The 72,089-nt window shown below is 46.4% G+C and overlaps 1 long non-coding RNA gene across 1 annotated transcript; it reads left to right on the forward strand.

Moving 5' to 3' along the window:
• Window positions 1-10,686: 10,686 nt before the first annotated feature.
• LOC140713449 (uncharacterized) lies at window positions 10,687-27,721 on the forward strand. The gene is made up of 3 exons (XR_012095525.1): window positions 10,687-11,698; window positions 24,450-24,545; window positions 27,634-27,721. It is a non-coding gene; the product is annotated as an uncharacterized lncRNA (long non-coding RNA).
• Window positions 27,722-72,089: the final 44,368 nt, after the last annotated feature.

Raw genomic sequence — 72,089 nt, forward strand, 5'->3', positions numbered from 1 at the left:
TCTCCGTATCAGCAATAAGACTGCTTGCTTTCTTATCCATCACGTGTTCACTGGAGTAGCACTTTTAATTTCCTTCAATAACTTTTCTATCCAGACCACTAAAACTTTCTCCATATCAGCAATAAGACTGCTTGCTTTCTTATCCATCACGTGTTCACTGGAGTAGCACTTTTAATTTCCTTCAATAACTTTTCTATCCAGACCACTAAAACTTTCTCCATATCAGCAATAAGACTGCTTGCTTTCTTATCCATCACGTGTTCACTGGAGTAGCACTTTTAATTTCCTTCAATAACTTAACCTTTGCATTTACAACGTGGCTGTTTGGTGCAAGAGGCCTAGCTTTGAGCCTATTTCAGCTGTTGACATGCCTTTCTCACAAAGCTTAATCATTTCTTTTTTTTTTTTTTTTTTTTTTTGAGATGGAATCTCGCTCTGTCACCCACACTGGAGTGCAGTGGCCGGATCTCAGCTCACGGCAAGCTCTGCCTCCCAGGTTCACGCCATTCTCCTGCCTCAGCCTCCCGAGCAGCTGGGACTACAGGCGCCCGCCACCTCGCCCAGCTAGTTTTTCTTTTTTTTGAATTTTTTAGTAGAGACGGGGTTTCACCGTGTTAGCCAGGATGGTCTCGATCTCCTGACCTCGTGATCCGCCCGTCTCGGCCTCCCAAAGTGCTGGGATTACAGGCTTGAGCCACCGTGCCCGGCCAGCTTAATCATTTCGAAATCGTGATTTAAAGTGAGAGATGTCCAATACTTCCTTTCACTTGAACACTTGGAGGTCGTTGTAGGGTTACCAGTTAGCCTAATTTCAATATTGCTGTGTCTCAGGCAATAGGGAGGCTCAAGGAGACGGAGAGAGATAGGCAAACAGCCCATCTGTGCCGCAGCCAGAACACACAACATGTATCGAGTAAGTCTGTTTATCTTCTGTAGGTGTGGTTTGCGGCGCCCCAAACCATTGCAACAGTAACATCAAAGATCACTGATCAGATCATCCTAACAGATATAACAATAATGAAAAAGTTGGAAATAGTGCAAGAATTATCAAAATGTGACAGAGACATGAAGTGAGCACAAGCTGTTGGAAAAATGGCCCTGATAGACCTGCTTGATTCAAGGTTGCCGCAACCCTTCAATTTGCAAAAAAAAAAAAAAAAAAAAAAAAATACCATATATGTAACGTGCAATAACACGGGGTCTTCCTGTAAGTTGGTGAAGGTATTCCTAAAAATGTCCTTCCATTAAGAGTCCAGCTTTAGTGTCTCTTCTGCTAGTTTTGATGCTGGTGCTTTCTTGATCCCACCAGAAGGTGGCATGCAGTGACAACTTTTTATTTCTTTGAGACGGAGTCTCGCTCTGTCTCCAGGCTGGAGTGCAGTGGTATTATCTCGGCTTACTGCAACCTCCGACTCCCTGGTTCAAGCGATTCTCCTGCCTCAGCCTCCTGACTAGCTGGGATTACAGGCATGCATCATCACGCCCGGCTAATTTTTGTATTTTTAGTAGACAGAGTTTCACCATATTGACCAGGATGGTCTGGATCTCCTGACCTTGTGATCCACCCGCCTTGGCCTCCCAAAGTGCTGGGATTCAGGCGTGAGCCACCGCGCCCGGCCTGTGACAACTTGATCACAGCTGCCACCTGCCACAGTAACCATAAGATGCACACTGACCTCAGAGATATTAATAATGAGAGGAGGATGCTTAGAACCCATGAAATGTAGTTTTATCCCACAATGGATGAAGGTATGTTAGGTTATTTTAACTTGACCCTTCTAGCTTTCAATTTTGAAGGCAGATCTTCAACTCTCTGAATCTGTTTATTGACATTTAAAATATTGAATATACTAACTTCCTGAGAAGAAAAAGGCTGTTAATATCCCTGGAATATATATAAAATACAACTTTTTAAAGAAAAATTAAAAACCAATACTTTTCTTTGGTAAGTAACTCTCTCTGAGATGACAATTAGAAAAATTTAAAGAAACATTGCAAAATACATCTACGTTTTACATGAAAATTATAGTTAATAAAAAGTTGAATAAGTAACAAATCAATCCTTTGTCTTTTAGCAAATGTTACAGAAAAACATCACAAACTTGCAACTTTTATTTATTTATTTATTTATTTGAGACGGAGTCTCGCTCTGTCGCCCAGGCTGGAGTGTAGGGGCGCAATCTCGGCTCACTGCAACCTCTCTCTCCTGGGTTCAAGCAAATTTCCTGCCTCAGACTTGCAGGTAGCTGGGGTTACAGGTGCACACCACCACACTCTGCTAATTTGTGTATTTTTAATAGAGATGGGATTTCGCCATGTTGGCCAAGCTGGTCTCAAACTCTTGACCTCAGTTAATCCACCCATTTTAGCCTCCCAAAGTGCTGAGATTACAAGCATGAATCCCTGCATCTGGTCACAAAAGGTCTTATAGGCAGGTTTTACATACAGAGAATACTGTTTGTTTTTGGGTTTGTTTTTTTTTTTTTTTTTTTTTTTTTTGTGACGGAGTCTCGCTCTGTTGTCTAGGCTAGAGTGCAGTGGCACGATCTCAGCTTACTGCAAGCTCCATCTCCTGGGTTCACGCCATTCTCCTGCCTCAGCCTCCCGAGTAGCTGGGATTACAGGCTCCCACCACCATGCCCAGCTAATTTTTTGTATTTTTTTAGTAGAGACGGGGTTTTACCGTGTTAGCCAGGGTGGTCTTGGTCTCCTGACCTCGTGAACCGCCCGCCTTGGCCTCCCAAAGTGCTGGGATTACAGGCGTGAGCTACTGCACCCGGCCGGAATATTGTATTTTCAATTGGCATTTGATTGAGCAAAAGTCACATGTAAGTGGATCCAGGCAGTTCAAACCCCTGTTGTTCAAGGGTCAACTGTATTTCTTTTGACTTAGGGGCACAATGAAAAAAATACTGAGCCATGAACCAATGGAAGTTTAGGAACCACTAAATTAAAAATTTGGTATTCTGATTTATAATTAAATCTGAACCTATGTTAATTGGTACAATTCTCGAGACTCGATTACCTCTGAATTAACAAAGGAGCTTGTTGAATATGTCAGACTGAGGACTAGAGCCTGAAACCCAGGGTGACTCCAAATTACCCCGAAAGGACCCATATTGCTGGAGAAGATGGCTTCATCTCTGTCTTTGTGATCACCTACAGCAGAGCTTGGTAGCCTCTCATAGTGCCAAGCCAGTGTGTTTAACCGTCCTATGTCTCCATTTTCTCATCTGTGAAAAGAATCCAGCTCCTATGAATGTATGAATGTGTGGGGATTAAATGAGCAAAGATTTCTCAGTACTTAGCTGAGGTTTCGTTTACTTAGAAGAGTTTCATTGTTGTTGCTCTTGTAATAATAGTGACCATCGTCGTCATCACTGTCATTAGCAGCAGTGTCTTACTATTTGAAAGCAGTGAAGCTTTGACATCATGAAAGATTTGCTAATTCGAGATTAATTGTTTGGCCTCGTACTTGCAGTTACAAACTGGGCTTTACATGACTCATAACTCTTTTTTTTTTTTTTTTTTTTTTGAGACAGAGTCTCGCTCTGTCACCCAGGCTGGAGTGCAGTGGCCGGATCTCAGCTCACTGCAAGCTCCGCCTCCCAGGTTCACGCCATTCTCCTGCCTCAGCCTCCCGAGTAGCTGGGACTACAGGCATCCACCACCTCGCCTGGCTAGTTTTTTGTATTTTTTAGTAGAGACGGGGTTTCACCGTGTTAGCCAGGATGGTCTCGATCTCCTGACCTCGTGATCCACCCATCTCAGCCTCCCAAAGTGCCGGGATTACAGGCTTGAGCCACCGCGCCCGGCCGACTCATAACTCTTAAGGTAGGTTTTTAGGACAATTTGGGGAGACTCTTAAATGACATCTTTTAATGCTCTTATTTAGAGAATGTCATTTACTTTTCTTCCTTTTATGTTTCACCATTACACCATCCTCCCTGTATAATCTATTTTTTCTAATAGTCCTCTCACAGTTTTCTTAGGATGTTAAAAAACACCCATCTCTGCCTCTAGATCATCCTTTTACCTTTTTGGTCTCTTAGCCAGAGGTGGGTCTTGCAGTATAAAGCAGAGGAGGGCTTTGTGTTGTCACAGTGGGACCTTTATCACTTTCCAAGACAACTCTCCTCCACCTGTATTAAATTCTGGGTTCTTTGACTTTTTAAAATCTACAGCCTCTACTGCATCACACTCAACTGGGTTATCTCAGAGTATTCATAAACTCGTGTAATGGACCCGCCCTCTAAGTTACTGGCAGAGCATCAACATGGAAAGAGGCGTTTGGAGCCATGTTTGCCCACGTGCTGAGCTGTGTCGCCTGTTGAGTTACTCTTTTTATCCTCGGGGATTCCAAGAGGCGAATTATTTTAGAATAATGTCCAGCCCATAGAGGCATGTGACCACATTCAAAGAGAGTGGATGAAGGTCACTGGAGTTCAAGGTACATTTTCCACTTCTCGTGGGGCTAGAATGAGTATGAGAAAAATAGAACCAGAGAGGCGCAGGCCATGAAGCAGAATGGAAGTCTCTGAACTTGAGGACTCCCTCCCACCCTCCTTGCTTCACCTTCCCTAACGTGCCTCGGCAGATCCAGTGGCTTATATTCCGCCAAGCATAATCTAGGCCGTGAGAAGTTTGGGGAGAATTAACTTTATGTTAGTGGATATGTTTTTATACTTCAGTGGGCAAGTGATACATGGGGAGGGAATCTCTTCAGAATGAATTCTGCGTCATGCAGGATGGGCTTGAGATGATTTCTAGAGCGGTGGCTTCTATCAAATAGATGCAATTTCTGCCCAGAATTTTCCCAGTGTTCTCCTGTATTTGTGACTTCTCACAGTTCTCACCCTAAAACTGGTAAGCACATAATTTAAGGAAAAAAAGGGGCAAGGAAGGGAGGGATGGAAGGAAGGAAGAATCAATGATGTTTGAAGGCCCTCTCTTGGCAATTACGTTTAAATTAATGTTTGTTTCTTTTATTCTGCAAGTAGAACAGTGGGTGGTAAGAAGCTACATCATTTTTATTCAGACTTTTATTTGTTTAAAAAAGACCAACTGGGCCTGGCACAATGGCTTATACCTATAATCCTAGCACTTTGTGAGACCAAAGCAGACAGATTGCTTAAGCTCAAGAGTTTGAGACCAACCTGGGCAACATGGTGAAACCCTGTCTCTACAAAAAACAAATACAAAAATTAGCCAGCATGGTGGTACATGCCTACAGTCCCTGCTACTCAGGAGGCTGAGGTGGGAGGATCACCTGAGCCTGGGGAGGTTGAGGCTGCAGTGAGCGGTGATCCCGCCATTGCACTTCAGCCTGGGCAACAGAGTGAAAGCCCATCTCAAAAAAATAAAAAAAATGAAAATGAAAATAAAGATCAACCAAAGGGAAAGATTTTTAAAATTTAATTTAATTTTTATTTTTATTATTTATTTTGACAAAGTCTCCCTCTGTGGCCAGGCTGGAGGGCAGTGGTGCCATCTCAGCTCACTACAACCTCTGCCTCCCAGGTTCAAGCGATTCCCCTGCCTCAGCCTCCCGAGTAGCTGGGATTACAGGCGCCCGCCACCATGCCTGGCTAATTCTTTGATTTTTAGTAGAGACGGGGTTTCACCATGTTGGCCAGCATCGTCTCTATCTCCTGACCGCGTGATCTGCCCGCCTCAGCCTCCCAAAGTGCTGGAATTACAGGCACGAGCCACCATGCCCGGTGGGAAGGATTTTTACGTATCTAGAGTGGAGGAGACTTTTGTAAGTGATTTGTACATGATCTAATGGGACTCCAATCAGGATCTGACCCCATGGCTCTAGGAAAAACTTTTAAATGGCTGCAGTAGTTAGAAAAAAGAGTTTCTGCTAGAAGGCCACAAAGCATTGTACTTGATTGATTAGGAGGTGCCAGTGGGTGTGTATGAATGTTTCCAGAAGCAGACACATCCAGCCCCTAAGAGCTGCCCAAGGCTCTTGAAGGCCACTAGCATGCAGTGTCCTCTCCTGGAGACAGCAGGCCTGCTGAGTAAGCTCACAGAAACTTGGGAACTCAAAGTGTACCCAAAGAAAATGACTGCTAAATGGGAGCTTGCTGCTGAAGAAGCAATCTCAGGCTGCATGCACCGCTGCAAAGATGTAAATTAGCCCCTGCCTGGGGCCGCCAAGAAATCAGGTCAGGACCAGAAGTCATCAGGAGGCTGATCTGAAAGATGCATAATGAACTTGCCCTTTCCTAGGGAGATGGTACCTTTTTATTAGATTTTTTCTCAAGATATGCAAAATAGATGGATTTCCCTGGAGCCCCCAATCACTTCCTATCAAGGCAAGGCAGAAAGAAACAAAGAATCCTGGGTGGTTACCAGAGGCTGTAGGTGGAGTCAATGCATAAAGATTTGAGCAGAAGCAAAGTACTTGCCAAGGGGTTTGAGAGCATGCATTCGGCTGGGCATGGTGGCTCATGCCTGTAATCCCAGCATTCTGGGAGGCTGAGGGCGGGCAGATCCCCTGAGGTCAGGTGTTCGAGACCAGCCTGGCCAGCATGGTGAAACCCTGCCTCTACTAAAAAATACCAAAAAACAATAAGCCAGGTGTGGTGGCGGGCACCTGTAGTCCCAGCTATTCAGGAGGCTGAGGTGGAGAATTGCTTAAACCCAGGAGGCAGAGATTGCAGTCAGCTGAAATCGTGCCACTGCACTCCAGCCTGGGGGACAGAGCAAGACTCTGTCAAAAAAAAAAAAAAAAAAAAGGCGTGCATTCTGTGGCCTCAGTTTGAATGCTGTCTTTCCAACTTTGTAGCTGTATGACTTTGGGCAAGTTACCTAACTTTTCTGAGTTTCAGTGTCTTCACCTATAACATATAGGCAGTAATAGTATGGACCTCACAGACCTGTTATAGAGATTAATTTTAATTATAACACAAATTAATATTTGCATTTTGCTTAGGACAGGGTCTTGTACACAGCAAGCTAAATAAGTGCTTATTACGTAAACTCTTACGTCAGATCTGGAGTTCCCGCTGCTTTTGCTACCCAGCAACCCACCACAAACCTAGGGGCATGAGCAACCACCCTTTGGGTCATGCTCCCAAATTCCATGGATTAAGACCCATGTGGCCGGGGCTTGCCTTTGCTCCACAATGTCTGGGGCCTCAACCAGGGAGGCTCAAAACACTGGGAGAGAGCTGGGCAGGGTGGTTCACACCTGTAATCCCAGCACTTTGGGAGGCCAAAGCGGGCGGATCACCTGAGGCCAGGAGTTCGAGACTGGTGTGGCCAATATGATGAAACCCCATCTCTACTAAGAAAAAAAAAAAAAATCTGCAGGGCATGGTGGTGCATGCCTGTAATCCCAGCTTCTTGGGAGGCTAAAGCAGGAGAATTTCTTGAATCTGGGAGATGGAGGTTGCAGAGAGCTGAGATCACGCCACTGCACTCCAGCCTGGGTGACAGAGGGAGACCCTGTCTCAAAAACAAAAAAACAAAAAAACCCCCCAAAACAAAAACCAAAATAAACAAATAAACAAAATGCTGGGAGATACTCAGGTGGCTGAGGCTGAGTCATCCCCGCTATGTCTGGAGCCAGGCTGAGGTGGCTGCAAGGCTTAGCTCAGCTGGGATTGTTGGCTGGTGCACCTGTACACCCCTTCCTCATGTCTCTGGCTGTGCATGTCACAGGAGCTAGATTCCAAGATGGAGCGTCCCAAGAGTAAGCAAGTGAAGAGCTCAAGAGGGTATGTGGCCTTTTGTGACCTAGCCTGGGACATCACAGAGCATCACACCCACTACACTCTAGAGGTTGAAGCTGGCACAAGTTGGCTGAGACTCAGGGGGAGAGGACATAGAGCCCACTTCTCCATGACATTTGCTCTGACGGGAGTCCCAACGGCCCCAACAGCTTTGGATGTCCCATGTGCATTGCTTGAATGAGCAGGACCCCAGGGTTCTTCCAGAGGAGCAGAAGTCTCAGGTTGACTTTGTTCACTCTGCTGGGTAGGCCTAACTGAAAGAGCTCTAAGAACTTATGCCTGTTTCATAGGGACTGCCGCTCAGGACTTTGAAGTGACTTGCAAAGGCCACACCGCCAGGACCAGAGCCTGCTTCTCCATCCCTGCCTCCTGGCACAACTGCTGATAAATCCCATTACCTGAATTCCATGCTGAGTTGCTATTCTTATCCCACGGAGGCTGCCTGTGCGCCATTGTTTTAATTACAGGCTGTTATTTCATTTGAAACGTCAGCGACAGGATTAAGGGTACTGTCATTTTAAAAGCCAGACTCCTGGCCTAAAACCGCTCAGTGAATCAGAGGACAAACGTTCCCATTGTGCTCGTTAAAAATAGGAGCAATGGAAAAAGTGACAGAACGCGATGAATAGCATTAAAGTGTAATTACATTTACTGTAGAAGTGAGCCTCAGGAAGAGTCTACCCCAGGCAGGGAAGCTCGGTCAGAGCCTGTGACACGAAAAACCCAAAGCCTCACGGACCGCCCCTTTCAGGTTTTGAGTGTTTATACCGTACATTGTTACAGATGGTTCTTAGGAGCCATCAACCTTATTAGGGGTACTTGAAAGAACTGTATCTTTCCAAAGGAAAATAAGAACCACGTAGCTCACCTTGATTCTCAGAATGCAGCTTTCCTGTTGTTCTCATGAGGAACGTTTACAGTTCCTGTATTTTTTGCCTCAGTAGTCAAATGTAGTAGCTGAGTTGGACATATCCGAAAGGCAGGGTTAATTTTTTTCTTTTAATGAAAACAGTTCATGTTTTTCTCATTTTAAAACAACACATTCTTGCCATATAAAATTTGTTTAAATGTACGAAGAAAGTAACCGTGAGTCTAAATCCAGCCACCCACAGATAAAGCACTGCTAACGTTTTGGTGAATATCCTTTCAAACTACCATCTTTATGCGGATTTATAGATAGTGCTTTTTTGTTGCTGTTGTCAAAGCTCAGCAGTATATTGAGCCTTTTTTTTTATGATAATAAATGTAGAGTTACATTACTATGTCTAATGACTATCTGGTATTCTGTATGCTCAGCCTATCAGAATTGATTAATCATAACATGATTAATCAAGTATAATTTTGGCTCACATCTGAAAATTATTCTTTTACTCTAATGAATGACAAATTATTTCTATAATATATAAATACGTGCATGTGTGTATAAATGTATACATATATACACACACACGCCATGCTTTGATAAACATGTATCTGAATGCATTTGGCAAATTATTTTCTTAGAATATATTTCTAGAATATATATTTCTAGAAAGACTTGCTGGGTAAAAGACATATGCATCTACTATATTTTTCTTTTTTTGGGGGGACGGAGTCTCACTTTGTTGCCCAGGCTGGAGTGCAGTGGCGCAATCTCAGCTCACGCCAACCTCTGCCTCCCAGGTTTAAGCGATTATCCTGCCTCAGCTTCCTGAGTAGCTGAGATTACAGGTGCCCACTACCATGCCCGGCTAATTTTTGTATTTTTTATTACTATTTTTTTTTGAGATGGAGTCTCGTTCTGTCGCCCAGGCTGGAGTGCTGTGGCACGATCTCAGCTCACTGCAAGCTCCACCTCCCAGGTTCACGCCATTCTCCTGCCTCAGCCTCCTGAGCAGTTGGGACCACAGGCGCCCGCCACCATGCCCGGCTAATTTTTGTATTTTTAGTAGAGACGGGGGTTTCACCATGTTAGCCAGGATGCTCTCGATCTCCTGACCTTGTGATCTGCCCGCCTCTGTCTCACAAAGTGCTGGGATTACAGGCGTGAGCCACTGCGCCCGGCCAAATTTTTGTATTTTTAGTAGAGACAGGTTTTCACCATGTTGGGCAGACTGGTCTCAAAGTCCTGACATCAGGTGATCCTCCCTCCTCAGCCTCCCAAAGTGTTGGGACTACAGGCATGAGCCACCATGCCCAGCCTGCATTTGCTATTTTGATATTTATTACCAAATTTTTCTCTGGAAATGTGCCAGTTTACACTACCACAAATACTTTTGTCAGCGTTAGTTAGGTATTGCATGTTTTTAAATCCTCATTAATTCAGCAAACAATTTTATTTTAATTTTCATACAACTTGCTATGTGTATGTCTTGGAGAATTACCTGTTCTTTCCCCATTTTTATTGAGGTATTTATTTTTTATTGACTTGTAACTGTTCATTGCATTTTTTTTTTCTTTTGAGACGGAGTCTGGCTCTGTCGCCCAGGCTGGAGTGCAGTGGCACCACCTCGGCTCACTGCAAGCTCCACCTCCTGGGTTCATGCCATTCTCCTGCCTCAGCCTCCCGAGTAGCTGGGACTACAGGCACCTGCCACCACGCCCGGCTAATTTTTTGTAGTTTTGGTAGAGAGGGGGTTTCACTGTGTTAGCCAGGATGGTCTCGATCTCCTGACCTCGTGATCCACCCGCCTCGGCCTCCCAAAGTACTGGGATTACAGGCGTGAGCGGCCGCGCCCGACTGTTCATTGCATCTTAAAAATAGTAGCACTTTGTTGTGTGTCTACTGTTGTTTTCCCTCTGTTTTTCTTGGTTTTGAACTAGTTTATTTATTTTTATTTTTTATTTGTTTGCCATATAGAAGGGTTACAAAGTTAAATGTTTCCATATTTTCCATTATAGCTTCTGGTAGTAACTAGAATTTACCTAAGCCCGGAAGAAAAAAAAAGTCACCCATGTTTTATTCTGGCTTTGTACTGTTTTCATTTGCTCTGTTATAATTTTAGTATAAGAAATCCAGGAAATCTATTTTGCTTCCCAAATGGCCGTCCAATCAGGATTTACTTTTTACCACTTGGTTGGAGAGGTAGGGGAAGAGGAGACTGGAAAAAATAGAAGCTGAAGACAGGACTAGATGTGTCTCCCTCTCCAGCCTCCTCTCTCTGCAGAGGTGGAGGAATCAGGGAAGCTATCGTGGCTTCAGTTGTTGACTTTTGTCTATCTTTGCTGAAGCCAGGAGTGAAATTGTGAAATTGAGACAATATTCCGGTTCTTGGAACCTGAGTTAGCGTTAAAGGGGATGACAAACAGGCTGTTGTTAGAAGGTAGTTCCATGCAATAGGAAGAGTTTCCACCTCCCTCAGAGGTTGCCTTTCTCATTTCTCCAAATGATTTCACAGTTGGCCTAAGTTTCCTTTACTTCTCCCTACCATGGTGTGAGATTAACTTGAATGCTGACGCTATGTGGTGGTGAGTGGCAGTGGGTGTATCTTGCCCATACAGCCCTGGAGGACAGGGACTAACCAACTCACCCAACGGTCCTCTGCATGCACAGGGTCCCTGCACATGGCACATAGTTGGTGCTGAGAAGGCCTTTGCAGGAAAAAAGGAAAACACAAGCACCCACCGCAGTGATGGCTGATTTTGTCATGTCTGCAATGGCGGTTAGTCACCACTAGGTGTCATGGTGAGTCAAGTAAAATGTTGGTTCATGGTTACAAATTATGCGTTTACTGTATTCATCTTCATGCATGCACACATGCAATGTTTTAAAAAGCATCTGTTGAGTGTCTTCTGCATGACACACATGTTCTGGTGCTGGGGATCCTGCCCTAGCTGAGCTTCTGGACCCAGTGGGGAGAAATCCACAGTGAGTACTGAGAGGAGGGGCCGAAGTCCGGTGGAGGCACCTAGGAGGAGCGCCTGCTTACCCTGGAGGGATGGGGAGCAGCTTCCAGAGCAAGGAGCCTTCTAAGGTAAGTTTTGAAGAGTAAGGATAGGTAAAACAAACAAACAAAAACAAACCCAGGTTATACTTTCTCCCAGGAAAGTCAGCACAGAATGGCAGCCTGAAGGCTGGCCCAGATTTTGTTCTTGTTGAGGACGGAGCTTTTACAACTTGTCCAGAGGCTTTGGCAGAGGTTTGCGTGTCTTTTGAAGAATTACCTGTTCTTTATTCATTTGTTAACATTGAGGCATTCCTGCATATTAAAGACCCTTAACACTTTGCTGTCTGTTTACTGTTATTTTTCCTTCATTTATCTTTGTTTTGAACTAGTTTTTGTTTTGTCTTATTTTCCTGAGTTTCTGATGTTTATTTCATTTGCCTAAGTTTCCTTGACTTCTCCCTAAAATGCTATAATATTAATGCTTGTGCTGACTCTATGGTTTCTGTGTATCGTCTGGATATTTGTTGCAGTTTAAAGTTCAGATTTCTTTTTCTTTTTATTTTTTTGAGATGGAGTTTTGCTCTTGTTGCCCAGGCTGGAGTTCAATGGCATGATCTCGGCTCACCACAACCTCTGCCTCCCGGGTTCAAGTGATTCTCTTGCCTCAGCCTCCCGAGTAGCTGGGATTACAGGCATGCGCCACCATGCCCAGCTAATTTTTTTTATTTTTAGTAGAGACAGGGTTTCTCCATGTTGCTCAGGCTGGTCTGGAACTCCTGACCTCAAGTGATCCACCCACCTTGGCCTCCCAAAGTGCTGGGATTATAGGCGTGAGCCACCAGGCCCAGCCTAAAGTTCAAATTTCTAAGTTTTCATACTATCAGTATGACTACGATTACCTTGTTTGCCCTGGCCACTGTTAGGAAACAGCGGAGGAGGGCTGAGAGCAGGTTTGAGGCAGGGATGCAGTTGGCCTGTTCAAGTAGGGGCCTGGAAGACAGCGTTGGGTTGGGCCATAGTCCTGGTCAGGAGCTGAGACCAGGTAACCCCCAGTGGCAGTGGGACTTACCCAGGGGCCTAGTCTGCACCCTGACTGATAGAACTCTCACACAGGTCCTTTGGGGCCCTGTTGATCAGGGCAAAGCTGTGGGAAGCAGGCTGTGGCTGGAGGTGGCAGGTATGGGGTTCCCAGTGTACATGGTGTCAGACTGGCCCATCTCACTGCCCCTGTGCCATTAGGACTGGCAGCCAGACCACCCTCAGCTTGACCCTTAGCTCCTGCCACCTGTCTTTGAGCACCAAGCTCTCAAGAGGCACATATTTATGGTTGCTTCTTAATCTCAGTAGTGATTGCAAAAAAACTAAATTATTCCTGTAATTATTTTTGAATTTTCAATTTAAAAACCCCTCATTCGTAGTTAATATCCAGGATTCATGGTGCAGTGGGTCTTGAGTGAATGGTAGTGGTATGATTCACTACAAAATGTTGAATTCTAGAGACACCCGCAGGTGGCCCAGCCAGGCTGAGCTTCCATCATCTTCTGAAAGATGTTTCTCCCAATCCCACTTCCGATGGCAGAGGAAGTTTCCCAAACCAGCTTCTCTCAAGAAAGTCAGAAAGACAGGACAGAATTTCCTCTCATTTTGCTGGAGATAATGGGGCTTTGAGGTCACTGACTCTTGAAATCTTCCTCCATCCAGATTTTTTGTTCTTTGTCAGCATAAGTACCTGGGATCTTACATGTAGCCCCTGCATCATTTCAGAAATGATCTCCAGTGCCCAGGCTCTGATGCCCAACAGACCTGAACTTACATCCCAAGCTGAGCAAACAGTTTTTGCTCTCCAGGCCTTCATTTCTCCACAGCAGGAACGATAATACTATGCACCTTCTAGGTACCCACAAGCAAAAGAGGCAATGAATGGAAAGTGCTTCAGAGCCCTGTGCCCAGGTGGTGCTGGCCCTAGCTGGACTGCGGGGATAGACATTGAGTGTCCAGGTTCTAGCATCATGGAACAGAATCCAGCCAGTTGGGAAATCCTGCCTAAAAGTATACCTCCATTAATTAGTGTCTTTTCCATGAACTTTTTTTTTTTTTTTTTTTTTTTTTTTTGAGACGGAGTCTCGCTCTGTCGCCCAGGCTGGAGTTCAGTGGCCGGATCTCAGCTCACTGCAAGCTCCGCCTCCCGGGTTCACACCATTCTCCTGCCTCAGCCTCCCAAGTAGCTGGGACTACAGGCGCCCGCCACCTCGCCCGGCTAGTTTTTTGTATTTTTTAGTAGAGACGGGGTTTCACCATGTTAGCCAGGATGGTCTCGATCTCCTGACCTCGTGATCCACCCATCTCAGCCTCCCAAAGTGCTGGGATTACAGGCTTGAGCCACCGCGCCCGGCCTCCATGAACATTTTTATTAAAAAAAGAAGAAAACTTCTCAACCCAAGGGCATGTTCAGATTTGTTGAAAGTAGTTGTAAGGCCGTTTCATTATTCACTCTACTTTTCATATATTTGGAATATTTTGTAAGAATAAATACAATAATATCAGGCTGTGTGCGGTGGCTCATGCCTGTAATCCCAGCACTTTGGGATGCTGAGATGGGCGGATCACCAGGCTAGCCAACATCGTGAAAGCCTGTCTCTACTAAAAATACAAAAAATTAACTGGCATGGTGGTGCACGCCTGTAATTCCAGCTACTCGGGAGGCTGAGGCACAAAAATTACTTGAGCTGGGGAGGCGGAGGTTGCAGTGAGGTGAGATTGTATCACTGCATTCCATCCAGCCTGGGCAACAGAGTGACAGAGTGAGACCTTGTCTCAAAGAGAAGAAGAGGAAGAAGAAGAAGGAGAAGGAGAAGGAGAAGAAGGAGAAGAAGGAGGAGGAGGAGGAGGACGAGGAGGAGGAGGAGGAGGGGAGGACCAGGAGGAGGAGGAGAGGAGGAGGAGGAGGAAGAGGAAGAGGAAGAAGAAGAAGAAACAATGATATCAACTTAAAACAAAAGAATTCATTTGTAATTTGCCAGTCTTTTAAATTTTGTTTTCTTTTTTAAAAATATTTGTTTTTGAGAGTGTCACTATGTTGCCCAGGCAGTTCTCAAACTCCTGGGCTCAGGTTCCTCCCATCTCAGCCTCTGGAGTGTCTGGGATTACAGGCACATCCCACTGCACCCAGCTTTCTTTTCTTATAAGTTCAGTGAAACCAATTGTATGCTTTTGCTTTTTAACAGGCCGTGCACAAAAATGCCATTTTATATATTAAAAATCATTTCCCTAAATCTATTCTTTTGCATATAGGTTTGGAGAACCTCTGGAATGATATTCCCAAAATATTATTTTTTAAGAAATTATTTTTGGGTGGTAGCCTATTGGGTAAATTTTTCCTGAACTTTCTATTTTGCATTCTTTTCATTATTTGGATAATTTTACAGAAACAATAGTTACATTCTGTGAACACAGAGGGAGAAAGAGAAATAATAAAATTCTTTCCCCTCTCAGAGGCCCACTGGGCCGCCTGCAGCAAGAGTTTGGGGGCAGTGAGGTCCCGGGGTCGGCGGAAGGAGGGGACAGGGAGCCACAGGGTGGGTGCTGAGGTGGACACGGCCTTGGGGAGCACGCTGCCTAGCCAGTCCATGCCCCTGTCACAACCTTTGCCCCCAGCGCGCGGGCCTCCAGCTCTGGAATCATCCTCCACTAAACCGACACCTGCAGGCCGAGCTGTCATGCAAGGAAGCGGCCACGCGAGGGCGCGATCCAGCAGGGATCCGTGCCTGGGGTCTGTGCATCCTTCGGCAGCCAGAAGAAACCTCTTTGAGGAAGAGGATGGATAATGAGCTTGCAATACACCAGGGAGGGGAGCAGCGTCCCCAGAGGCTTTTCCATGCACCCTCTTTCTGAGCAGCTCCGGGTCAGCTCCCACACAAATTGCTCATAACTCATTAGTCACCCTTAATCTCTCCAACAATGACATCCTGTACTTAGGCGGTGTCTTAACCCCCTGAAAATGCCTTCGTGGCAACGTCTCTGTGGCGTAAGCGTGTCCCATTTTGCAAGGGAGGGAATTAAATTTCAGAGAAGTTAAGCGATCCAGGGAATTTCAGTAGCAGAAATAAGTCGAGAACAGAGATCACCCAACTTGACTCAAACAAATGGCAAAACGTTTGTCATGAGGAGTTTAATTCTTTAAACCATTTCCTTGCTTTATCTTCTTGCTTGGAATATTCATCGCCTGTGTGCCCACTAAATCCTGCCTTCTCTGAGACGATGTTCTTTATGCCAGTCTTATCTCCCGTGCCTCCTGGGCTTGGGAATCGGATGAGCCTGATTGTGGATCTGGGTCCTGCCCCCTGACTGTGTGGGGTTACCTGGATTTCCTGAACTTCAGTCTCCCCTCATGGAAAATGGGGATGGTATGCCTTCCTAGGTGAAGGTGATTTCAATATAATTACCAGCTGGCGACTATACAGGCAGTCGCCAATCAGCCTGTGGGACACACGGGTGGCTGGATCAGTCCGGCAGGAGCAGGTGGAGAGAATTACCAGGCGATGTGCTGACCCCATGAGGACCCAGGTCTGCACTGCTCAAGACTTCACCTGCCACTTGGCATTAAAACCTCTTTACCCTTGTCTCCCCAACGGACAATACATTCTTAGGTGCGAGGGCCTCTGCCTTTCACTGCTGCTCTCTTGGAGCTGGGCAATGTACTTTCATGTATCAGAAGACGGCTGCCAAGCACCAAGTTTTGTTTGTTCCTTCTCCTGTCTCCTAAGTTCACAAATAAGCAACAGCCCTGAGAATCCTCGTGGTGGCCTTGGAACCTCGAGCACATAAAATATATTTGGGAGTCCGGAGGGCCTTAGCTCTCTTGTGCTGGTGGGGTGGAATGAAGTTGGGTGTGTCGTGTGTGCCCTGCCAGCACGGGCACTGGCATCCATCTCAATGCTGGCGATTCCTGGAGCACCCATTGCTCTCTGGATGCCCCCTTTACCATGGCAACATCTCTGGGCCATTGCCTGTGTGGAGGACTTCTTTTGACCACGACAGCTAATTCTGAGTCTTGTTACCTCCATGCGTGGAGGAAGGCACAGGCACCCCTGTACGGAGGGCAGCCCCCTCTGCCCCAAGGTGGGGAGCCTAGGCTGAAAGCTCACACTGCCAAGGTGGGAGTCTTGTTTACAAAGTAAGAAAAGTGGCCGGGCACGGTGGCTCATGCCCGCAATCCCAGAACTTTGGGACGCTGAGGTGGCTGGATCACCTGAGATCAGGAGTTCGAGACCGGTCTGGCCAACATGGTGAAACCCTGCCTCTATTAAAAATACAAAAATTAGCTGGGTGTGGTGGCTCATGCCTGTAATCCCAACTACCTGGGAGGCTGAGGTAGGAGAATCGCTTGAATCCGGGAGGCGGAGGTTGCAGTGAGCTGAGATCGTGCCACCGCACTCCAGCCTGAGTGACAGAGTGAGATGCTGTCTCAAAAAAAAAAAAAAAGAAAAAAAGAAAAAAGAAAAGCCCATGGGCTTTGGACACAGGGCCCAGGGGATGCCGGTTTCATCTCCATGGCAGCTCCTAGAAGATGGAAACATGTGATGAGGAGGCAGGGAAGGTGGCCGAGGTGCAGGTTCTGCTCATTCTGCAGGCATTTAGATGGCACGGAGCCACCCCTCTGGGCCTGTGCCCTTGAGAGGGCTGTGCTGGGAGGGAGGCTGGGGCTGGAAGCCGGGGCTCCCCACCTGGCAATGGGAGGGTCTGGCTGAAGTCAAGACCCACTGAGGCTGTAGGGCCCTGTGCGCCAGATGGTTGGGAAAGGGGTAAGCAGGTTAGGGGAGGAGCCTTCACCCCACAGCCAGGAAGCTCTGTGCTTGAGGACACAGATGTAGATGTGAGAGCCTGTGAATGCTGTGGTCCAGGCTCCCCTAGACTCTGAGTATCTGCCTGCTGCAGGCCCAGGGGACCAGGACAATCTTCCCTCCTGCAGGGGTTGCGGACAGAGGCTCAGAAAGGAACAGTGGTTTGCCCAAGGTTGCGCACGGTTACCAGCACTGGAAACCAATTCTCCTCGCCACCTTCCCAGCCACTCCCCTTTCTGTCACAGCTCGGTGCCCACTGCTTCCCACCCTGCCCCCTTTCCCGCCCTCCTCATGCCCCATGGCCTCTGTGGGTACCGTGCTGGGAGCCCAGCACTTTCTAGCCTGGGGCCAGATGGCTGCAGGGCAGGCAGTGGGTGTGGGGGCTGAGACCTGAGGTGCTGCGCGCCAGCCCTGGGGGAAATCCTGGGACGGCCTTCCTGCAGGAAACCCACTGCTTCTCCTGGTGGTCTTAGGATCAAACTTTCTGTAGAGGGGCTTGGGGAGCCATTGTGTGCAAACTCCCTCTCAACACATGGTAAAAAAGCCCTATGTGGCCGGGCGCGGTGGCTCACACCTGTAATCCCAGCACTTTGGGAGGATCACCTGAGACCAGCTTGACCAACATGATGAAATCCCGTCTCTACTAAAAATACAAAAATTAGCTGGGCATGGTGGCAGGTGTCTGTAATCTCAGCTACTTAGAAAGTTAAGGCAGGATAATTGCTTGAACCTGGGAGGTGGAGGTTCCAGTGAGCCGAGATCTCACCAATGCACTCCAGCCTGGGCAACAAGAGTGAAACTTCATCTCAAAAAAAAAAAAAAAAAAAGTCGCATGTGATCAGAGCCCAGAAGATCCATTCTGAGTGCTTCCAGCAATAAGGGGACCAGGTAAGCACCCCCAAACCAAAGCCTTCGCTTGCAAGAAACTCCCCAGGTGGAGCCTACCCCTCAATCCCTCCCCACCCCTTCCCACCCCTCTGCCTCCCTGTGCCTTCCCAGGAGGGGCCACATCCTCCTGAAGGCCCAGGAGTCTGAGTCCTGTTCTGGGGCTGAGATCTCAGGCATATCTCCCTGGGTCCTTGGCTCGTCACCAGCCCCATACCTCCAAACCCACTCCATCCTCAGTTCTTCCTGCTTTAGTGCTGGTTCGTTCGTTTTCTTTCTTTCTTTCTCTTTCTTTCTTTCCTTTCTTTCTTTCTCTTTCTTTCTTTCCTTTCTCCCTTTCCTTTCTTTCTCCTTCCTTCCCCTTCCTCCCTTCCTCCCTCTCTCTTTTCCTCTTTTCCTCCTTCCTTTCCTCCTTTCTTCCTTCACCTTCCTCCCTTCCTCCTTTCCTCCTTTCCTTCCTCCCTCCCTCCTCCTTCCTTCCTTCCTCCCTCTTTCTTCCTTCCTGTCTTTCTTCTTTCCTCTCTCCTTCCTTCCTTCCTTCCTTTTTTTTTTTTTTTTTGAGATGCAGTCTCGCTCTGTCGCCCAGGCTGGAGTGCAGTGGCCAGATCTCAGCTCACTGCAAGCTCCGCCTCCCGGGTTCCCGCCATTCTCCTGCCTCAGCCTCCCGAGTAGCTGGGACTACAGGCGTCCGCCACCACACCCGGCTAGTTTTTTGTATTTTTAGTAGAGACGGGGTTTCACCGGGTTAGCCAGGATGGTCTCAATCTCCTGACCTCGTGATCTGCCCGTCTCGGCCTCCCAAAGTGCTGGGATTACAGGCTTGAGTCACCGCACCAGGCCCCTTCCTTCCTTTTGATGGAGTCTCACTCTGTTACCCAGGCTGGAGTGCAGTGGTACAATCTCAGCTCACTGCATCCTCCGCCTCCAGGGTTCAAGTGATTCTCCTGCCTCAGCCTCCAGAGTAGATGGGACTACAGGTACGAGCCATCACATCCAGCTAATTTTTGTATTTTTAGTAGAGAAGGGGTGTTGCAATGTTGGTCAGGCTGTTCTCAAACTCCTGACCTCAGGTGATCCGCCCACCCCGGTCTCCCAAAGTGCTGGGATTACAGGTGTGAGCCACCGCGCCTGGCCTACTGCTGGTTTTCTAATTGCCTTCCTGCTTCCAGTTTTGTCCCCTTGTGATAGATTCTCGGCAGGCCACACGGTGATGGCTCTAAAGTACAAACCCAATTGCATCACTCTTATGCTCCTTTTCGCCTTGGGCCCTGGGGGCTGTTCTCTGGAAAGTTCCTGCCCCTGCGCTTAGGGCTCCTGGTCTGCCCTGGTTGGTCGCATCACAGGGCTTGGTCCTGGCCTGCGTGCTGCTCTGTCCCACCCCAGCAGGGAGGCCCTAGAGGACAGGGGTCCTTCTCGTCATGTGCAGAGTAGGTGCTCAACAATGTCACCCAGAGGAGGGTGAGATGCGCATGAGGACTAGGGGCAAGTTCGTCCATGCCATCCCAGCCTGGTCCCGGGTGCCTCTGCACATGTGCGGCCGGGGCTCCCACGGTGTTCCACAGGCTTCTCTGGACATTTGATGTGGGGTCCGTGCCTCTTCCCCTCAACGTGCCCTCAGTGGAGCAGGCTGTCCCACCACTGTCTCAGGTACACATCGTGTCCTTGGGCACATGGGAGGGAGTGAAGAGGGGACAAAGCACTTCCACGCTCTGGCTTTCTGGACCCTGAGGATTTCCCATTGTCAGGAGAGTCCGAGTCCTCACGGCCTCAGATGGCTTTCAGGAGCCCCTGGCAGCTTTTGCCTTTATGGGCCCTTCCTCCATAAAACATGATTAAAAATTCCACTTTATGACAGAGTTGGTTCAAAGATGAATATAATCCAGGCAGAATGTATTATTTTGTATTCATTACTGTGATGCTCATTTTTTATTCTTAATCGAAGCAAATTAAAATGAAAACATTTCTGCGAGCCCCTCAGAGCACTGCAGTCCCCTGGCTCTGTGCCTCCAGCAGGTCTTGGGAGTGGCATCTTCTGAGCATCTTCAGAGCTGTGCCTTCGTGGAGGGCTTCATCTTTCCCTGGAAGTGGAAGGGCGGGCAGAAGCTCTCCTATGGCTCAGAGCGCAGAGTCAGAGGAAGCAAAGGCAGACTGTGCAGGATGTGTGTGGCTACAAAATGGGCAACGCGAAAGCACGGAGACAGGCAGGCATCCTGAGACCTCCCCCACACCTCCCCTGGAGCCTGTGCATGGTATGTTCACATTTCTGTCCTCTGCCTGGAGAGCGCTCACTTCATCTCTCTGTGTCCTTCAGGCGGTCACCCATGCCGGGGCAACAAACACTGCCCTGTGTCTTCTGCTGGTGCTCTCAAAAGCAGCATGTGACAAGCCCTGACTTACTTACCAGCACCAGTCATGTAGAGCCGGTCACAATTATGGAAAGGAGCTAAGGGTGACAGCTGCTTTAAATACTCTCTGGAATAAAGCACGGTGCGGGGTTAGGGGACAAGATTATAGGGAAGGGTGTACAGACAGTGATTGGTTCTTAGAATTCCTTGGACTAAGTTTAAAAGGCTTCATAGAGAAGAAACTGCTTTTTGAAAGGGACATTTGGAATGAAAGAAAAGCAGGTGTCAACTTTGTGTACTCCAGAGTTATAGCCATAATCATGCAGTGTTCCGGGTTTTCACCCTGGGCAGAGGAGGAGCCTGCCATCATCTACCCATCACATCTCTTCTGAGCACAAATGATGTGTGCAGGGCATGGGGCCATGTCCTTGGTGGAGCGGGACAGCCTGGAAGTCAGAATCCTGGTGAGCTCTTTGCTTTGTCAATGGTTAAGCTGTGACACTCTGGCACCCTCACCGCCCCCAACCCCCACCTCATTTCAAATGCAGACTAACATTGGCATAAAGAGAACTTCCAAGGCCCAGCATGGCGGCTCACGCCTGTAATTCCAGCACTTTGGGAGGCCGAGGCAGGTGGATCATTTGAGGTTAGGAGTTCGAGATCAGCCTGGCCAACATGGTGAAACCCCGTCTCTACTAAGAATACAAAAAAAAAAAAAAAAAAAAAAATTAGTTGGGTGTGGGGACACATGCCTGTAGTCCCAGCTACTTGGGATTCTGAGGCAGGAGAACTGCTTGAACCCGGGAGGTGGAGGTTACAGTGAGCCAAGATCACGCCACTGCACTCCAGCATCGGCGACAGAGTAAGACTTGATCTCTCTCTCTCTCTCTCTCTCTCACACACACACACACACACACACACACACACACACGGAAGAACTTCCTGAGTGATAAAAGAAGAAAGAAATTACTGGGGAAAATCCCACATTGTATCATCTTTTGGTTTCCATGAGTATCTGTGAGACCCAAACTGGCAGCGTTTTACCCGTGAGTTTGGCAAATCCAAAAGATTGGCTCTCCGCCAAGAATGATAGAACCCAATTCTGCATCCATGTTTATTTTTGAAACATTTCCTAGGAGTGAAAATAGTTTCTATTGTTTTCTGTTATCTGAGGCCCCCTTAGGGTGGAATCCCCTCTGTGGAGACCGCACGCTGAGGTGACCGTACACTGAGGTGACTGTCACAAGGTCCTTCTCACCATGCCCAAGCCCAGGGGTGCAGAGCGTCCCATCCCCGCATCAGGTTGCCTTTCTGTAACAGTCACATGACAAGCTCATGTGGTCCTTAAGTGGCTTTGACACATCACACAAGTTTTTGTTGAAACCAGGGCTCGTTTCAGAAGATGACCCCATTGTCCTTCCATGCAGCCTAGCGGAGAAGCTGCCTAGGTCCTCACATTGCCCTGGAACGAAAGCAGCTTCTGGTAGACCGAGCTGAGACTCTGATGGGCCTGGCTTGGTGCCTGGTCCTGCCTCTGAGGGTGGTCAACCTTGGCAAGTTCTTTTTTTTTTTTTTTTTTTGAGACAGAGTCTCGTTCTGTCGCCCAGGCTGGAGTGCAGTGGCCGGATCTCAGCTCGCTGCAAATTCCGCCTCCCAGGTTTATGCTACAGGCACCAGCCACCTCGCCAGGCTAGTTTTTTGTATTTTTTAGTAGAGACGAGGTTTCACCGGGTTAGCCAAGATGGTCTCGATCTCCTGACCTCGTGATCCGCCCGTCTCAGCCTCCCGAAGTGCTGGGATTACAGGCTTGAGCCACCGCGCCCAGCCCACAAGTTCTTACAGACAAATGCAGATGACCACATCCCTGCATGGTCATTTATGAAGGTCTTTCAGACCACACAGCCAACACAGACCAAGTCCAGTTGGTAGGGAACTGAACTCAACTGCTGACACTGCCCCGGTCAAAAGTTTAGGACCTGGTCAGAAATGAATAGACTCAAGGCAAAAGAATCACAGACTTTCTGAGAACCTCATTCCAAAGTCGGCACGTTGACAAGCTGTGGATGAGGCTTCTTTCCTTTTGTTTGCATTAATATAGGTGTTTGAAAGATGAGCTCCCAAGCTGCATTATAAATTCCACTCTGATTCTTTGCAAACTTAGAAATGCATCTCACTGTAGCTGAGCTGGGTCTAGCCATCAGATCGAAGGGGTGCTTGTTCCTGTTGAAGTTTTATTGGCCTAAGATGGAATCTAATTTTTTTCCAATTAGTCATCTGTATATATGTTCTCTGATGCCAAAGGACAAGGTAACCTGACCACAGTCATCTGCCAGCATTTTCAAGGAGAGACCAGGCCACTGAAGGCAGTTTATTATGAATATTGCCACTGGGCTTACTTGGATAAAATCATTTCTTCCCTCCCTCCCTCCCTCCCTCCCTTCCTTCCTTCCTCTTTCTGAATCCACTAAAATGTTAACTGTTTATTTAGGGTGTTGAGATTATAGCTGCTATATGTTTATTTATTTGGTATCTCTTAGCTTACTTTTCTCTCTTTTTTTCCCCCCCCTCTTGTTGCCTGGACTGGAGTGCAATGGCATGATCTCGGCTCACTGAAACCTCCGCCTTGCAGGTTCAAGTGATTCTCATGCCTCAGCCTCCCGAGTAGCTGGGATTACACGCTCCTGCCACCACGCCCATCTAAATTTTTGTATTTTTAGTGGAGACAGGGTTTCACCATGTTGGCCAGGCTGGTCTTGAACGCCTGACCTCAGGTGATCCACCTGTCTTGGCCTCCCAAAGTGCTGGGATTATAGGCATGAGCCACTGTGCCTGGCCTTCTTTTTTTTATTATTTTACTTTTTCTATAAGTTGTTGAGGTACAAGTGGTATTTGGCTAGATGAGTAAGTTTTTAATGGCAATTTGTGAGATTTTGGTGCACCCATCACTGGAGCAGTATACATTGCACCCTACTTGTAGTCTTTTATCTCTTGCTACCCCCCACTCTTCCCCACAAGTCTCCAAAGTCCATTCTATCATTCTTATGCCTTTGCGTCCTCATAGCTTAGCTCCCCACATATCAGTGAGAACACACGATGTTTGGTTTTCCATTCCCGAGTTACTTCACTTAGAATAATAGTTTCCAATCTCATCCAGGTAAAGCCATTAATTCATTCCTTTTATGGCTGCATAGTATTCCATCATATATGTGTGTGTGTGTGTGTGTGTGTGTGTATACACCACTGTTTCTTTATCCACTCGTTGATTGATGGGCATTTGATTTGTTCCATATTTTTGCAATTGTAAATTGTGCTGCTATACACATGCATGTGTAAGTATCTTCTTCATACAATGACTTCTTTTCCTCTGGGTAGATACCCAGTAGTGGGATTGCTGGATCAAATAGTAATTCTACTTTTAGTTCTTTAAGGAATCTCCACACCATTTTCCATAGTGACTGTGCCAGTTTACATTCCTACCTGCAGGGTGAAAGTGTTCGCTGATCACCACATCCACGCCAACATCTACTGTTTTTTGATTTTTTTGATTATGGTCATTCTTGCAGGAGTCAGGTGGCATCACATTGTGGTTTTGATTTGCATTTCCCTGATCATTAGTGACGTTGAGCTTTTTTTCATATGTTTGCTGGCCATTTATGTATCGTCTTTTGAGAATTGTCTATTCATGTCCTTAGCTTAGTTTTTGATGGGATTTTTGCCTCCAGAATCCAAAGCATGATAAGTCATTCACTTGATTCTATGATTTTCCAGGTTAGGCCGCATGTCCACTGGAGCCTGGGCCATCAGGTCCACCTGAATCAGATGAGTTGCGGAAGGGAAAGAGAGAGAACATCAGTGAAAATCCACGTACCATTGTGAAAAGAAGGCATAGCAGATGCTAGTCAGGCAATGCGAGCAGGTGCCCACGGAGGGTGGTGAGAGCCAGGCTGGGGTTGCTCCCCCCTGTGCTGTACTCCTAACCTCAGCCTGCAGAGCCTCCCAGGTGGACACGGTGATGCCAGAGTAGGAAGACTCATGCCTTGTTCACTCACTCATTTATTCAACAGCCATTCATTGAGAACTGATGATGAACAAGATGCTGGGATAAACACTGCCCAGGATGCAAAAGATATCAGATGTGTTCCCAGTTCTTAAAGATCTCAACTTTCTGGGTGGCTCATACTCACGTTATGTATGATTGTTGAAAAAATGATGCCTTCTTTCTTGCTGGAGTTTCCTCATTTCCTCCTTCTAGCAAAGAAACATAAAGAAACCTGCGCAATTTTCCAGGAGGTGTCTGACGTTCACTGAGATAACAGACTGTTCTTGTGACTGGCGTGGAAAGTCCATTTCAACGACAGATTCACTGTGGCCATGATAAGTGGGATTGGGAGCAGGGTGGCAGCCCACAGAGCCACTCACCTGCTCATTAGGTCTCACGGTCTTCTCTGTATCCAGGGAGGCTCCTGCCCCACTGCAGCTGAAGAACCAGCCATGGCCATGGGGTCTGGCCAAACAGTGGCTGGGGGCTTGCTAGGCCACAACTGGGGTTTCCCTGACTTTGTCAGTTTTTATCTCCCATCATGCCAACTATGTTTCAAATTTCAAAAAAAGAAGAAAAAAAATCAATTTTTTTTTTCTTGCAATGAACTTATTCTTTCAACTTGAAGATGGAAAAATCAAAGTCAGAGTCCACAAGTTTCTCAGGAGCTCTTGACCTACTTTTGGGGAAACCAGTTCTTGTTGGAACCACAAACCAGGGCACTGCTTCCAATGGCTTTATGCAATGTGCTGTCAGAAGCATATGGGAAGCTGGGTACCGGGGGGCCCCATCGGAAAACCCATGTGTGAACAATGATGACCTGACGCTTTGCTGGATTTTATCCACACCAAGTGTCCAGATTGACACTGTAGATCTCACATGGAACCTGCCAGGTCACCCTCCCTCTATCCCTGTCCCCGTACCTCCCGCTGACCTGCATCTGCAGTGCAGCCTGTGGCTCTCACTGGCCTGAGTCAAGGAACACTTGAGGAGCTCCCAGCTTAGAGGCTGGGGACTCAGTGTCCCATGCATCCTGCCCTGCCCTGTGGCTTAGTCAAGCAACTGGGCTCCCACCAAGTTCTCATCCTGCTGCCAACTCCCCCATCTGTACCTTCTGCCCCAGGTCCCAGGACCCAGACCCACTTCTGCGCCTCTGCATCAGGGCCTTGCTCATGGCCCTGATGCCACACTGACTCTCCGACACCTCTCAGATACCTGTGGGGCACACTGCGATTCTTCCTGAGCTCCAAGGCCGGTGCTAGCATGGACTCCTTCTTGCATATTACACCATTCCTACGAGTCATAAACCCCAAAGCTTCTCTCTTGAAGGGAAAAATTAATTTTCACATTTTATGATTTCCTTTGATAGAACTTAGTGTTCACGTCTCTCTCTCTCTCTCTCTTTCTCTCTCTCTGTCTCTCATACACAGGAAACAAACTGCCCAGAAAGGTTCATACGTAGGACTCACAGTCCCAAAGGCCACCCTGTCTCCCCCATAGCTGCCTGCCCATGGCGCACTTTGTCTCACTTCATACTCAGACAGGATTACTTTGCTGCCCTGAGTCAGAGCACTTTCTGGATGTTGAGCATCATCATGCAATTAGGAAGAAAGAGCATAGCCGTCCTCCTGCCTCCTCGGGTTCGGTCCCCGAGCTCTCTGTCTCTAGCTCAGTTCCATGGCTGGAGAGTAGGAGTTCCTTGTCAGTGTTCCCAGCTAGGAGCTAGAAATAGTTCTGGCAATTGTTATTCTTGTCCAAAGCAAGGATCAATGCAGCTGACCACAGTGGCCCTGTGTGGGCGCCACATGTCTGTGAGTGTTGACTGACAGCAGAGGCAACTATCCCTGCATAGGCTGTCATGCAGCTAAGCTGGAGCAATGCCTTGCACTTGTGAAAACAAAAAGCCCCTGGCAACTCCATCGTTCTGCAGTCCCTGTGCTGTCGCTCTGGGGCAGACTTCTCCCAGTTGCCCTCTGCCTGTGGCATTCCTCCTCTTTCCAGTAACCAGGCACAGGGGAGGGGTGCATCCCAGGGTGACAGCTGTGAAGGCTGTGTGCTCTACAGTGGCCACAGACTCCCAGATGTTCTGCAAATGCTCTAATCAAAGTGTCAATGGAACAGCAGAAAAACCCAGAAAACAACACACAAAGAAACACCACCATCAAATTCAAAAGGGTTGGTGTGTCCATCTTCTACACATGGATTTCTAGGTATGGAAAAAACCAACCAGCATGGTCATAGTCATGGTCATTTCCATTCCTGTTCTTTTTTTTTTTTGAGACAGAGTCTCACTCTGTTGCCCAGGCTGGAGTGCAGTGGCACGATCTAGGCTCACTGCGACCTCTACCTTCTAGGTTCAAGTGATTCTCCTGCCTCAGCCTCTCGAGAAACTGGGATTACAGGCACCCAGCTAATTATTGTAGTTTTGGTAGAGATGGGGTTTCACCATGTTGCCCAGCTGGTCTCAAACTCCTGGCCTCGGCCTCTAAAAGTGCTGGGATTACAGGCGTGAGCCACCGTGTCCGGCCGTTCCTGTCCTTTTGACACAAGATTCTGATCACTCTTCTTGAGAACTCTCTGAGCAACATACACTGTTTTACTCATGATAAAGAATTCTTCTAACCAGCAATACCATCTATGATTTCGTATGTGACATGGTTTGGCTCTGTTTCTCCACTCAGATCTCGTATTGAAGTGTAAGTCCCAGTGTTGGAAGTGGGACCTGGTGGGAGGTGATTGGATCGTGGGGGTGGAATTCTCATGAATGGCTCAGCACCATCCCGTTGGTGCTGTCTTTGCAATAGTGAGGGAATTCTCACAAGATCTGGTCATTTAAAAGTGTGTAGCACCTCTCCCACCCCTCTTGCTCCTGCTCTGGTCATGTGACACGCCTACTCTCCCTTCATCTTCCAGTGTGATCGGAAGCTTCCCGAGGCCTCCCAGAAGCTGAGCAGATGTTAGCGCCTTGCTTCCTGTACGGCCTGCAGAACCATGAGCCGATTAAACCTCTTTTCTTTAGAAATTACTGAGTCTCCGGTGTTTCTTTATAGCAATGCAAGAATGACCTAACACAGTGTGCTTTTCTATTTTGTATGGCCAGTCAATTCCAGATTACCTGGACGATGGCCCTGCACAATGGGCCAGATTATAGAAAACTCCACAGCATGCAAACCTCATTGCTACATAGCTCTGAAATACGCCATGTAACTTTTTTACACAAGCATTTCCTTCCTAATTACATGATGATTTTTATTATTTTCTGCATCAGTGCCATTAGCGACCACATATACAGTATTGACTCTATGTGCTTTGTGTTTACTCACTCATTGAATGCTCTCAATACCTCCATCGGGTTTTAGTGAGGATAACAATAACTGCTTTAAGAAAGTGACCCAACAGTGCAGTGGCTCTAAGCAGTTTGAAGATTACTTTTCTTTTATGTGATGATTTCATTGTCCCAAGTTGGCAGGCAACAAGGTTAAGCTGATGGCCATTGTTTATAGGTGGCTTGCAAAGCCACTCTGGTCACTGCTGCTCAAGCCATCAGAAACAGAGAACAAGGGTGTCGAGGTAGCATGCCAGCTCTTTTGAGGCCCAGCTTGGACATGGCACAAGTCACTTGCACTCATATTCCATGGGAGAGGACATAGCCACGTGACCATGCTTCAGGGGGTGCTGGGAAACCTGGCGTAGCCAGCCAGCGCCTGCCAGGCCACAACTCTGCTGTTACAGAGAAGGGATAACTGCTCGCAGCCTCCACCACTGAGAGTTGCTATCTGTCTTAGCTTAGGTAGCCTAAAAAACCAGAAATTTTGCTGGGTGCGGTGGCTCATGCCTGTAATCCCAGCACTTTGGGAGTCTGAGGTGGGCGGATCGTGAGGTCAGGAGTTCGAGATCAGCCTGGCCAACATGGTGAAACCCCATCTCTGTTAAACATACAAAACTTAGCTGGGCGTGGTGGCAGGCACCTGTAATCTCAGCTACTTGGGGGGCTGATGCAGGAGAATCGCTTGAACCCAGGAGGTGGAGGTTGCAGTGAGCTGAGATCATGCCATTGCACTTCAGCCTGGGCAACAAGAGCAAGACTCCATCTCTAAAAAAAAAAAAAAGCAGAAATTTATTGCTCACTGTTCTGGAGGCTGGGAAACCCAAGATCAAGGTGCCAGCAGACTCGGTGTCTCATAAGGGCCCACTTCCTGGTTTTCTTATTGACATTTTACAGGTGAAGAAACTCAAGCACAGATCAATTTAAAAATTCCTCTGAGAGCACAGATAATCAGAGTGGAGATAGGATCCTTACTCAGGCTACCTGGCTTTAAGTCCGTGCCTTTGATCATTATGCTATGTTAGATTTATAACACAATATTAACTTTAACATATAATCAAAACACATCTTCAATTTGACTGCTTGCTGTATCTTTCTGCCTCAAAGCCTCAAAGCCACTCATTTGTCAAGACATTTCCTTGAGATATTCGACGGTGGACTGGAGAATTGGATGCCACCCATATTCTTAAGTCTGAGGTGAAAGCCAGGACTCAGCTGTGGTCAGACCCCTGAGTAGCTGGCAGGGAGTAGATGGGCAGGGCCTCCTGCTCGACCGGCCAGTGGGTATGACTTGCTCCTCAAGGGCCAGTTGGGGGATCTGTGGCTCAAGGCTTTGTATGGAACATCACCTCCTTTTTCCCCAATGGCAGGCAGTCATACTCCTTCCTGCTGCTTTGAGAGACGCCAGGGCTACAGCAAGAACTTGTGGTGCATGCAGAAGAGACAGAAAGCAGCCCAAACAGCACAGTTCACACATCCTTCTGCAATGGCATCTGCTCTGGTTGGGAAGAATTTTAGGCGACTTTTTGCATCTTAAAGAGCTGATTGCTACTGTCATCAACGTCATCTCACTGTGACCTCGTTTTATATTTTTCCTTCATCCCTTTTTCCCCTGTCATTAGCATGGGATTAAGAGACAGAGCAATTGGGAAATCAGAAAAACAAAACAGCAAGTTCCACTTGATGGCAGTTTGCTGTTATAAAGGCATTTCCCACGTGCTATCTGGAGGTAGCCAGATCTCCTTGGGCCCGTGGTCAGAAGGGGCATGGAGGCCTGCAAAGGTCTGCAGGCTGCTGTAGATCATTAGGAGGTAGGAGCAGGTCTCCCCATCCAGGCTCCAACACCTTCACCCAGAACACACTGCCTCAAAGCCTCTGAACGGACAGCAGCTTTCTCCTTAATTACATCGTTTTCCTGGCTAGGGGTTGGCAGGGTCAGCATAGCGGCTAGCCTGGGTTAATTCAAGTGAGTATCCTGATCCAGTGATCTATAACTTTCAGAAGGGTGAAAACCAGTGTTCCGGCCGGGCGCGGTGGCTCACGCCTGTAATCCCAGCACTTTGGGAGGCTGAGGCGGGTGGATCACGAGGTCAGGAGATCGAGACCATCCTGGCTAACATGGTGAAACCCCGTCTCTACTAAAAATACAAAAAACTAGCCGGGCATGGTGGCGGGCGCCTGTAATCCCAGCTACTCGGAGGCTGAGGCGGGAGAATGGCGTAAACCCAGGAGGCGGAGCTTGCAGTGAGCCGAGATCGCGCCACTGCACTCCAGCCTGGGCGACACAGCGAGACTCCGTCTCAAAAAAAAAAAAAAAAAAAAAAAAAAAAACGAAAACCAGTGTTCCCCAGAACCAAGCATTTCCATATTCAAGCACCTAGGCAGTCTCGCTTACACTACGGGGTACTCCAGGCACCCTGAAACCCTTTCTCAGGCTCCCTACATAAGGATCTGGACTTCTCTCCTCAATTCCTTCGCTTTATTTGTTAATCACCCTAATGAAAATAGACCAATACAATTTTGTATCATTAAAGAGTAAATTAATTACAGTAAATCCATAGAAAACTATGCAACAGTTATAAAGAGATAGATATTGTATAACAAAATTTAAAAAATCTAAATGACAGTTAAGTTTGAAAAATAAAATAAAAATTAATTCATGTAATTAACAAATGTGTGTGGGTGCGTGCGTGTGTGTGTGTGTTTGTGTGTGTGTGCGTGTGTGTAAAGACAGCATGAGAGAGATAATATGAGTCTGCTACCCACTGGGGATACAGCAATGAACAAAACAGAATCTCTTCCCTGGGAGTCAGTGCTACTGGAGCCATGCCAGGAAACAGGGCCGAGGATGGGATTGGTGGTCCACGCAGCACCACTGGGTTTTATTCTGAGAAGACAGGGAGTTGTTGGAGGGCTTGGAGCAGGGGCATGCATCCCTGCTTTGATTTTTAAAAGCTCAGTCTGTCTATTCCAAAAATCATTGCTTCTGGGTGTTTTGAAGCAAGGAGAGCCGTCCAGTGGGCATTGCAGTGGTTTGGGGGAAGTGGAGTTGTGTTTGAACCATTGTAGTAGGGGTGGGGTGGTGAGAAGCCAGCAGGCTCTGGGTGGACTTTGAGGGTAGAACCCCCAGGATTTGCTGGTGGTTCAGATGGTGGCAACAAAAGAGAGGAACCAAAGAAGATTCCCAGTATTTGGCCGGTAAATGGTGATGACTTTACTAAGAGGAACTGGGAGAGGAGCAGGCTTGGCAGAGGCAAAGTCAAGGGCTCTGCTTTGAACCAGTTTGCACGGCTGATTCAGACTGAGGTGTCAGGTGGGCGGTTGGTGGTCCAGCTTCAGGCTGGAGGAACATATTTGAGAGTCATATTCTTTTTTAAAAAAATAATTTCAGCTTTTATTTTAGATTCAGGGAATACGTGTGAAGGTTTGTTAAAAGGGTCTATTGCATGATGCTGAGGTTTGGGGTACAAATGATCCCACCACTCAGGTGGTGAGCATAGTCCCCAAGAGGTGGTTTTCAACCCTTCCTCACCTCCGCTCTCTAGGAGTCCCCGGTACCCAATGCTTAGCTCCCTCTGACAACTGAGAAGACAGCCGTCTTCTTCTAAACATTATGTAGAGCTGTGGTGCTGGAGGAATCCATGAGGGGAGAGCCATGATTATCCCCTCCTTTAGAGGTCACTCGTATGAGGAGGACCCAGCGTGGCAGTTGGAGGACCATGGGGTGAGGCAGGAGAGCCTGAAGAGGCAGATGTAGAAGCTGGAACCCAACTCAGAGCTTTGGGGAAGAGGGAGTGATCCTTGCTAATAACTGCTGCAGACACCACTCACGGAGGCAGTAGATACCCACATGGGTGACAGTGACAGATGGACTCAGCAGCTGACATGGGGTGCACGGAGGGTTCTGGAGGAACACACACCTAAAGGGCTATGGATTGGGATTGGACAGGAGGGGTAAAGGAAGCATACTCTTTGCACTCCTGTATCAGGGGTCTGTGCACTACTCGGGGAATTAAAAAAGAACAATATATTAAAGGGGGAATTATATGCAGTGTGGAGAAGGTCTCTCCCTACTTGGGCTCCTGCCTTTTACATCCTCCTACAGGACGTGCTCGGGGTGATCCACCTCTCCTTCTCCTTCCACCCTGTAGAAAGGGCTTCCTTCCATCCACACGCACCTGCCTCTCCCTCCTCCCCGACCTGGGGCCCGCTCCATGTTCCAGTCCTCTTCCTCCAAACCCATGAACACAGGCAGGAGGAAGCCATTCCACAATTGGTTGCAGTTCTCCGTGCAGGTAGAAATAACATGCGATGCTGTGACATTTGCAACTAACTACCGTGTTGATTGAGTTTTGTCATGATTGCTGTATTATCCGCGAGCTTTTCCCGGAGCTATTTCAGGCTGTGTTTTGTGCGGATGATTGAAGACATTCTGAAAATGTCTTTCTTTCTGAACGATCCATTCAATCCATACTTTCCTAACCCTCTGAAGGAAAACAAATACAACACTCCACACACACACACACACACGTGCACACACACACACTTTTTCAATCTCTATCAAGCTGAGAGTCTCCCGGTAAATGAGCCAATTTGTTTTCATTTAAATATGAAAATAGGATAAGGAGAAGTATACCTCATGAACATGCATGAGAGAGCACAGAGCCGTAAGCTGGGGAAAAATAAAGACAAATTTGTCACATCTCTCATGATGAATGATGTGTGTGCAATTAAACAGAGCCAGCCTGGCGGCTGTGAGCACCTTTGGTGTGTTATATTTTTATCTGCAGGGCCGTTACTCTCATGTTTCCTGTCACAGAATCTAAACGTCACAGGTCCGTGGAGGACAGGCGAGGATGCTGAGTGATGCCAAGCAGTTCTGAAAGTAGGTCAGTGGGTCACCGTGCAGACCTGAACAGAAAGGACATGTACCCGGCCCCTGAGAGGCCAGGGCTCCCAGAGCCAGGGCAGTGGCTGGTGGAAACCCTAGATGAGGAAGCTGGAGTCAAGGCAGTTGCATCCCAGGGAACAGGATTACCCTGGTACACACCTGAGGAAAGTCAGGCTTTAAAGTAGGGCTGCGGGAAGAGCAAAAGATGGGGCTGGAAGGGTCCCTCTGGAGTTACACAGCTGCAGACACCTGTGGCACCGAACAAGAGAAGAGTGTATGTGCGTTTGGGTGCCCACGTTTGGAGGAAAGATATAGGGTCTATGCACATCGCATGGAGCTTACCAAAGGACAGCCGGGTGAAACACCGCTTAATGCAGCCTTTCAGAGTACGGAGGGAGCTTGGAGGCTTATTCAGCTCAACCTCTTGCTCAGAGCAGGAATCCCTGCCCCGAATCCCCAACCAAGAGCCTGAATGCCCAGCTCCACCAAGTTCAAGGTGTGGAGCGTGCCTCGGGGTGTGCAGGTGGGTCCCTTCCCATCTATTGTGCTGGAGCTTCGAGGCGGGCCGTGGCCTGCAGGTTCTGTCCACCCCTAGAGTAGATTCGGCTCAGCTGCTGGATGGAGCTGTACCCCTTTCCATTCCCACGTTTCCTGCACGAGTCTTCCCAGCCTGGCATCGTGTCTGCATAGCCTTCCCACATCTAGGCTGTGGGAACCTGCCTATAGGCTCAAGGCCCACTTAGGTGGTACCAGCATCTATTCCTCTCCCCTCAGTGGCCACCTGTGGCCCTGCTCTGGCCCTTGGAAGTGCACGCAGGCACCCACCAGCTCTGAGGCTGCCAGGCACACGCCAGGCCCTCAATCTTCTCACTGCCTGGTTCCACTAGCCATCTCTGCTGTAGCACGGTCTCTGGTGCTGTCCCTATCCCAGCCACTTCAGGTGCCTCCTTTTAATTCTCCAACTGTACCATGTGCAGCAGGAGGATGTTTTACATTTTATTTTAAACGAACAGAGAACATTCTAAGGAAGAATGGGGTTTGGACTGAAACAAGGTAAGCAGTTTGGTGATGTTTCCAGGACAGGTTGAGGAAGACCCACAGTGTCCCAGGAGTTAGACAGCGTGGCACTTGGAGCAAGGTTGTCTCCTGGGCTCAGTCCCCAGCAGAGAGGGGAGGAGGCTGGCGACACTTGGCTCCGGTGATGCTCAGGGTAGGGAGGCCCTGCCTTACCTGAGTCCGAGCTGTCATCCTAACCCTACTTTGATGCTGCTGGGGTGACTTTTTGATCAGCAAAGGAGTCTCTAGATGTGGCGACTTTGGCTAAAGGGAAAAAGGGAGCTGCTGTCCACCAGAACTCTCCCTGCAAACCTGGGGATGATGATCCAGGTCTCAAACCCAGGGCCTTGGGAGAAGAGTACACTCCCTGGGATGGTGAATTTTTCACCTGGGGCGGGAGGGGACCCAGGCCCACCTCCTGCATGCTCCTGACTCAGAGAGGAGAGCCCTGAGGGTCACAGCTGGCTTGGCTCTGAGCCCGCTCGACCCCACCCCCTGCACTATAAACCTCCTCTGGGCACACAGGGACACCCCCCAACTCTGCCTGCAGGGCCTGCGCTCTGGGCAGGTCTCTGGCCCACAGCAGTATCTTCTCATACCTTCCTTCTCTCCCTCCCTCCCTCCCTCCCTTCCTCTGTTCCTTCCCTCCTTCCTTTTTTTCTTTTCTTTCTTTTCTGGGACAAGATCTCTCCCTGTCACCCAGGCTAGAGCGCAGTGGTGCAGTCCTAGCTCACTGTGGCCTCAAGCTCCTGGGCTCAAGCGAGCCTCCCTCATCAGCCTCCAAAGTACCTGACTCCTCCTGTCTTGGCTTCTGTGTTTCTTCGGCAGATGTCTTGCAGATTTCCTCGGTAATTATCCTGATTCTTATTCTCATCCCCTTTCTAGATTGCAGGTTGCAAAACATAAGCTGCAATTTTCTCATGACTGTTTTACCTGCAGTTTCTGCCCCTGGCCCTGGGGATGGGAGGGCTTCATGGAGGCCTCAGATTCCCCTCTCCACCACCCACCAGGCTTCCTGTACAAACGACTTTAGTCAAGAAAGCAAACAAATGGCGTGCCTTTCTACTCCATGGTTACTCCTTCTGAAAAATAACTCGCTATTACCATATGTAGACAAAACGTCCTAGAACTTCCAATAGACAATTGTAAGAATTTTCACCTCATATTTTAAGGTGTGATTTATTTTCTATCCCCAGGTAGTTCTCTGTGCAAAGGACATTGAATAACTGTTGGGCACTAGCACTAAACACACCAGGTTCTGCCAAGTTTCAGGGTCACAGAGGGGTTTTCATCTGAGAAGCAGCTTGGACCACAGGACAAATGAGTCTGTGGAAGGCACATTTCTGTGTCACAGCACCCCACAAAGCTGACTCAAAGCAGGCAGGAAAATGATACTTTGAGCTGCAAGATGCAATCGCTCTGCCTCCCAGACACCCCCTGGTGCAGGAAATGGGGATCCTTCCTTGAGATAAGAAACAGCAACCGAAATAACACTGTTCTCACACCAACAATGGTAAGCAATAAGCAAGCTCCTTGCATTTGTGCACGAAGTGGGGGGGTGTGATAATGATGTCTCCTCAACAACTCCCTCTCCTGGGACCACATCTGTCATGGGGTCTAGTGAAGAAAAACATCCTAGAGAAGAGCTCCTTCTGCAGCTTTGCAAACAGCCAAGGGCAATGCTGAACCAGCGACGCGAGATGAACAGAGGGAGGCGAATGGAGGGAGGTGAACGGAGGCCCTCAGCGTGCTCAGCCTGCACTGCATGTGTCCCTGGCCAGTGCAGAAGCTGGTCACGCTGTGAACGAAACCTGCCCCAGGCATGGGTGAAAGGCACTGCAATGACTAGCAGGCATCTGTTAGTGGCTCGCTGTCTGCAGCCTCCTGAGTGAGGCCCAGATTTTCTCTTCTGCACTGCCCAACGATCCCTCTGCACGCATGTCTATCACCCCCCTGGGACTGAGAGCATCTCAAGAAGAGGCTCCATGCCTTATTCATCTTTTTTATCCTACCTGCTCAAATGATAGTAGCCAGTATTTGTGCAGCACTTACTGCATGCCAGGCTGTGTGCTAAGTAGGTCACATGCATCGCCTTTTATTCCCCTTACCAGCCCTCAGTGGTTGATACTATTCTCCTAATTTTAAAGATGAGGAACTAGCCCAAGTTTACCTGCTGGTGAGTAGGGAAACCAGGACTTGAATTACACAGGCTGACTAGGCCAGGCGGCTTTTGTTTTTAACCTTTTTTTTTTTTTTTTTTTTTTTTTTTTGAGACAGAGTCTGGCTCTGTCACCCAGGCTAGAGTGCAGTGGTGTGATCTCAGCTCACCACAACCTCCGCCTCCCAGGTTCAAATGATTCTCCTAACTCAGCCTCCCAAATAGCTGGGATTACAGGTGACTACCACCCTGCCTGGCTAATTTTTGTATTTTTGGTAGAGACAGAGTTTCACCATGTTGGCCAGGCTGGTCTCGAATTCCTGAACTCAAGTGATCCACCTGCCTCAGTCTACCAAAGTGCTGAGATTACAGGTGTGAGCCACCACACCCGGCCCACCAGCAGGCTCTTAACCATTGTAGCCCACAGTTCTTCCTATAAACCTTCTGTACAGAGTTGAGTGGCACCCCTGGTGGTGGATGCCAGCCAGGAAGTCAACTCTCCCAAGGTCCTAAGATGCCATATCAGTACCCACTAACAGCTCATGCCAAAGCCAGTCTTCTGCCATAGAATCGACACAAAGACCTTCCCTGTGCCATTGTCAGCTGCCTGAGAACAGGCACCATGATTCATCTGTTTCCTCTAGAAACCCCTATTTAGTGCCTTGTAGATAGAAAATGCTCAACATTCGGTTAACTGAATTGAATGCATTCATTTTTCATCTAGAGTTATAGATTAGCACAATACAGGGCCCTTGAAGACTAAACAACGTTGATCATTTATCAAATTGTAGCCGCAGTGAGCTTAATGATAAGCTGAAGGATGAACACGAGAAAGCAGCACACGCTTGGAAGAAGTTGGATTGCAAGCCTGTGTCACGCCCAGTGATTTGGATGTGATGCATCACATCCAGAGGACACATGGGAAGTGACTCTCTGGTTGTTGCCATGAGAACCATCACTCAGGACTCCTGTAGTAAGAATACAGTGTTTGCAGTTGTGCGTGTGATGTGTGTGTGTGTCACAATGGCAGTGCGTGTGTGGGCAGCATATGCCAATGGGCTTATAGTAGTTGCATGTTGCATGTTTAGTTTAGTTTTTTTAGAGACAGGGTCTGGCTCTGTCACCTAGGCTGGAGTGCAGTGGTCCAATCACAGCTCACTATGGCACTGAACTCATGGATTCAAGTGATCCTCCCGCCTCATCCTCCTGAGTAGCTAGGACTTCAGGCATACACCACCATGCCCATCTAATTTTTATTTTTATTTTATCTTTTTCAGAGACAGGGTCTTCTTATGTTGCCCAGGCTGGTCTTGAACTCCTGTCCTCAAGTGATCCTCCCACATCAGCTTCCCAAAGTGTTGAGATTACAGGCATGAATCACCAAGCCTGGCCTGCAGGTTTAGTTTTATAAGAGACTTCCAAATTGTTTTCCAGAGTGCCATTTTACATTCTCACCAACAGTGTGTGAGCAATCCAGATTCTCCTCATCCTTGCCAGCTTTTGGTATTGTTGCTATTTTTTTAGTCATTGTGATAAGTGTGTAGTGATATCTCAGTATGGTTGTTTGTTTGTTTTGTTTTTTTGAGACAGCCTCACTCTGTTGCCCAGGCTGGAGTGTGGTGGCACGATCTTGGCTCACTGCAACCTCCGCCTCCTGGGTTCAAGTGATTCTCATGCCTCAGCCACCTGGGTAGCTGGGATTACAGGCACATGCCACCATGCCCAGCTAATTTTTGTATTTTAGTAGAGACGAGGTTTCACCATGTTGACCAGGCTGGTCTTGAACTCCTGACCTCAAGGGATCCGCCCACCTTGGCCTTCCAAAGTGCTGGGATTACAGACATGAGCCACTACTCCCGGCCTCACTGTGATTTTAATTTGAAATTCTCTAATGGCTAACAATGTTGAATATCTTTCCACGTGCTTATTTGCCATCGTATATCCTCTTTGGTGAAATGTCTGTGTATGTCTTTTGCCCATTTTTAAATGCGATTGTTTGGTATTTACTGTTGAGTTTTGAGCATTCTTTATATATCCTAGATACTAGTCCTTTGTTGAATATGTGGTTTGCAAATATTTTCTCCCAGTCTATAGCTTGTCTTTTCATTCTCATAACATGAGCTCTCACAGAGCAAAAGTTTTTATCTTTGGTGAGGTCCAATTTGTCAATTTTTTCCTTTTATAGATCATGCTTTTGGTGTCAAGTCTAAGAACTTTTTGCACAGTCCTACTTTTTAAAGACTTTCGCCCATATGTTTTTCTAACAGTTTTATAGTTTTGCATTTTACATTTAAGTCTATGATCCAAATTGAGTTAATTTTGTATAAAGTGTGAGGTTTAGGTCATAATTCACTTGTTTAGCCTACAAGAGTCCTATTGCTTCAGCATTATCTGTTGAAAAGGCAATCCATCCTTTATTGAATTGCCTTTGTACCTTGTTAAAAATCAGATGGGCATGTATTTGTGTGGGTTTGTTTCTGAGCTTATTATTCCATTGATCTATGGTCCATCCCTCTGTAATACAATGCTATCTTGATTACTTACAGTTACATAGAAGTCTTAATAATGGGCAGAATGAGTCCTCTCACTGTATTTTTATTTGTCAGAATCATTTTAACTATTCTAGAGCCTGTGGTTTACCATACATACTTTAGACTAAGTTTGTCAGTATCTACAGAAAACTTTCGGGATTTTGATAGCAATTGCTTTAAACCTATAGATCAATTTAGGGAAAATTGATATATTTATTATGTTGAGTTTTCCAATCTATGAACACAGTAAGTAGGCCTCTCCATTTTATTTGGCTTTTAAAAATTTCTTTCATCAACATTTTATAATTTCCGGTATAAACATCTTGTACATGTTTTGTTAAGAGAACACCTAACTATTCATCTTCTTACGAGTGACTGTAAATAGTATTGTATTTTTTTATTGAAGTTTTCACATTTTTATAGTTAGCATATAGAAGTGAAATTCATTTTTGTTAATCTTGTATCCTGTCACACTGCTGAACTCACTTATTAGTTCTAAACATTTTTTCATAGATTCCTGGGGATTTTCTACAGAGATAATCATATCACCTGTGAATATAGTCCTAGTTCTCTGTTTTCTATGTATATGTATTTCATGTCTTGTCCTTACTGAGACTTCATTGGTTATAACTTCCAGTACTATGTTGAATAAGGGCGGTAAGAATGGGCATTACCTTGTTTTTGATCTTAGGAGGAAAGTATTCAGTCTTTCCCAATCAAGTAGGATTTTGTGGATTTTTTTTTCTTTTGTAGGTATCCTTTGTCAGTTGAGGAAATTCCCCTCCATTCCTAACTTGCTGAAATTTTTATTATGAATAAAATTAGATTTTTGTCAATTGCTTTTGTGTGTCAATTGATATAGTTCTACTTTAGCTTGTTGACGTGATGCCTAACTTTCAGTTTTTGAATGTCAAAATAGCCTTGCATATCTGATAGAAATCACACTTGTTTATGGTATATAATTCTTTTTATACATTATTGGAGGAGGTTTGTGGATCTCTGGTTGAGAATTTAACATCTAACTTCCTGTGACTTGTCGGTCTGTAATCTTTGTACTGTCTTTTCTCGGTGTTTGTATTAGGGTAATACAGAACACATAAAATGAGTTTTTAAATGTTCTCTCCTGTTTTACTTACTGGAGGAGATCGTGTAAAATTGGTGTTAATTCTTCTTTAAATGTTTGGTACAATTCTCCAGTGAAACCATGTGAGCCTAGCCTAAGAGATTTCTATATTAAGAGCTTTTCATTTACTAATTTAATTTCCTCCATGGTTATAGGGTTATTCTGACTGTCAATTTCATCTTGGTTGACTTGGTGGTTTGTAGTTTCAAGGAATTAGTCCACTTCTTTTAAGTTGTCAAATATGTGAGTTTAATGTTATTCATAGTATTCCCTTGTTATCTTTGAGATGGTTGCAGAAAGTATAGTGATACATCCCATTTCATTCCCGACACTGGTGATTTGTGTCTCCTCTCATTATATTTTTGTCAGTCTTGTTAGAGGTTTATCAATTTTATTGATTGATTCTAAAGAACCAGTTTTCATTATCAATTTTCTCTATTCTTTTCTTTTTCTATTTTCAATTTCAGTGATTTCCACTCATATTTGTTTTCTTTCTTTTGCTTGTGTTGGGTTTATTTTGCTCTTCTTTTTCTAGGTTCTTGAGGTAGGAACTTAGATTATTAATTTCAGATATTCTTCTTGTGTAATATAACATTATTGCCAAAAATTTCCTCAGAGTACTGCTTTAACTGCATTCCACAAATTTTCATAGGTTGTATTTTCATTTTCTTTCAGTTCTATGTATCTTTAAAAATTTCCTTGTAGGCTTTCTTTCAACCCACAGATTATTTATAAGTATGTTATTCAATTACTCCTTGCTTGTTATTTTCCTGTTGTTTTTCTATTATTGATTTCTTGTTTGATTCCATTATGGCTGGGTATCACACTATATGATTTCAATTCTTTAAAATTGTTGGAGGGGTTGGGCACAGTGGCTTACGTCTGGAACTCCAATGGTAGGAATGTCGGGTCTTCTCTTATTGTCCCAAAGGTCTCTGAGTCTCTGGTCTTTTTTTCAGTCAATTTTCTCACTGTTTTTCAGATTTAGTGAATTCTACTTTTTTTTTTTGTCTTCAAGTTCACATATATCCTCTCTCATCTTCACTCTACTATTGAGTTCATACAGTAAGTTTAAAAATCTCTGTTATTGTATTTTTTCAGTTCTACATTTTCATCTGGTTCTTTTTTATAACTTCTATTTTTTTCTCAGATTTTTAGCTTTTTCATTCGTTTTAAGAGAATTTATAACTTGAAGCATTTTATGATGCTACTTTAAAATCCTTGTCAGATAATCTCAAATCTGATTCATCTTGGTGTTGGTGTCAGCTGCCTGTCTTTGCTCCTTTGAGTTGAGATTTTTTATTTTGGTTCTTGGCATGAATGGTGAGTTTTTAATTATATCTTGGATATCTTGTCTGTTATGTCAGGAGAGTCTGGGTCCTATATAAATATTTCATATTAGCAGTCAGTTACCCTATTTAGGTTTAGCACATGCATCTTGCCTTACCTTATGGACTCTGGTTCCAATGTCAGTTTAATTTTCAGAGCCTTTGGTCTGCTAGGCTTCTCTGGTGCTGCTGGATATCCCATTGGTCCCTGAAGATGCTGCCTGAGTGGGTAGAAGGGCTTTCCCTTGTCGTGGAAATTGAGTTTCTTTCAGTGGATGGTGTCCCCCCACCTGCACTCCCCCTATTCCTTGGTATTTCTGGGTAGGGAAGGCAATTCTCTTAAAGAGCAAGAACATGGTGAGAAAAGAAGACAATCTAGGAGCAAGCCTTAAGGAATCTCAACATTTAAACATTGTAGTGGAGGAACTGCTGGCAATAGAAAAGGAGGGACAGGATTGCAGAAGGGCTGGGAGTGAGTATTTCAGAAACAAGAGAGGAGAATATTTCAAGAAGGAAAGCAAGGACAGCCATGCCAAAGGCTATTGAAAAGCCATGTAGGATGAACACTGAAAAGTTTCCACTGGATTAGGCTACATAGTGGTCATCGGCTAGAGCAATTTTGATGCAGAGGCAAGGGTGGAGGCCAGAGTGAAACAGTTTGAAAGTTTAGACACCCCCTCTAGTTAAGGCTACCTCGGTAGCAAAGCCATGTTTCCAGCATGGAAAGTGAGAGAGGAATAATGCCTAGAAACCAAAGGCATCTCTGCATGAACTAAGGAGGAACTAATGCAACTGTAGGAGAGGAGCAGGAGGAAGCTGCCATAGTTTGCATTAAACAGATGTGAGCTTCTGTGGCCCCGAGTCACCGGCACCATCCTCCCAGACTCTGCCCCATTCTACTCTCCAGTTCTCATGGTGTAACACTGCTCACTGCTGCCCACACAGACCCAGCATCCCCGCAGCCCTCCCCTCTCTGCCAAGGGGTTACCATGCCATTATGGATTATCTGGCTCGTCTTCCCCAGCACTGTCAAGGTTCCCATTTCACCAACCAATGAATGCAAATGTTTAAAGAATATAACAGCTACTTTTAGAAGGGAATCATCTCCAGAATGATTTTAAAAGTCACCGCCTGTTATAGGAACATTCGTCGAGAGAAAAAGAAATCACCAATTTAGTCTCCCTGGACTGGACAGCAATTCTGAGACATTGGCTATCTAAATCATTTCCCCAAAACCCACTAAATGAACACAAAGAAGGAAAAGTAATGACTGTTTTTACATGTTTAGTTGGTGAGTTTTATCACAAGCACATTAATTTTAGCTAGGTTAACATAGATAGAGTAGAATTATATTTATGCAATAGGAAGACTTTATAGTCATTGCAACTACCTTGCAGGCAGTGTGCAAATACCCTTCTCAAGGACGTTTGAAAAGTGAGGTGAAACAGAAGGTGTTGAGATTATTTGCAAATGTGGGTTCTATTCTCAAACTGGCACCAACAAGATGGGTTACTGTAAATATTTGACATAATTATCTGGATCTTGTTTATCATTTGAAAAAGTGCATTAAATCATCCCTAAGGTGCATTTCAGCTCTAATATTATAAGAGTTTCTACACACTTTTACTATTTAAAATGATTAAAGATTCATGGGTTGTAACCACTTGCTGTTACCTTTTTTTGTTGTTTTTAAATTTGAGACAGAGTCTCACTCTGTTGCCCAGGCTGGAGTGCAGTGGTGCAATCTCAGCTCACTGCAACTTCCACCTCCCAGGTTCAAGTGATTCTCCTGCCTCAGCCTTCTGAGTAGCTGGGATTACAGGTGCGTGCCACCACTATCAGCTAATAAAAATTTGTATTTTTACTAGAGACAGGGGTTTTGCCATGTTGGCATCGAACTCCTGACCTCAGGTGATCTGCATGCCTTGGCCTCCTAAAGTGCTGGGATTACAGGTGTGAGCCACCATGCCCAGCTTAGCTGTTAACGTTTTCTAGAGTTTACTTTTTGATCACAGCCCCACCCATAACTGTTAAATGCTTTCCATCGGGAATTGTGTTCTATGGGAGTTTCCAGAAAAGCAGGGACACTGCTTTCTCGGTCAACTGGCACAGCGATGGCCTACTACAGGTATGCTCCCAGTAGGAGCACCTGGCTGTCAGATGAAGACGGTGCGAGACAATGCGGGCTACTTTCCAGGGAAGCCTAACCCAGGCGAGGAACGACTAGCAGAGCTGAACGCTTGTCTGGCTTCCTCTCTCTCCTCCTGCCTCCCTTTTCCTTCCTTTCTTTGTGAAAGGGAGCAAAACACTGCGCGAGATAATGCCTGTAAACCAGTAAACCCTGGGCATTATCATGATAGCCCAGCATGGAGAAGCCCAGCGTGGTGACCCCCTGTGGGCAAAAGCAGCCAGCACCGCAGCCCCAGCCCGTGGAGCATATTCCCACAGGGCAGCCTGGGAACCAGGACCCGCCTCATGCCCAGACTCCCATGGGTGGGCCCAGTCCTCACTGCCTTCCCCCTTCTGTCAACTGCTAGCTAGAGGCCTTTTCCCCCTGCGGAGCCTAAGATGCATCCAGCCCACTTCAAGCCAGTCGCTTTGATACTGCACATTTTATTCCCCCTAAATATATTCACGGAGCAACAAAGCTTTCAGCACACAGCAGATGCAGGTCGGAGCAGAGTCAGCTGGAACGTGGTTTTTTCTAGAGCCCGGACTTTCTGAGGCTCTCCTGGACATCATCTGCCCCGCAGCCTTGCTCCAAACCTGGGTGGCACATAGGTCCCAGGCGCCCAGTGATCAGACTCACATTTTTCTCTCTCATTCTTTCTGTTCCTTTACAGAGATTTCTCAGGATTCTCTTGTTCCTGTTCCACGGAGGATCCTCGAGGTGGCCTATATTGTATAGAACCTGGACTGAGAGGCCGCTCACCCCACTGGGCAGAATGATCATTTCAAAATGGAATTCTAAGGGCACGTGGTTACGTATGAAAGGCCCAGACATGGGCATTCATTGGTAAGTCGACTGTGACAGCAGCCATCCCTGCACAAAACATTTTCCCCTTGAAAAATCTCACGCAAGTTCAAAATAGCTTTACACAATACTTGTGCTTCTCCCAGAGATGATTTTTTTTTTTTTTAATCCTTGACCTACTTTTCCTCTATGTGCAATATACCTAATGAGTAATAACGACTTCAGAGAGGGTAGCAGCAGGGGAAACAAAGCTGAACGAATGCCTTGAGAGAATGACTCTGAAGCCCTCAGACTCAACGGACTTTCTTCTCAGGGCCAAAACAAGGGCGTTCGTCTGAACTGCAGGTTTGCTGAAGATTCCTACGGCTGGATGATGCCCCGGCTACATAGTCAGGATATCACAGAGGTGGCTAGCAGCAGAGCCAGACAGAGAGGCTGACACACACGTGCACACACTTGCACACACTCACACTCACACACGTGTTCACAAACCCACCCGATCCCCACCCAAGCTAGACGGTGCTGCAAAGAGAATGCTCTGGGGTCTGGAACGTTCGCTGCCGTCTAAAAATGCTCTTCTAAAACAAGACTCTGTCAATGACGGGATCCGCACAGAAAGGGAACAGGCTTCTCCGCCTCTGGAGTCATAAACCCAAACCCCAGAAGGCTCGGGGGAGGAGAGAAGTGGCCGCAGACTTCACTCACACACCGCTCTCCAGTCTGTGCACAGGGAAAACAGCTGCTGCCTCAGCCCCTGAGCGTATGTCAGTCCCTTTGAATGGGAAATCGGAAAAGGTGTCCTTCTAAGCCGGAGATGGGATTCTTGGGAATTGCATGAATAAGTGTCTCTTCTCTCCAAACCATCGGCCACCTTTCTTCAGCAAGATTTTTCCCCCAAGCAGGCCTCCGTGATGGGGGAAACACGCAGAGCTGCACTTGCTGAGTCTCTGTCAGGAGCAGGCACTGGGCTGGGGTGACGTTGAACCTCGCAGACGAGTTCAAATCCCACCTCCAGCAGCTATGGGCTATGAAGTCCTAGGCAAGTCACCTTCTTGAAACTTAATTTCCATTCCTGTTAAAAGATGATAATAACATCTGACTTCAGTGCGGTGAGGGTTAGTGATAACTGATATGAAACCACTTCACACATTGAGAGAGAACACTCTCAATAAATGGTAGCTATGGTGATAAGCAAGACACGGTCCCTGCATTCAGGGAGATGCAATTCGGTGGCCTTGAGGTCAGCTACAAGGCTGCTGGGATTGAGCTGGATGCTGAGTCTTCCTCAGACCATGACTAGGGCCAGGAAGCAAAGCTGTGTGTAGCAGGTGTGGCAGAATGATTGCATTTCAGCTCCAATTTCTCATACCCAATTTTTCAGCAAGCAGTTTGTTTTTCTGGAACCCTAAGCTTCTCAAAGGAGAGAGAGAGCACGAGAGAGAGCGAGCACCTAGTTCTGGAAAAGAATAGGTTACAGGCTCTCATGAGGCTAGATCCTCAGAGGAGAAACACTGTGTGTCCTCCGGGGGCGTGACCCCAGCCCTTGTGGCTGCCGGCATCATCTGAAGTCCCTGGTCCCCTGTGGCCTGGAAGCAGCAGTCTCCCTGCCTGTAAAGGACCCCATGCATGGAGATAATGAGCTCCTCAGAGGCAACTCCGGGACCTGAAGGGCTTTGGCCTCACCCCTATTTTCTGCCACTTTAAAAGCTGCCTGGTTCTTGTGCCACCCTGGGGGATGGAGGTTGGGGGGTTTGAATAAGGATGGAAAGTAAATATTAGGCCTCTAAGTCAGATTAAACTTGCTTATTCCCACACCTGTGCTCACCTCTGGGCGGCACCAGGTTCTCTTCCTGAGGGAGCTGAGTCTTTCAAGGGCTTCTGCCTCCTCTGGAGGGGGGAGGCATATGCAGACCTCGGCTCCCCAAACTGGGCCAAGGAAAACGACCTCTTTCCACGCTTCAACCTCCTGGAAGCTCAGGGAAGTCAGGGCCTGTCTCCTGGCTCAGCAAACACAGCAGGTCTCATTCAAATACAGCGAGACTACCCCTGCCGGCCGCCTGCCCACAGTGCTCGTGTGGTAGGTACAAGGCTGTACTGACTCCAGCTTTGTCCTCTCCCCACCGCGGTGCCCATCTATGACCCTCCTGGGCCAGCTTCAGGTCTCTGGGGCCAGGCGTACCCACAGCACACCCGTGGTGACCCCTGCCTTGGTGTTGGTGCCACTGCAGAGCCAGCAGGCAGGAGGAGCCAACCGGTAGGGGAATAGTAGGGCACAGGAGGGAAGAGGAGGAGCTGGAACATCTGCCCTAGGACCAGAGGTCTCCACGCAGAGAAGTGCAGCTGGGCTAGTTTGCTAGGGCTGCCATGACAGGGTGCCAGGCAGGTCAGCTTAAACAACATTTATTTCTCCCACAATTCTGGAGGCTGGAAGTTCAACATCAAGGTGTCAGCAGGACTGGTTTCTTCTGAGGCCCCTCTCCTTGGCTCGCAGATGGCCATCTTCACCTTCTCACAGGGAGACCAGTCATACTGGATTAGGACCCACCCTTGTGACCTCATTTTACCTTAACCACCTCTTTCAGGACCCAGTCTCCACATACAGTCACAATCTGTGGGTACTGGGGGTTAGGACTTCACCAGGTGAATTTGTTGGGGGACAACATTCAGCCCATAACAGGATCACTGACTGAAACCCTAAGGGGCTGCATAATTTTATTTGCCTCATGGAGAAAGGATCCAGGCCTTCTAGAAAGTTTGACCTTTTTTCTTCTTGGTTTGTTCTGTTGTGTAATTAGGGAAAATATTAGGAAAAAAAGGAAGGACTCATTATATATACACACACACACACACACACACACACGTGTTACCATTTTCATTCAATACAAATATATATTATTTATTTATTTATTTATTTATTTTTGAGAGAGGGTCTGGCTCTGCCACCCAGGCTGGAGTGCAGTGGCGTGATCATGACTCACTGCATCCTCAGCCTCCTGAGCAGCTGGAACCACAGGCATGTACCACCACACCCAGCCTTTTTTTTTTTTTTTTTTTTTTTCGCCGGCGGGGGGTGGAGAGACAAGCTCTTACTATATTGCCTAGGCTGGTCTTGAACTCCTGGGCTCAAGTCATACTCCTGCCACGGCCTCCCAAAGTGCTGGGATTATAGGCATGAACCACTGTGCCTGGTCTCTTGTGTGTTTTTAGTTGACTTCGAAGAGACCAAATAGCCCCAACCGGACTGTTTTCCAGCTACAAGTGAGGATAGGTTCCTGCTAACTGACTCTCCTATCTTTTTTTTTTTTTTTTTAGCCCACAGATCAGTGTCTTAACCCCACCCGCTCTGAGATCACCATTCCTTTCATAGGTTTCACCTTAGACCACCCCTGCTCCCCTTCTCTCCTCTGTCCCTTCAGGAGGGGAGACCCCATCCCACCCTGGGAGTTGGCCCATGGAAAGATAGCTGATCACACCCCCAAGTGGGGTTAGGCCATCACTTTGCTACTTCTTATCTCAGCATCGGATCAGCGCTTTCATCAGAATAGGGCCCTACTGTGTGCTCCATTTCCAAGATGCTCTCAGATACGTTTGATCTTTGTGTCTGTGGAAGGAGGAAGGAAATGAACTTTTACTGAGCTTGCCCCACATTTTAGGTTTATTGTTAGTGGTTTTTTGCATCTGTGGTTTCTTTAATCATCATGTCAACCTATGGCATGATTGTTTATCAGAAAAAAAAAAGTTATTCTTCTGTGTAACCCTCAACTCAACCCCACCCCACTGATGTGCTGCAGAGCGTGGGGTGCAGTACCAGAGACGTCTGAGTATTAATCCACAGAACACGTTGAGCTACAAGTCACGTTAATCTACAGAACAAAGGGCATGGAGAGCTCAGGAAGAAGAAAATATTTGAGGGTGTGGCGGGGGCTGGTGGGGAGTGGAGAAAGAGCCGGTATCCTGTGGAATACAACTTTGAGGAGAGTTTTAGAAAGCCTTGCTGGGGATGGCTGGTGCATTCCCCTCCTTGCTTTGTTATAAAAGAGGATTTCTGACTTGCCTATTTGTGTTTCCTTGGGGGGTATCAGAGTTCAGGCCCTGGACTTGTTACATTCAGGTACAGTTGCTATGAGCACCATTTTATAAATGGGGAAACTGAGGCTCAAAGAGATGAAGTCATTGTTGGTCAGTGAAAGACCCACAGATTAACTTCTTGTTTGTCTAACTGCAGTCACCTGACTGGTTCTTCCTGCCCACAGTGCAGACAAAATCAGTTCACTGAGGCCGCGGCATTGCAACAGAGAAAGAGTTTAACTGGTGTGAGGCTGACCCACGTGTGAGAACTGGAGTTATTGCTCAAATTACTCTCCAAAGGCTTGGCTATTAGGGTTTTTTGGATAATTTTGTGAGCAGGGGGCTAGGGAACGGCTGCTGCTGATTGGTTGGGGATGAAATCACAAGGGTGTGGAAAATGGTCCTCGTGCACTGAATCTGCCTCTGCATGGGGGCCGCCAGACCTGCTGAGCCATGAGTCATGAGTCCTGGTGGGGTCAGTCTGAAAGATATCTCAAAAACCAATCTTAAGTTCTACAATAGCAATGCTATTTATAGAAGCAATTGGAAAAGTCACAAATCTTATGACCTCTGGCCACATGATCCCTGAGCAGTAAGGGATTATAGAAACTATGCCTATCTTGTCGGAATTCAGGCCCCTCTCATAATCCTAACCTTGTGGCCTTTCATTAGTTTACAAAGGTGGTTTAGTTTGGGGAAAGGCTATTATCACTTTTGCTTTAAATGTAAACTATAAACTAAATTCCTCCGAAAGTTAGCTTGTCCTATGCCCAGGAATGACCAAGGACAGCTTGGAGAGCAGAAGCAAGATGAGGTGAACTATGTCAGATTTCTCACTGCCATAATTTTTGCAAAGTCAATTTCCTAACCCCAAAGGCCGTTTTGCAATGTAGTACATAGTCAACACTTCATTAATATTTATTTGAGCCCATTTACTTTTTCACATTTTGGCCACTTAGGAAACAGAGGCACTACTGAGTATTTGGCATTCCCCAGGCCAACCAGCCTTCTGAAGTCCTCGGAGGTAAGAGGACCACCTCCTCCTCTTGGCACTAACTGTGCTGTGCTTTGCACACAGAGTTTCATCAATTCCTGGCATCTCCATCTAACCTCCTCTTCTTAACTTGGACCGGACCATCTTAAGTCTCAGGAAGGATGTTATCCATTGATTTTACCCTGTAGAATGCACACACAGTTACTCTGTGATTTTTCACATTCTCAAGTATTTCTCACTTGCTTTTTATCAACAATGATGTAATAAGGCACACTTCTGTAAGTTCTGTTTCCAGGGAGAAGAATGGAAGCTTTGATTTCCTCTCTCAGCTTGACCAGAAAAAAACAGGTCCTAAAAGCCAGCATTCTTTAACTCCAATGCTAATAATTCCCACTCCTTATTGTGTTTTTAAACCAAAGGGTCAGGTGAAAAAGTAAAGCAAAAATTGCCCCAGAAATCCAAAGAGGGTGGATCTCACATTCAGAGGCCTGCAGGGAACAAAGCCCTGCAGGGATAGATGATGAGGCCTCCCGCACTGAAGGATGCCAGCTGGAGTCAATGCGGCTGAGTGCTGCACTTACCTCCCAGGGAACAGTGCTCTCCTGACCTTGAGCTCCTCCTTCCTCCCACAGGGGATGCCTGAGGGAAGAGGCAGAAAGAAAACTGCCCAAGCAGAGCTCAGATTCTGTCACCTTCGAGCAGAGCTGACTTAGGAAACAGCAAATTGTGAGCTATAATTTCAGGGATGCTTGGAAGACACACTTCCACAAGCTAAATTATTTCTAGATTTTCCACCATCAATGATTATTTCTTGGGTTGATGGATTATCTTCCATCAAAGTGCAAACGTACCTTGAAAGGTATCACTTGTGCACAGGGAGAACTAATGAGTAGATGGCAGATTTTGGAACTAGACCTCTGTTCTTATCTTGGTTCTTCCATCTCCTACCTGTGTGACCTTGTGTCAGTACCTGACCTCTCTGAGCATAGGTGTGCTCAGGTGACCCTGCCTCATAGAGGTAATAGACTTAAAACCACTTAGACATAATGTATGGTGGAGAAATACTGGCTGCATCCCATCCAATTTAATATGTTGTGTTACCATTTTCATTCAATTCCATATAGTTTTAAATTTCCTTTGAGAACATTGTAATTCAGAGCCTAAACTCTGAGAGTTAGACTGTCAGGATTTAAATGCCACCACCTCTGCCACTTGCTAGCTGCAAGACCTTGGGCAAGTGAATTAATGGTTCTGGGCCTCAGTTTTCTTATATGTAAAATGAAATCAAAATTGTACCTCCCTCATAAGATTGTGGAGACCAATGACTTGATACAGATAAAGCACTTGGAACAGTGTGTGACACTTACTCCTACTACGTGAGTATATATTATCCTTAAGCCATCAGTCATTGCCTCTTTCATGTGAATTACCTCATGAACACATTTCTGTTCTGATAGTTAAGCTAAGTGTTTTAAAGAAAACTACATTTTTTTTTAATGTAAATGTTAAGTGGATAAATATTCCCTTTTCTCTTTTGGATTCTTTCCCTTTAGATGTCTTTGGTACATTCATTCTCCTTCTCTTCCAATCCCCCAACCCCCAAACCAAAAAACTCCACTGTTTACTTGTTAAAATGACTTACCATATTAAGTTACAGAACCCAGCAGACGTGCCCAAGACAAGATCAAGGCAGCTGGAAGACTACCTCAGAGATGAGCCAGCTACATGATACGTCCTGTACATCTTTAACTTAGTAGTGCCTAGAGAATTAGAGCAAAAAATACTGCCCTCACTGGCCAGATGATGCTGAAGCATCTAGGGGACTTGGGATCATTTCCTTGTGTTCTTACCACTGTCCCCAAAGACGTGTCTGACTTGTGAAAAATGAAAAGCGCGGCCTGGCTACAAGGTTAGAGGGTCAGATTTGACCTAGTGTTATTTTTTTTCAAACAGTGCCCCTTGGCTCTCTGGCGTTTGTGGGATGAACTCTAAGGATTCTTTAAAATAAAGCCTAATTATTGAAAATAAAGTTTCATGACAGAACTCAGTGTCTCATTTCATTTTACCAGACCTTCCCCCAGCAGCCAATCTATAAAATAGAGAAAATTTGTTATTGGCACAGTCACACCCCCTCTTTTTCATCTCTCTGATGTGGGCAGGACAAGCCTTGGAGTGCCTGCCTCTCCCATAGTCCTCTTCCCATGAGTTCCTCCCACCATGAGCTGCCATGTTGGAACCATGATCATGTGACCACATGGCCACAGCTGATTGGACAATGGATAGACAGCATGGCCAGTGCCTATTCTGCAGACTCATTCTTTGGGCAGTATAAATATGAAACAGAGAGAGGCAATTGAGTGCTTGGTCACGGGAAAATAAACTCAACCTCCATCAGAGAGAAGTAATACTCAGAAGCCATGAGCTGGAGAATCTGTGAATAGGCAGAGGCTGTAACTAGCAGAGGCCAGGAGGTAGAGGAAAGAGAAAGAGTAGGTTGTAAGCAGTCATAGTGATAGGGACAGGAGGCAGGGAAATTCTGGGCAGAAGAGGGTGGGTCCCCAGTGAGGGTCCCACCCGCAAGCCTGGAACCACAGCCCAAAGTGAGAACATGCATTCCTGTTTTCCTGCTCAAATGTTGCACTTTCCAAAACCACCCATGACCTGCCCTGTCTCCTATCTTCTGCCCATAAAAACCCTAGGCTGCACTGGCAGAGAGGAGAAGAGGAGAAGTGCAGGACGTCGGAGATTACAATTGGGCGTCAGGGAGAAGCAGTTTGGCTTCAGAGGGATGACTTGATGGCGTTGCTTCAGACAGGAGTCTGGCTGGGTATGACTGGCCTCCAGGGGAAGATCACCTTCCCACTCCATCCCCCTTCCAGCTCCCCTTCCTGCTGAGAGCCACTTTCATCGGCAATAAAATCTTTTCCATTCACCACCCTTTAATTCATTTGTACAATCCGATTTTTCCTGGACGGTGAACAAAAGCTCGGGTACCATAGGTGCGGAGGCAAAAGATTGTCACACTGACCCTCTGCCCTCACTGGCAGAAAGCAGCCACCTCACGTGAAAAGGCAGAGGGCTCACTGAGCTGTTAACACTTAAATTGTCCATAGACAGCAAAGCTGAAAGAGCGCTGACTGTAACACTCCTTCTGGGTCTTTGGGGGTCATGGATATTCCCTGCTAGATGCTGCTGCAAGGCCTACATGGAGTTTTGCTTCTGCTGGCACCCAAAAGACTCACCCTGGCTCCCACACCCACTCACCTGCATGCTCCCTCCATGAGGGGTTGAGTACAATGGCTTCAAGAGAGTGGAGTTTGCCCCCACTGGCACCAAAGCAGCTGGCTAGCTCCAGTGCCTGCACTCTGGTTCCCACCCACGAAGGGGTCAGGGAAAATTTCCTGCTTCAATACGGGCAATGGAAGAAAGACCCTTAAGAGCTGAGTAAAGGTAAGGGCTAAGGGCATCAGAGGGCTCCTGCTGCTGAGGTGATGATCACCCTAAGACCACCCTTCCTGGATCACTTTCCTATTCCCATGAGGCCTGACTGTAAAAATATTTCTGGGGTCCCTTTGAAGCTTGTGCATGTCATCTACATTCCATCTTTTACTCCAGAGCTGCCCTTATAATAAACACAACTTACTCAAGCAACCACAGTACAGCTCAGTTTCTTAAAACCTAAGACTAACACACCTATTGTATGAACCTCTGGGTACTTCTGCTCCCCTACCCTTACCTAAGTACTATGCACAACCCAGCTGCCAATTAGCCCCCGTTGGGCCACTTGAGGTTCTACAAAGGACCCTTTATTTCACAAAAGACCCTGTGAAATAAATTGGAAATTACCACCTTTCAGGTGCTGAAACTGGCAGGTGTCAGAGAGGTGGGTGATGTGTGGTGTTTGGGGCCAGAAGACATAGCCAGTGACCTTCTACCACACTGCACTGAAAAGCTCTCTATTCTGCCTCCTGAAAGCCCAGCCCTGCACAGCTCCCAACCTGGTAGATTAGGGCTGCAAAGGTAACCTAACAAGAGTTTGTCCTATGGTGGTAGAGAGAGAAAAGAAAAATCTCCACTAGCTGGCTGTTCTCCCATCTCTCTCCCTCTTCTTGGCCCTCCCTATTCCCTGAGACACAATGATATTGAAATTAGGCCAGTTAATAACCCTACAATGGCCTCTAAATGAGTGAAAGAAAGGGTTACATGTCTCTTACTTTAAATTAAAAGCTAGGAATTATTAAGTTTAATGAGGAAGGCATATTGAAAGCCAAGACAGGCTGAAAGCTATGCCTCTCGCACCAGTCAGTTGTGAGTGCAAAAGGAAAGTTCTTGAAGAAAATGAAAAGTACTACTCCAAGGAACACATGAAGATTAAAAAAAAAGTGAAACCTTCTTATTAGCCTTATTGCTGATATGGAGAAAGCATGAATGGTCTGGATAAAGGATCAAACCAGCCACAACATTCCCTTAAGCTGAAACCTAATCCAGGGCAAGGCCCTAACTCTCTTCAGTTCTGTGAAGGCTGAGAGAGATAAGGAAGCTGCAGGAGAAAAGTTGAAAGCTAGCAGAGGTTGGTTCATGAGGTTTAAGGAAAGAAGCTTTCTTTCTAACAGAAAAGTATAGAAGCAGCAGCGAGTGCTGATGTAGAAGCTGTAGCAAGTTATCCAGAAAATCAAACTGAGATATTGATGAAGGTGGTTACACTCAACAACAGATTTTCACAGATTTTCCATGTAGATGAAATGGCCTTCTGTTGAAATGAGACACTGTCTATGTCTTTCAGAGCTAGAGAGAAGTCAATGCCTGGCTTCAAAGCTTCAAAGGATGGGATGACTCTCTTGTTAGAAGCTAATGCAGCTGGTGACTTTAAGTTGAAGTCAATGCACATTTACCATTCCCAAAATGCTAGGGGCCCTAAGAGTTATGTTAACTCTTAGCCTTTACTTTCTGCTGTAAAAAAGTAAAAGAAAAAGAAAAAAAAAGAAAAGGATTATGTGAACTCTACTCAATGTTTTATAAGTGGAATAACAAAGCCTGGCTGACAGCACATCTGTTTACAGCATGGTTTACTGAATTTTTTGAGTCCACTCTTAAGACTTACTGCTCAGAAAAAGAGATTCTTTTCACAACATTACAGCTTATTGACAACAGACCTGGTTACCCAAAAGCTCCAATGGAGACGTCAAAGGAGATTAATGTTGTTTTCATGCCTGCTAACACAGCATCCATTTTGCAACTCATAAGATCAAGGAGTCGTTTCAACTTTGAAATCTTATTTAAGAAATTCATTTCATAAGGCTGTAGTTGCCATAAATAATGATTCATCTGATGGATCTAGGCAAAGTAAACTGAAAATTTGGGAAACATTCATCACTCTGGATACCATTAAGAACATTTGTGGTTCATGAGAGAAGGTGAAAATATCAACACTGGCCAAGCATGGTGGATCCTAACACTTTGTGAGACTGAGGTGAGAGGGTTGCTTGAGCCCAGGAGTTTGAGACCAGCCTGGGAAACAGAGGGAGGCCTTGTTGTCTCAAAAACAAACAAACAAACAAATCCCACAACATTAATAGGAGTTTGAAACAATAGATGACTTTGAGGGGTTCAAGACGTCAGTGGAGGAAATAACTGCAGATGTGGTAGAAATAGCAAGAAAACACCAGAGAACTAGAATTAGAAGTGGAGTCTGAAGGTGTGACTGAATTGCTGCAACCTCTTGATAAAACTTGAATGAATGAGGAGTAGCTTCTTATTGAACAAAGAAAGTGGTTTCTTGAGATAGAATCTACTCCTGGTGAAGATGCCGTGAACATGGTTGAAATTCAACAAAGTATTCAGAATATTCCTAAACTTAATTACTAAGGCAGCAGAGTTTGAGAGTACTAAGTCCAATTTTGAAAAAAAAAAAGTTATTCTGTGGATAAAATGCTCTCAAACAGCATCACATGCTACAGAGAAATTTTTCGCAACAGGAAGAGCCAATGGATACAGTAAAGTTCATTGTTGTCTTATGTTAAGAAATTGCCACAGTGACCTACAAATTAATCAACCACCACCCTGATTAATCAGCAGCCATCAACATTGAGGGAAGACTGTCCACAAGCAAAAAGATTATGACTGGCTGAAAGCTCACTTGATCATTAGCAATTTTTAGCAATAAAGTATCTTTTAAAGTTAAGGTATTTAGACTGGTTTTCTAGACATAATGCTATCGCATACTTAATAAACCACAGTATAGTGTAAACATAACTTTCATACGTTTAACATAACTGGGAAACAGAAACTTGTCTGACTCACTTGATCGCAGTGGTCTGGACCTGAACCCTCAGTATCTTCCAGGTATGCCTGTACTTTCTCCATGGTTTTGCCCTTCAGCCTCCTTGTGGGAAATGGGAGAAATCACAGCTAATGCACCCTGAGCTGATGCTATTGCACCAAGCTATTACCATGTCCCAGGCATCGTCCTGAGTGTTTATCACATCCTGATCCTCACAGGAACCCTATGAAGTTGGCCCATATTGGCCCCATTTAGGGATGGGACAATTGAGGCACAGAAAGATAACTTTTCGAAGATGGCACAGCTAGGAAGCCACAGAACTGAGATGTGAACCTGCAGGGCCAACTTTAAAGGCCTGGACTCATCTTCAGGAGTAACTACAGGATAAAAGCCCTCATTGCCCAACTGTGTTGGTCCAGGGAGCTCAGGGCTCTTCAGAGACAGACAAGGTGGGCATTTTTTTTTTTCAAAGTTTTTGAAGTTTCCTCCCAAACATACCATCTAGTGTCTGCCTGATATTCCATCATATAAATATACCATCACTTCAAACCATTTTCCTGGTGTGAAACATTTATGCTGTTCCCAAGTCTTCGGTATTTTGGACAGGAATGCCTTTGTACCTACTTCATGGTCTGGTGATCCCTTTCCTTCCTTTTAAACTCTCTGCAGCCTCTCTGGGCAACCTGTTGTGGTGGACCACACCTCTTCATCCTCCTCCGTATTGCCCACCACCTGTGAACAGAACACACAGCAGAGATTCAGCAGCAGCCTCTACCTATCACAGCAAGGTTGCCAGGCAAAGTAGAGGAGGCCCAGTTATATTTGAATTTCAGCTAAGTAAGCAATAATTTTTAGTATAAGTATATCCCCAGTATTTCAGGGGACATACTTACACTAAAGATTGTTTTCTAGTTTATCTACAATCCAAATTTAACTGGGCATCCTGTGTTTTTCTGGCAAAACCATCTCAGAGGGCTGGCTTCTTCCTGCAACAGCAGTTTTAATCAGCTGAGCACTTTATTTCGTTTTTGCCACGGAATAATTGATTGTCTTTTCCTCTGCTCAGGGTGGGGCAATGGGACACTGGTGCATTTTAAGAATTGAAAATGCTTCAGTGCTTGCAACTTTCCCAAGTCGGTCTTCCCAGCCTCAGAATTGCTGCTGTTACTTCCCTGCTTGGTTTAGGCTCTGAGGCCAGATTTGCCATGTCTATCCCTTAGGCATTGAGAACTTATGTTTGCTTCCATCGGGGTTGTGTTCAGGAACCTCTCCTGGGCTAACTGGCATCTGGGGTCAGAGTGAGGTGGATGAGGAGAAACGCATCAGCCCTTGGCCCCTGGATACTCCGCCAGTGGCTTCACACCTGGGAGTCACAGACCCTGCTGAGTGAAGGTCAGCCACACTGGACAGTCCTTTTGAGAACCAGCTTTTTAACCAGCAGAGTGGTCACCAATAGAACATCAGGCCTTGACGATTGGAGGACTTAGCACAAAAGAAGGACAGAGGACAGGGAAGCCTGCTTGGTCTCCTGTGGTGGTCCAGCAGAAGTACAGAAGTGTCCAGAGTGCTCCCAAACAGAGTCAAGCTGCATCTGCTCCAGGAAGCCTTTCTTGATAGAAACAGGGGGGCAGTATCCTCTCATTTATCCCCCACCTCTCCCAGAGGGCATGCCTGGGCCAAGGCTCACCTGGCTTCATGCGTGAGCTGTGTCTGTATTCACCCTGCATCAGCTCAGTTCAACACATCTTTCTGAACACCTGCTATGTGCTGGGTTGCAGACTGACAGCTTCTCTCTCTCTCTTTTTTTTTTTTTTGAGAAGGAATTTCATTCTTGTTGCCCTGGCTAGGGTGCAACGGCGTGATCTCAGCTCACTGCACTCCTCGCCTCCCAGGTTCAAGCAATTCTCCTGCCTCAGCCTCCTGAGTAGCTGGGATTACAGGCATGTGCCACCATGCCTGGTTAACTTTGTATTTTTAGTAGAGACAGGGTTATACCATGTTGGTCAGGCTGGTCTCAAACTCCCGGCCTCAGGTGATCCACCTGCCTCGGCCTCCCAAAGTGCTAGGATTACAGGTGTGAGCCACCGTGCCCAGCCCTTTTTTTTTTTTTTTTTTCCTCCACTTTGCGAGGGAGTCTTGCTCTGTTGCCCAGGCTAGAGTGCAGTGGCACCAGCTCAGCTCACTGCAACCTCTGCCTCCTGGGTTCAAGTGATTCTCCTGCCACAGCCTCCGGAGTAGCTGGGATTACAGGCACATGCCACCAAGCCTGGCTAATTTTTGTATTTTCAGTAGAGACGAGGTTTCACCATGTTGGCCAGGCTGGTCTTGAACTCCCGACCTCAGGTGATCCACCCATCTTGGTTTCTCAACATTTTGGGATTACAGGTGTGAGCCATCACATCCAGCCACAGCTTCTTTGTGCCTTTACACAATGCAAAGAGACCGCAGAGAGCTCTCTGCGATCTCTTTGCTAAGGGCACTAATCTTATTCATGAGGGCTCCATCCTCATGACCTAATTGCCTCCCAAAGCCTCACCTCCGAACACCATCACCTTGGGGGTGAGGATTTCAATACAGGAATTTGGCAGGGAGGGCACAAACATTCAGACCATAACACCATGAGATTGAGGAAAAAAGGTTTTTTAACGCTCACATCTTTAGGAAGTAACTTGGCACAGCCTACTCAGGGACACCTTTTGCCCACAGAAATCCAGCACAGGAAATTGTTCAAAAGCTCATTACACACAAGCACCTACCACATCCCTGGGCACCTTTTCCTCATCCATCTCTTCTTCTCTCCACCCGCAAACTGTCTGCCTGGGCTAGCGTGGGCTAATTACTGAGCAATAAAGTGTCTGATTTTTTATATAGTGGCTCTGTTCGGGGCTGCCAAAGACATTAAAAGTAGGGCCAGGGTAGGAGAGGAAAACATATTTTTCCATTATTTTACCTAGAAGATTCATTTGAGGGGGAAAAATAGGCTCACTGCCCTAACCAGAGAGTTGGATGAGAAAAAATTCCTCATTAATTTTAAATATGTCAACTGGAGAAGGAGATTAAAGTGAGGACGATGGATGACTGGTGCTCCTGGGAACAGACAAAAGCACACCCAGGAAAGGGTATGGGGTACCCAGTAGGCCCTCAGCAGAAACAGCGCTACCCTCACTAGCTCTGCAGGGACAGCAGCTCCGGAGGGCGCCCCTTGGAACAGGGGCACCATGCACTGGACACCCCCTCCCACGGCAGGGGCTGGCACTGCCCACTCAGCTGGCAAGACTATAGGGGGATGAGGACTTGGCTCTGATGAAGTCGGAGCTGGAGATGAAATACTGCAGGCTCTTGGCATCCTCCTAAGTGGCCTGGCGAGATGTAGATAATAATAAGGGAGCATCCCATTCGGTGTTTACCCTCAGCTGTCTCTAGTAGGCAAGTTGCAAATGTTCGCCTTTATTAATGCATGTGTCTTCTCATTACTCTGCAAAGCAGACAGGTCTATGGTGTCTTTGAGAAAGAAATACTGGCTGGTTTCTTAGAGCAACTTCGAATTTCAGCCCCTTGTACCATGCTCAGATTGCTGTGCAACTTAGAGGGGGCCCCTTGGCTCCTGCCAAAGTGGCAAGAGGTGAGCGTTGAGGGAGTGGTTGGCAGGACAGGTGGCCAACATCAAAGGAAAGCGAGCTACTGTTCACAGCTGCTCTCTATCCAGGCCCTTTGTAGGAAGCCCTCCGATTTACCTGTGGGTTCGCGTGGGAGCCCACGCAGGTGTGTTTTCTGTGTGCTCAGCCTCCCTTGCAGAACCAGTCCTCCCTACTCTCGGTTCAGATAATTCAGGTTGAGGGTGGGCACGTGACCCGGACCAGGCCAATTACAAGTATTCCTGGGTATGTGACAAGCCAGAAAAGTCAGAATCAATTTAGGACCTTTCTGGAGGTATTGGAAGAGGGACTCTTTTCATGGTTTGCTAAGTTTGTGGAAGGTAAAATATCTTTGCCATCATTTGGGAAAAGCCTGCCTAGGAATAAAACCAATGCGAAAGAAAGCAGGTGTAAAATTGAGAGGTGGAATCCCAATTACATCGTTTTAGTACTTGGGTCAAGCTGTGCCTGAAACTCATAGACTTTCCATTACCTGAGCCAATGCCACCTTTTTGCCTTAATCCAGCTTGGGTTTAGTTTCTATAGTTTACAATCAAAACACGTCCTATTTCTGAGACTCAGTTTTCTCATAGGTAAAATAGGGATAATAATGCTCTATCTACAGCTATTGAATAGAGCCAGTCACAGGACCAAGAATATGATCTTTCCTTGGCCATATTGACCATTTTGGTCCTAGTTTTCTCTTGCAAAATGGACGAACAAGACTGCTTTACCTCCCAGGAATGGAAGCAGTTGGGATGATGGATGTGGAAAGGAACCTGTACACTTATATGGATTTTTTTTTTCTAGGGGAAACCACATTAAAAAAAAACTTATTATTTTTGAGAGGATTGTAGATCCACATGCAGCGATAAGAAGCAACATGGCTGGGCACTGTGGCTCATGCCTGTAATCCCAGCACTTTGGGAGGCCAAGGTGGGTGGATCACAAGGTCGGGAGCTGGAGACCACTCTAGCCAACATGGTGAAACCTCATCTCTACTAAAAATACAAAAATTAGCTAGATGTGGTGGTGCGCACCTGTAATCCCAGCTACTCAGGAGGCTGAGGCAGGAGAATTGTTTGAACCGGGAGGGGAAGGTTGCAGTGAGCCGAGATCGCACCACTGCACTCCAGCCTGGGTGAGACAGCGAGACTCTATCTCAAAAAAAAGAAAAAAGAAAAAAAAAGGAAGCAATACACCCTTCACCCGGTTTCCCCAGTGGTAACGTCTTGCATTACTATAGTAAATAGCAGAATTAGGAAATTGGCATTGATGCAGTACATTGACCTTCAATGAAAATTTCACCACTTTTACATGCATGCAGTTGTGCATGTGTGTGTGTGTATACTTAGTTCTATGCAATGTGAGTTCATATGACCACCACCACAGTCAGAATATAGAATACAAGGATCCCTTATGCTATCCTGTTTTAGCCATGGCCGCCTCCTCCCCTTTCATCTTGCCAAACCCCCGACAGCTGCGAATCTGTTCTCTAGCTCTGCAATTTTATTATTTCAAAAATATTGTATGCACAGAATCATACAATAGGTAACTTTTTGAGATTGGCTCTTTTCACTCAGCATGACTACACAGAGATCCATCCAACTTGCCACGGGTATCAGTAGTTTCTCCCTTGTATTGCTGAATGATGTCTCACGGTATGGATGTAGTACAGTTTAATACATTATTAGAGGGCATTTTGGTTGTCTCCAGCATTTCTGGCTATAACAAATAAAGTTTCTATGAACACTGTGTATAAATTTTTGTTAAAAACACAAGATTTTGAAATGAAAATTTCTCTGGGATAAAGGCCCAAGAATGTAATTGCTAAATAAGTTCATTTTTAGTTTTAAAAGAAACTGATAGCCAAGCACGGTGGCTCATGCCTGTAATCCCAGCACTTTGGGATCCCGAGACAGGCAGATCGCTTGAGCCCAGGAGTTCAAGACCATCCTGGGCAACATGGCAAAATACTGTCCCTACCCAAACAAAATACAAGAGTTAGCTGGACATGGTAACACACACCTGTAGTCCCAGCTACTTGGGGGGCTGAGGCAGGAGGATTGCTTGAGCCCAGGAGGTTGAGGCTGCAGTGAGCCACGATGGTGCCACTGCACTCCAGTCTGGTGGACAGTGAGAACCTGTCTCAAAAAAACCAAACCAAAACCAAAACCAAAAAACTGACAAACTATTTTTTATAATGGCTGTACTATTTTTTATTTCCACCAGCAGTGTATAAGTGGTCTGATTTTTCTGCATCCTCAGCAGCATTTGGTGTTATCACTGTATTTTATTTTAGCCATTCTGGTAGGTATGTAATGCTATCTTTTACTTTTAATTGTTATTTTTCTAATTGCTAGTGATGTTGAATATCTTTTCACATGCTTGTTTTCCATCTGTACATCGTCTTCAGTAAAATGTCTGTTACATGTCTTTTGCCCATTTTCTAATTGGATTGTTGAGTTTAGAGAACTGTTATGTATTCTAGATACAAGTCCTTTGTCTAACATGTGATTTTCAAATAATTTTTCCCAATCTGTAGCTTGTCTTTTTGTCCTGTTAACATAAGCTTTTACAAGAAAAGCTTTTAATTTTGATAAGGTTCAATTTATCAATTTCTTCTCTTTTTCTGAAACAGGGTCTCAATCTGTTGTCCAGGCTGGAGTGCAGTGGCACGATCATGACTCACTGCAGCTTTGACATCCCAGGCTCAAGGAATCTTGCCACCTCACCCTCCTGAGTAGCTGGGACTACAGGCACACACCACCATGGCTAGCTAATTTTTTAAAAAATATATTTTTAGTAAAGATGAGGTCTCTCTATGTTGCCCAGGCTGGTCTCAAACTCCTAAGCTCAAGTGATCCTCCTGCCTCGGCCTCCCAAAGTGCAGGGATTACAGGCGTGAGCCACCACAGCTGGCATCTCCCTAAGTATTTAGGTCTTCTTTGGTTTCTTTCATCAGCACTTTGTAATTTCAGCATAAGGATACCATGTATGTTTTGTTTGATCTGTTTGATAACTATTTCCCTTTCTTTGGGCAATTATTAATTGTGCTGCATTTTTAAATTTTGGTTTCCACTTGTTCATTGTCAGTATATAGAAATGCAATTGATGTTTGTGTGTTGATCTTGTATCCTGTGATCTTATTGAACTCAATTATTAGTCCTATGAAGTTTTGTTTTGTTTTGCAGATTCCTTGGGATTGCAACCATATTGTGTGCAAATAAAGATATTTCTATCTTCTTTTTTACTCTAAATGACTTTTATTTCTTTTTCTTCCCCTACTGCAATGACTAAAACTTCCAGTACATTGTTGAATAAGAGTGGTGAGAGCAGGCATCCTTATCTTGTTCCCGTCTTAGAAGGACAGCATTCAATCTTTCACCATTGAGTATGATGTTAACTTTAGGTTTGTGCAGATGCTCTTTCTGAGATCAAGCAAGTTCCCCTTTATTCCTAATGTACTGAGTGCCTTTAACCATTGATGGGTGTTGAAGTTGTCAAATGTTTTTCAATGTCAATGGATATGATCATATTTTTCTTCTTTGGCCTGTTGATATGGTGAATCACATTATCAAGTATTGAGCTAGCTGTACATATGTGGAATATATGCCATGTGGTCATGGGATTTATACATTGTTAGATTCAATTGGCTAAAATTTTGTTCAGAATTTTTGTCCATATTTTAATGGAACTTGTTTTACTGTTGAGTTTTGTGAGATTCATATACTTAATGTACAAGTTTCTCTGTTAGATATGTACGTTGCAAATCTTTTCTCCCAGTCTATAGCATGTCTTTTCATCCTCCTTACAGGTCTTTTGCTGAGCAAAAGTTTCAAATTTAGATAAGGTCGAATATATCAATCTGCTATGAACTGAATTGTGTCCTTCAAAAATTCCTATGTTGAATTTTCTAACTCCCAATGAGACTCAGTGTGACTCTGTTTTGGCCTGAGAGGAGGTGATAAAGGTTAAATGAGGTCACAAGGGTCGGGCCTTAATCCCACAGGGCTGGTGCTCTTACAAGAAGAGAGACAGAAGAAAGAGGAGCAACAGAGAAAGCTTTCAAAGAGCAGCCATTGACTTTGAGGAAGTCCAGGAAAGGAGTGTCCAGGAAGTGGAAGAAGAAACTTTTTCAGTGTGGAGAGAGATCCTGATACTTCAGAAGCCCCTGGTAATTCAAATCTTTTTATACAGAAACAACCAGCTATGCCTTGGCATCAAAATCTAGAACAATCAAATGGAAATTGCAGTGAAGATGAACAAAAGGGAAAGCAGAAATGTAGAGAAGGAGGAGGAGAAGCAGGCAGAAAGAGAGAGTGAGAAAAAGAAGACGAAAATGAAAATGAGCTGGAAGATGAACAGGAGAAAAAAAAAAAAGGAAAAGGGAAATGAGAAACAGTATCCCAAGAAAAGATTAGTCAGCAAATCCTTCATGGACAATCTCTGGGCAAAGTTTAAGTTAAACAGGTGCCCACAATACAAGAGAGTCTATCACTCTTATTTGAATTTGGCATGACACATAAACAGATAAGTCAATGGTTTTGTAAAAAGAAGAAGAAATATAACAGACAAATGTCCAAGAGAAAGCATAAGAAAACACATACGAGATGGGGTCTCTCTGTACTGCCAAGGCTGGCCTCTAACTCCTGCCCTCAAGCTATCTTCCCACCTTGGCCTCCAGAAATGCTGTGAATCCAGGCATGAGCCATCGCACCTGGCTAAGACAATTTATATGACACCATTCTCACCAATAAATGGAGTTCTGAAAGGATAAACAAGAAAATATTAACAATCATTAATTCCGTGGAGTAGAAGTAAATGAGGGGATTTAAAAGGAGGTTTTATACAGTTTATTTTTACCCTATTGTAGATTTAAAGTTTTTATAATGGATTCATTTTATTTAAGAAAAAAATCAATGAATAAATTAAAAAAAAAAAAAAGAAGAAGAAGAGAGACGCTCTCTCTCATGTGAGACACTCTCTCACATGAGGACACTGTGAGAAAGCAGCTGTCTACCAGCCAGGAAGGGAGCCCTCACCAGAAGCTGAACCCTATCAGACCTTGATCTTGGACCTCCAGACTACAGAACTGTGAGAAAATACATTGCTGTTGTTTCAGCCACCTAGTCTATGGTATTTTGCTATGGCAGCCTAAGCAGGCTAATATATCATCTTTCCTTTTGTGGGCCATGATTTTGGTGTCGCATCTAAGGACACTTTGCCTAGTCTGCATTTTAATTCAAGTGTGTTTTCAAGTCATAAGGAAATCAACCTGTAATTATGGAATTTCAGGCTAGTAGCAAGGACATTCTGCATCAGAAAAGGGCCTCTCTGAACCGTCCTTCATCCTACACCCGGCTCAGTCTCCTGAGCTGGCTCCGGCCAGCTGGCTGGCTCCTTGCGAGTAACCTCAAGAAGTAATATCTGTGTAGAGATCACGAGGAGAGGTGTGTGATGCTCGCCTGTTGGTACAAAACCTTAAAAGAAGAGTAAGTGGGTCCAATAAATTTCAACTGTTCCTACGGGAAATTATTGTTTTCTAAGTTTAAGATTCCTTTCCACATCCATCATCCCAACTGAGCTCTAATCCTCTGAGGTGAAGCAACTTTGATACCCTTTTCACAGAGTGGTGGACTGGAGCTTCCACAGGACCATGTGGAAACAGGAACTGATTTTCAGCTAAGAACTGTCCTCAGGGATTGGCTGCTGTTTTTTAGGAGTAATAAAAAGAAATCTCTCCGAAGCTAGCTAGAGGCCCAAATGGCTCTTTAGTGGACATATGTTGAGATACCTCCTGGGTCCCAAAGTGGAAGATCTCCTGGGTCTCAAAGGTGTGGGACCCTGTCCTTACATGTCTCTCTCTGCTTTTCTCTACTCCTTTGCTCCATTCACTGGGCCTCTCACACGATGCATCCTGGTTTCCCTAGAGTAGAACTCCTGCAACACAGTGCCCAGTCCCTTGGAAAGGGAGTGTGATTGGCCCAGCCTGAACCATGATTAGGTGAGGAAAGAGAATGTCTAAGTACGGTTTAAGTCACTTGAGGCTCTCACGCATGGGAGTGGAACTGGATGAGCTGTGTCGACCTAGGCTGTTTGGAAAAAGATTGAACTGAATTGAACAAAACTGAACAAGCCTTCAATACTGCTACTTCTATCCCTCATCTTACAGATGTAGAAACAGAAGCTCATGGAGTTAAATAAATTGCCCATATAGGTCCAAATTAGTTCAGTAGGAAGTTCCTCATCAGAACAAATTAATAAAGTCGGGCTGTTCTCTTCACAGCCATCATGACCCCAAGCTGGTCCTAAAGTTGGTCCCTGATTGATTTCAGGTCCCTAAGAATTTCTTAGATGGAATTGAATGTGTTAAGGATAATGGCTTAAGCTCAGCCTATGGCATTTGGGTCAGTGGATTTCCAATGACACTCATGCAAAGGGCTTCTGAGTTTTGGTAGAAAGAGCATAAAATGTTAGGGAGCGTTTTTCAGGAATATTTTGGAGTACAAATGATCAAAACTAGACTCAAACTGCTTTAAGGAAATATACTGAGAAGTCCCAGAGTGCAGGTAGCTTTAGGCATGATGGAAGGCAGAGATTCAAACAAACATACCAAAGCTCTCTCACTCCACCTCTCAGCTCTTTCGTCTATATTTTCTTTACTACCCAGCAGGCTCACGCCACAGGGTAGCAAAGGAGGCCACTAGCGGCTCTAGGCTTACACAGTCCTCAGGGCTACTGCACCCCATGAAACAGAAAGTGTGTCTATTCCCAAACCATAAAACAGAAGCCCCAAGGTGTGATCTGACTGGCCCGGCGTGGGTCTGTGCCCATCCTGACCTGATCATTGCATTGGACGGGGGAAGCAGAGACAACCTAATGATCAGGTAGAGGATGCCAAACTACATGAATGGTTTCCTCACAAGGACAGGAACCTGGATATTTCTGTTCCTGAATTGTATAAAAAGAGCCTGTGACGAAATCGCAGAAAAAAACGGAGTAGGGTAGTGGTCACTGTGTGTTTTTCTTTGCCGTGTGAGTTACCCAGAGGTAACTCTGGGTGGTGTGTAATGGCGCCTTATTCACAGTCTCTGCCCAGCACCTGCCAGGCTGCAGGTTCTTCGCCACTTCCTATTGTTGTGTGTGATGGTGCCATGACGGGAAGGCAGGCCTTCCCTTTACCCTGGCCTTCAGGAGTTGGCTAGCTCAAGTGCTCAAGGTGGAGAAAAGATGCAAAGGAGTTAAACCCCAAGATCCTTCTTTAAAAACAGCCATCAGTGAAATCACTCCAGGTGAAGGTTCTAGAACCTAGATCAGTGGTTTGCCCGGCTTTCGGATTGTAAGGACCCTAACGTTCACTGCTCTTCCCTCCAAACTGGAGAACCAACAAAGGGCTGACAATTTTTTTTAATGTCATATAAGAGCGTTAAAGAAAAAATAAAACACCCTGAACCCCATCAGCTACGATTACTCTCATGACCGTCTCCTTTCCTAAAGTCAGCAGGACATCATCTCATCAAAAGGCAGCCCTTTAAACGAAACCCGTGTACATTCTGAAAAACAAAGCACACTGCTCCTTCTCCGTGCTCATTCCAAGGGCAACCTGCGAGAGCAGTACCCAGGCCAGCGTGGAAGTCCATCCCTGTCCATCTTGTCATCGTCACCCGATGACCTCAGATGTCCTAGAAGCGATGCCTCAGCCCCAGTGGGGCAGGGCCACCCCGTTTCAGCACCTGCTTCACCCAAAGCTTTCCTCAAGGAGTGTTTCCCAGACTTTCCATCACCTTCAGGCTGCCTCTGTGAATCCTATAACAGCAGCCTAATTTCCCCCGCCTGCCCTCACCCCGAAGCTAGGAAAGAGGCTAACCTGACGTACACAAGAATACGCTGAGGAGCAAGGAGACACAGAAGGGCTTGTGAAGAAGGTTCTGCGGCGGTCTAAGGCGCCTGGCTCGGTGGCTTTGCTGTGGGCGCTCTATTAGTGGCGCCACGTCAGGGCGCGCCCCACCTCAGGCACCACGCAGGGCGCACGCCACCTACGGCACCACACAGGGCGCCCCACCTCAGGCTCCACGCACGGCGCACGCCACCTACTGCACCACACAGGGCGCCCCACCTCAGGCACCACGCAGCGCGCACGCCACCTACGGCACCACGCAGGGCGCACGCCACCTACGGCACCACGCAGGGCGCACGCCACCTACGGCACCACGCAGGGCGCACGCCACCTACGGCACCACGCAGGGCGCCCCACCTCAGGCGCCACGCAGCGTGCACGCCACCTACGGCACCACGCCGGGCGCCCCACCTCAGGCGCCACGCAGCGTGCACGCCACCTACGGCACCACGCCGGGCGCCCCACCTCAGGCGCCACGCAGCGTGCACTCCACCTCAGGCACCACGCAGGGCGCCCCACCTCAGGCGCCACGCAGGGCGCCCCACCTCAGGCGCCACGCAGGGCGTTCTGTCTGTGCTGCTCCTGGAGCTCTTCATTCCGGTTCCCCTCTTCCATGTGCAGGTTAGCCGTGCGTCTGTTTTTCTATCCGTCCACACATGACCTGAGAGAGGGCCTGCAGTACCCTCAAAGCAGAGCTGAGGGTAGCGGGTCACACAAGGCTGAGCGCTCCCAGGGAGAAGCTAGGAAGACACCTTCAGGGTGAAAACCCCCAAACAAGGGTGCTGCGCAGGTTGTCAGCAGTGACAGTGAGGCGAGGAGCGGGGGCTGCGTGAGATGTGGCCTGGGAGGGGGCGGCCTCTTTGTTTTGTTGACCTCGTTCAGAAAGAATGTGAGCCAGGAGGGAGGCCTGCACGGCCTTGCTTCCCGGCTGCCCAGCCGAGGTGGTTCCTTTAGTGTGTCAACTTGGCCAGGCCACAGCACCTAGACACTTGGTTCACCACCATGGAGATGTTGCTGTGAAGGTATATTTTAGATGAGGTTAACATTAAAATCAGTAGACGTTCAGTAAGGTGGATGACTCTCCATAATGTGGGTGGGTGGGCCTCGTCTAATCAGTTGAAGGCCTTGGGAAAAAGACTGAGGTTTCCCAAGAAACAGGAAATTCTGCCTCCAGACTGCCTCCAACTCGAGCTGCAGTGCCAGCTCTTCCCTGAGTCTCCAGCTTGCTGGTCTGCCTGGCAGATATGGGATTTACTAGGCCCCACAATCGCATAAGCCAGTTCTTTAGATCAAAACCTCTGTTTCTCTCTGTCTCTGTGTGTGTCCTAGTTTACACACTCACACTCACACCCTGCTGGTTCTATTTTACTGGGAGTCCCTTTCTAGCCCAGCTAAATCCCAGTCTCCTCAGGTGGAGCCAGGTATTAGCGTGCTGGTAAAGCGCATCAGGTGGCTCTAGTGTGAAGTTAGGGTTAGGAAGATTGGGGCTAACACTGGTTCTCAACCTGCTGGGGCTAATGCAGAATTCTATGAAGAATCACCTGGACGTGACTTGCTAAAGATGGCTGGTCCCCACCTACCTCCAGAGTTTCTGAGTTGGTGGGTCCAGAATGGGGCCTGAAAATGTGTATTTCTGACATGTTTCCAGGTGATGCTGAGGGTGCTGGTCTTGGGACCACACTCAGAGAACCACTCAGGTAAAGGATGATGTAGATAGTGAGGGTTTACTTGTTATCTCAGGAGATGACAGCCACATTCTCTGCCTGGTTGCCAGTGGTCATAGCTGTAAAGGCAGTACCAAATGGCAATCTAGCAATCAACACCCAACAATCACTGAGTTCTGTGCCTGGCACACAACTATGAATCTTACAAGCTCCATCTCATTTCATCTTGATGACAACCCTCTGAGATGGTTTTAAGATTTCCATGTCATACATGAGGAAACCAGGACAGAGAACTAGGGAAGTTGCCTAACTCACTGAGTGGGCTAATCAGGCCTGTCTGACTCCCAAAACCACAAACTCAACCATCTTACAAATAGGAGACCAAGGCTCAGATGCGCTGTGGTTATTCAGGGTCACCCAGCACCTAAAAGTGGAGTTGGAACCTGGCTCATTAGCCAGTCACCCTTCCATTCTGCATCATTTCCCATCTCACATGAACTAATAGGCCAAGGTTGGGATGAGGGCTACTGGGTGTACATTTGGGTAGTTACAGATGATGATGGAGTCATGTGCCACATATCAAGGTTTTGGTCAACGGTGGACTGCACATTCAACAGTGATCCCGTAAGATAATGGAGATGGAAAGTTCCTATAGGCTAGTCACATCACAGCCATCATAACATGCCAATGCAATATGCGTTTGCAGGGGTGCTGGGTAAACAAACCCACTGTGTGGCCATTTGTATAAAAGTCTAGCACGTACAGTTACATACAGTATATAATACTTGGTGATGATAAATGACTATTACTGATTTATGTATTGGCTATATTACACTATTTATTATTACTTTAGAGGGTACTTCTACTTACGAAAAAAAATGTTAACTGTAAAAGAGCCTCGGGAAGTCTGTTAGGAGGTTTTCCAGAAGGCACTGCTGTCATAGGAGATGACAGTTCCATGTGTGCCCCTGAAGGCTTTTCAGTGGGGCAAGATATGGAGGTGATACAGGTGACCCTGACCCTGTGTGGGCCTAGGTTAATGGATGTGTTTGTGTCCCAGCTTTTAGCAAAATCACTTAAAAGGAAAAAGTTTTAAAAATATAAAAAGGTTTATAGAATAAGGATAGAAAACATTTTTGTACAGCTGTATGTGTTTGTGTTTTAAGCTAAATGTTACTACAAAAGAGTCAAGAAGTTAAAAAAGTTAAAAATTTTATAAAGTAAAAAAGTTACAGTAAGCTAAGGTTAATTTATAGTTCAAGAAAAATATTTTTAAATGTATTTAGTGTAGCCCCTGTGTGTAGTATTTATAAAGTCTATAGTAGCGCACAGTGATGTCTTAGGCCTTCATACCCACATAGCACTCACTGACTCACCCAGAGCAACTTCCAGTCCTGCAAGCTCCATTTATGGTAAGTGCCCTATACAGGTGGACCATTTTTTATCTTTTTTTTTTTTTTTTTTTTTGAGATGGAGTCGCTGTCACCCAGGCTAAAGTTCAGTGCTCACTGCAACCTCCACCTCCCAGGTTCAAGCGATTCTCCTGTGTCAGCCTCCCAAGTAGCTAGGATTATAGGCGCCCACCACCATGCCCAGCTAATATTTTTGTATTTTTACTAGAGATGGGGTTTCACCATGTTGCCCAGGCTGGTCTCGAACTTCTGACCTCAAGTGATCCACCTGCCTCAGCCTCCCAAAGTGCTGGGATTACAGGTATGAGCCACCACACCTGGCGATTTTTTATCTTTTATACCTATTTTTGCTGTACTTTTTATATGCTTAGCTATGTTTAAATACACAAATACTTACCATAGTGTTGCAATTGCCTACAGTATTCAGTCCAGTAATATGCTGTGCAGGTTTGTAACCTAGGAGCAATAGACCATACACATAGCCTACGTGTGTTGTAGGCTGTCCCATCCATGATTGTGCAAGTACACTCTATGATGTTCACACAATGATGAAATCTCCTAGCAATGCATTTCTTAGAACATATCCCCATCATTCAACAATGCAAGACTGTATCTAGTTCCTCAGAATCAAAAAAAAAAAAAAAAATCAAAACTCAAGAAACATCAACAGCCTCTCCTGCCCATCCTCCTCACTGTCTTGGTAAAGCAACAGCCTAAGTAGCAACTTGAGGAGACGCCTTAAGCATGGACCAGAGCGATGGCGGCTGCCCAGAAGCCAGAGTTACCGCCTTGTGCACCCACCGAGACTCACATGCTGAGCGGCCAGAGCTCGGCTTCCTTTGTGGATTCAAATGCCAACTCGTGAGAATTCAGGCGCTTCTCACTCGACCCAGGCGCTGTTCTAACTCTGGAGAGCCTAGTGATCAGGACAGGCTGACTTCTGTCTCTGGAAGTTTACCTTCTGGCAGAGGACGAAGAAATAATGAAAGAGTTGCAGGTGAAGATTTTGAAGGCTTTGTGAAGAAAATGACAAAGGTCAGTGTCATGGTGATTGACTTCAGAGTATAATTTCAGAGGTCAGGGAAGGACTCTGAAGAGCTCAGAGCTGAGATGAAATCTGAGCCATGGGATGGAATCAGCTCTTTAAAGAAGTGGGGAAAGAGCCCTGCAGCAGAGGGAACACCTGAGCAAAGCCTTGAGGCAGGAGCACGCTGTGTTTCGCAGCAGAGCTCTGGAAGCTGATGTGGCTGGTGCAAGTAGTTTGGGAAGAGGAGGGAGACTGGTCAGTCCCAGACAGGAGGGCCTGAAGGGCCCTGAGTCTGAATTGCATACTCGGGGTGACAGGAGGCAGTGAGCAGACACAGCTGGGAGTGATGAGGCTGGGGGACAGAGTAGGCGTGCACTGTGGGGCCAAAGCCGAGCTTGTGTAGCAATGGATAGGAAACACAAGGGTTGCAGACGCGGGCTGGCGCAGGTCCCCTGCAGAAGCACACCTGCCTCTTTGCAGATATGGGGCCAAGTCCCTCTCTCTTTTTTGTTCACAAACAGCATCTCCACACCCCCTGGGGAAGTGTCACTTCCTTTTTTGCAGTTTGCCACTCAGCGATTCTCTGATTTATGAACTTTCTAGCTCTGCATCTTGGCAAGGTGTAGATTTCAGAGGAAGCTTCTAATAAGGAGAGGAGGGGAATTGAGTCTGGTGATCTGTGCATTCAAGAGTTCTCTCACCCGACACAACTCATCACTGATGAAGGAGTGGGCCCTCTCTGCCCATGTTCTGTGGTCCAGACACACCCCTGCTCCAGAGACAGAGCCCAGTGATTTATGACAGAGTCCAATTAATGCCCTGCCTCCACTTTTCCAAACTGAGGAATGAGTTGGGAAAATTAGTTAATCTCTTTGAGTCTCAGCCTCCTCAACCACAGGGTGGGTTGTTGAGAGAAGCAATTCAGATAGTGCATGTGAGGAGGGGCCCAGAAGGAGCCCTTGGAAGAACTGTTATCCTTACACTTTTTTGCTCAGCAGGGCAA

The sequence above is a fragment of the Chlorocebus sabaeus genome, chromosome 14 (assembly GCF_047675955.1).
Source record: "Chlorocebus sabaeus isolate Y175 chromosome 14, mChlSab1.0.hap1, whole genome shotgun sequence".
Classification (NCBI taxonomy): domain Eukaryota; kingdom Metazoa; phylum Chordata; class Mammalia; order Primates; family Cercopithecidae; genus Chlorocebus; species Chlorocebus sabaeus.